At 36.2% G+C, this 72,089-nt stretch overlaps 2 protein-coding genes across 2 annotated transcripts; both read right to left on the bottom strand.

Annotated features, from left to right (window-relative positions):
• Positions 1–7,341: 7,341 nt before the first annotated feature.
• Positions 7,342–7,773, bottom strand: LOC142632532 (uncharacterized). Its single transcript, XM_075806917.1, has one exon. The coding sequence runs from the start codon at positions 7,771–7,773 to the stop codon at positions 7,342–7,344; it is 432 nt and encodes a 143-aa protein (XP_075663032.1).
• A 29,649-nt stretch (positions 7,774–37,422) lies between these two features.
• Positions 37,423–38,142, bottom strand: LOC142632533 (uncharacterized). Its single transcript, XM_075806918.1, has 2 exons — positions 38,017–38,142; positions 37,423–37,860 (listed from the first exon to the last, which is right to left on the bottom strand). Exons 1-2 carry the CDS (start codon positions 38,140–38,142, stop codon positions 37,423–37,425), a joined length of 564 nt encoding a protein of 187 aa, XP_075663033.1.
• Between the last annotated feature and the right edge of the window lie 33,947 nt (positions 38,143–72,089).

The following is a 72,089-nucleotide window of genomic DNA, read 5'->3' on the forward strand; positions in this document are numbered from 1 at the left end:
TTGCATGATATGGCCCACTTGTTTTAGTTTCTTTGAATGATAATAAGACAACTTGACATTATGCTTGTTGGCCATCTCATAAACATGTGTTAATTCCCTTGGATCCGTATATTATTTTTTGAAGTGTCTTTCATGTGTTGCAAATTATAGAATTAAAAAGTGTTTGTGATGGAAATAAGAATAAAACGTCAAGAACAGTGTTTATATTTGTATTGTAATGTGTTGTTTATTTGCATTTTGTGAACTGTGTTATTTTATTTTTGTTAAACTATGTTATTTTGAATTTGGGCTGAAGTGTTGCACTTCTTTTGGAGTGTAAAGAACTTATTTCTAGATGAATATTATATTTTTGTTGAACTATATTATTTTGAACGTGGGTTGAAGACTTGAAGTGTATGCATTGCTTTTTGGGATGTAAAAAAAATTATTTCTAGATGGATGTTATATTTAATATTATGCAGGTTGAAATGGGTTATGTTATATTCGTGTCAACCCAACACAACTCGTTTATTAAGTGTGTTAAATGGGTTGGGTCAGGTCAACCCGTCTTATTAACAGGTCGAGTTAGGGTTGAAGGATCCTGACATGATTATTAAATGGGTCGGGTTAGGGTTGAGTCATTTAGTAGAATACCCCTACCTCGACACGACACGAACCCGACACGCTAACCCGAATTGACACCCCTAGTTGGGCAGCCGCATTTAATGTTGATGGAACATATATTTTCAAGATGGAATTCATAATCTCTTAACGGAGATATAAAATATTCCCTTGAGATAAGTTTAATAGGTTTAGTTATTCAGAGTGTTAGGCTTAACCACTTTAGTAAGGAGATACTAAAGTATATATTTATGAAATTGGATTTCATAAATATATGATGAATAACTTAAAGGATTAAACCGGACACTTAAGGATTAAGATGTAGTAATCTTCAAAGTGACAGTCTACATTTATGACTTTGTATTACTATGAATATTTTATGAAAGGGTTGGATGTATAATAAAGTCTTGGGAAATAATTTATTAATAAGGCCTAGAGTGCAATTATATTTATATAGTGGTATTAAATATAATTAATGGTAGCTTTGGACTTTGCAAGAGTTGACAGAAAAGCTCAAGGCCCATTGGAGCTAGTGTCTTATTGGTCCCTTTTGGTCCGATTCCAAGCCAAACACTAAAGCCCAATTGGAAAGGCTTAATAAGCCAGCCCAATTAGATAATCAGTTAGTTATAAAGCGAGAAATATACAGAATTTTTTATAAGAGAAAAAGAAAAAGAGAGACATCATTATGAAATGATGTGTATGTGTGAGTGACGCCACTCGATAATTCTCCCTTGAAAACTGATTGAGAGACCACACTTCTTGGGCGTAAAGTGGAATTGGAGTGAAGATTAAAAGTATTTCCAAGTACTTCTAATCTTTTATTTTGGATTTCACCACACCAAGATACGCTATCTTGTTCTTAAATTCTGGAATTTACATAGTGTTTTGTCAATCATGAATGAAATAGATTCATGTTTGTTGCTTCCACTGTGTGTTTTGTATGAGATACAAAACCAGATTTTCCAACATGAATATCCTCCCTACACGGCATGTGGGGAACCTGATGATCTTTTGAACATGGATCTAGAATTAAAGCATATTCCTAGGCTTGGCACTTGTAGAGGGGACTTTGCTCCCACCGTAGATGTAGTCTTCAAATCTCATACTTTTGTTTTCAGGGGGTTGGAGAAGCTGGTGTCGAAGAGTGTTAGCTCATCCTCCCTTCATGAACATCTTGCAAAGAGTGAAAGCTTGTGGAGACCTTTCTTGTGTTCTCTAATCTAGAGATCAGCAAAGATAGTGAAAGTTTGCTCTCTCTTTTGTATCAATGGAACTCTACTACTCACACATTCTTCACAGGGTGTCAAGAAATCTCTCAATCTCTGGAAGATGTCTACGAGATATTGAGACTTAACCTGTTCAGAGATGGTGAAGTAGTTAAAATCTTTTTATCTCCTGATGAGTCTAAGGCTGTGAAGTTCCTTGAAGACGCAGTGAAGAAGACTTTAAAGAAACTAGTCTTAAAAGCAGCAAGGAAGGGGAAAGCCCCCAGTGAGGAAGTATTAGAAGATACTAGTGTTGGCGGAGACAAAGGTTCCATGGCCAACTTCTGGGGATGGATTAGATATTTTTGGAGAGAATATGCTGATGGTGTAGATGAGGAAGCTAATGGAGACTCCCTGAAGGAAGGTAATGACTTCGTTGTTGGAGAAGGTAATCCTAGAACTTACAAACTTGAAGTCTTTATTGCCTTTTTACTTTCCCGTCATCTATGTGAGAGATATCCCCATGAGAAGATTCTAAGTAGAAACTTTCTCTTAGCTATTAAACTAGCCAAAGGACAATCCTTTCCCCTTGCTCCCTATTTTTTAGGAACTTTGTATTCTTAACTAGATCATTTTACCCTTGACTTGCAATGTTCATGGGGTAGATTTCAAGTTGAAACTTTTGTAGGCCTTTTTGCAAATATGGTTGTGGGAACACTTTAGGAACTATGCCCTTGTCCCTAAGGTGCTAAGTTTTTATAAAACCAGCCTGCCATCACCCCAAGGCTTGCCATGCTTTAAGCGTTGGAACAAGGTGACAGTGTCTTCAAATAGTCTCCTTAGTAAGGTGTTGGATGACCCTACTGATTGGATAGCCAGATCCTATTCTGCCTTGGAGGGTGGACTTTCCCCATTGTTCACTTCCTTAGAGACCATTTCTGTTTCTTGCTACAGGGACACCCACTGGTCTGAGGAAAAACTCTTTTTTATTGCTTGTGTTTTTCCTTCTCATCTCCAGGCACAGTTTTAGGATGAGTACGAAACTCAAACCTATAATCCCCACAGGTTTGCTCGTCAATTTGGTTTTGACCAAGGTATACTAAGGCATCTCTCTACCTTAGCTTTACTCGTTGTAGTGGCCTCTTTAGCCTTTAAAAGAGAGAATCTCGTCAAAATATTGATATCAAGCCCTGAAATCCCTTTTACTTCCCCCCACCAGAACTGGACTGCCTTCACCTAGATTTAAGTCATGGTGGTCTGACATTATAGAACGTTTTAGGAATCTTGGGGAAAGTGGTGCCTAACGAGTGGATGTCCCACCTATTTTTCAGGAAGATTTAACTTTGAAGCCCCTACCAAAAGCCAAACTTTTAGGCACTAAGAGAAAGAAAAATGCAAAAACCCCCTTTAGCAAGAAGCCCATGGTACACTCCTTTCTCTATAGTGACTAACTCTTGTAACCTCTTCTTTTATCCAATGGCGCAAGTAACTTTTATTTCTTTCTCCATTTTTGACCTTTGATAGGTTACAACCTTTGTTTCTCAAGCTCAACCCAGAGCAAGAGTCACTTCTTTAACCCGAGAGGTTTCTGTACAAGAAATGACTTCTAATGAAGAAACAGAGTCTAACATTGAAAGGGAGGACTCAAATCGGGTGTATGCCGAAAATCCTCAAGAGAAAGAAGACTTAACAGAAGCTACTTCCAAGGAACAAGAGGGTGAAAGCGCCCAGACAGAGTCTGATCCATTGGTCTCATTGGTTTCTCCTAATCCGAGAGCAATCAGTTCTCTATTACTCTCCAAATATCTTGAAACCATGAAGGATACCAGCAAATGGGTCTATTATATCCCAACTGCAGTCAAAGGGCAAAGAGGATTGTCTAGCTCTTCCCCTTGACAATTTCCTTTCCACACTAAGTAAGGCTGAGAGCCTAAGTGTCAATGTCGGCTGGCTAAAGAGCCGTGTCACTACATTGAGGGACTTAAAGAAGGCAGGACCCTCTATTCATGCTTCCTTATCCTCACTTCGTGAATTGAGAGTTAAGGAGAACTCATGCATCAACAAAGCAAAGGAAACAGAATCAACCTTACAGGTACGTGTCACTTCAATCACACAGATCCAGGAATCTATCAATAGACTTCAGGTGGAATTAACATCCCAGCAAGAAGCGAGTTTTGCCCTTCAAGCTCAATTAGAAGTTGTCACCACATAATGTAACTCTTTGAAGAAAGAGATTGAGAAGTTGGAAGGCGAGTTAGAAGCTTTGAGCGATTCAGATTTCTCTCTTGAAAACTTTAGTTCTCTCATGAACATCATTTAATTTTTTCAAGTTGTAATATTTTATGATCTTGAGAGGTCATGAGGTTGTATTATAAACTTTACTATGCTTTATTTCACTAAACCATTTAAACTTTGTATGCATAATATGAACAATAGCATATGAAATGGCTGAATAAAGTCTTTGTTTATAGTAGTATGAGTTTTGCAAAACACAATATCGGTTTGACATGATGGCCACAAAAAATATTTTTATAAGATTAGGCATGATACTTCTTAAGGTGAGCTCCACTAACGGGGCTATACACCTTTATACCTGCTTGATCCTTTAGCCAGTAAGGTCATGTTGGATGTGTGATGGAAATATGTAGGAGCGCAGTGGAAAACAAACGGATCTACTTCATTCATAAAAGTTAACATGTACTATATAAGTTTCAGAATTTAAGAACAAGAGAGTGTACCTTGGAGCGGTGAATTTCAAAACCGAAGATTAGAAGCACTTGGGAACACTTTCAATCTTCACTCCAATTCCACTAACGCCCAAGATGTGTGGTCTCTCAATTAGTTCCAAAAAGAGAAGGTCAAGGAGTGTCTAACACTTCTTACACTGCTTCACAAATTGTGTTCATACAATTCTCTATAGAAAATTCTGTATGTTTCTCCCTTTGTATCTAACCGATTATCTAATTGGGCTGGCCTTTTGGGCCTTTCCAATTGGGGTTAAGTGTGTGGCTTGAAGTGGAACCAAAAGAGACCAATAAGACACTAGCTCCAATGAATCTTGGGTTTTTCTGTCAACTCTTGACAAGTCCAAAGTTACCATTAACTATATTTAATACCACTATATAAATATAGTTGCACTCTAGGTCTTATCTATAAATTATATCCCAAGATTTAATTGTACATGCAACTCCTTCATAAAATATTCGTAGTAACACAAAGTCATGAATGTAGACTACCACTTCGTAAATTACTACATTTTATCCTTGAGTACCCGGTTTAATCCTTTAAGTTATTCATCATATATTTATGAAATCCAATTTCATAAATATATACTCTAGTAACTATTTACTAAAGTAGTTAGGTCTAACATTCTGAATAACAAACCCATTAAACTTATCTCAAGGAAATATTTTATATCTCCATTAAGAGACTATGAATTCCATCTTGAGAATATATGTTACATCAACACTAAATGTGGTTGCCCAATATACTGAGGTTTTGACCGTTACTCTAGATCTCACTCTTGATATATCAAAGCAACCTACACCTCATAATTAAGTCCATTATTCTCTCAGGATTAAGAGTTCATGCAAATATAAGTCGAGAGTTTATTATTCATTTAACAGTCGCTGGAAGAATAATAAATCACGGTCCAGTTCAATATGTTTTAACTCTTAAAACATATCAACATACCAACTAGAAATCTCCATTTCCATGATCAAGCCAAATCATCTTAGTTGATATGTTATAGTCTTCGCAAATGAAATGCCCAATTTTCATCACCAACTACAAACTACATTTTGAGTTTACAAGAAACTTGTGATTTACAACTTCTGTGACTAAATCACATACAATGCATCTCATAGACTATATGATAATGTCTCAATATTCATGTTACCATTATTTTTAGATAATAATAAAATAACTTTATTAAACACAACATTAAGTCATACATAATGTCATAAATAATAACATACATGGCATCATACAATAGGATTTAAGGGCACTAATCCTAACAATGTGCTTCTTCTACTATGTATGGTCCTTCCAATTTTGGAGAAAACTTATGTTTAACAGCTCTAGCCACTCCTCGCACATGCAGGGCAATTTTCCAAACAAGTTCTCCCGCTTGAAACTTTCTTTCTCTAACTCAGCCTTCATGCCTAGCCTTCATATTAGCCTGATAAAGGTGGTTATGAGAGGCAGCATTATCATGCATCTCTTCCATAACTTCCAAAGTATCTTCTCTGGGTATCCTACAATCTCTGCTATTTTCACTATTGGCTTTACTAAATCTATTAGGATGACAGCCTCTGTGCCCTAGACTAGAGAAAAGGGTGAAGCTCCTATAGCTTGTGATTTGGCTGTTCTATAAGCCCACAGAGCTGTAGGCAGCTCCTCTTTCCACCCCTCTCCATTTTTCTTAGTCATTTTTCCCAATATCTTCAATAATTTTTTGTTAGAAGCCTCAACTTGATCATTTCCTTTAGGATAATAAGGTGTCGATGTCATGTGAGAAATGGAGTATCATTCTGTTAAACAACACACATCCTTGTTAAGGAATGGTGTGCCATTGTTAGAAATAATTTTGTTGGGTACCCCAAAACAACATATTATATTCTCCCTTAAGAAATTAGCCACTAAGCTACCTATTGCCTTCTTTACAACCACAACCTCTACCCACTTTGTAAGTAGCTCAGTAGCTACCAGTATCCATGTACATCCTTCAGGGGGGGGGGGGTTTATAGGTCCTATAAAATCCAACCTCCAACTATGGAATGGATATGGAGTAACAATTGGATGAAGATTTTGATGGCTGGTGTGTATTTCATCCCCTTACCTTTGACATTCTTGACATTTTTTGGCAAAGTTTTAGGCATCCCTTTCCATTGTGGGCCAGTAATATCCCTGATGTAAAGCCATTTGCCATAGCTTTCTCCCACCATGGTGTCATGCTGGCTCTTTTTCATGCAAATCTGAAAGAAAACCATTAACTTCTTTAGTGGGAATACATACCATCCACCTCCCTTGAAAGCTTTTTTTGAACAACTTCCCATCTACCACTTTAAACTTGGTCATGTATTTCTTCAACTTTTCTCCCTGTACTCGATCAGCAGGTAATACACCTTGCAAAAGGTATATTAAGTACGAATCTTGCCAATCTTCTTCCAACAGCTCGCCATTAAGCACCTCTGCTTGGTCAGGAGGAATGATAGAACAAGTTTTACAACTCTTTTGTTCTTCTTTAGCATCATTGGCCATTTCTGGCCAAAAGATCCCTAGCCTTTGTAATCTTCTATATAGGCTAACATCAATATTTGCACCACAAATATCATAGTACAACATATGCAATAATGTCAATCCCTCCTGTCTCAAAACACACCTTATCAACAAACCCTTTGCTCCATTGAAAAACAAACCCCCATTGATCTTGAGGAAGTTTTTCATGTTTGCTGGTAACTCTGACCCAACATACTTCCCTTGAGTCATTGCTTTCAACAAATGATCTCACCAATCTTGAAGGAAACACGGCTTATCCTAGACTAAACCAGGTTGTTTCTCTACTCAGCATCATTTTCTCTTTCTTCAACACAAACTTAATGGCTAGGGTAGCTAGCGAGTCAGCAAACTTGTTCTCATTTATGTTAACCACCTTGTATTGTATGGAAGTAAAGTGTTCCATAATCCTCTGTAATGCAACTTTGTAAGCAGTCAAATTAGGATTCTTTACTCCATAAATTCCTTCAACTTGCCTTATTACCAACTTAGAATCACCAAATATCTTTAACCTTTTTATGCCCAGCCTTTCAGCGGCCTTTAGCCCTACTAGCAAGGCCTCATACTCTTCTTCATTGTTAGAGCAAGGAAAACGTAACTTGTAGGCAAATGTATGTTCCTCCCCTGGTGACTTTAAAACCACTCCTATCCCTCCCCTTTGAGATGTTGATGAGCCATCGAAATACATTGACTACTCCTGCTCCTCTGTCACCAGAACTTCCTGTTGAGGAGATGAAAAATCACTTGTCCTAAGGAAGTTAGCCAGCAGGTCAGCTATTGCCTGGCTTTTGATGGTGGTTGGTCTTATGCACTCGATAGCAAGGCATGATGTCAGGATGGCCCACTACACCATCCTTCCTAACAATTAAGGGCGGGTTAAGAGATAATTCACAGAATTGCTCTTGGTCACCAACTGCACATGATGCCCCAAAAAGTAGCGATTGAATTTTGACACAGCAAAAGCTAAAGACAAACATACTTTCTTAGTAGTTGAGTATCTTAACTCTGGTCCCTTCATAAGCCTACTAATATAGTATATGGGCTTCTCTACCCCTTCCTGCTCTTGAACTAACAATGCTCCCAAGGATTGCTCCGTGTTGGCTATGTACAACAATAAGGGTTTTCCGGGTATAAGGGCCACCATTGTGTGAAGATCCGCCAATATCATCCGGATTTTCTTGAATGCCTTTTGACATTGATCACACCGTACAAAAGTTACTCCCTTTCTTTGTTTGCTCCATAAGAGGCTTCAAGATCTCAGCTAGACCTGGGATGAATCTTCTCAAGTAAGAAACTTTTCACACAAAGCTTCTCAACTACTTCAGAGTTGTAGGGGGACTGAGAGTAGTTATTGCTTCAACCTTTGTAGGATCCAAATCAATCCCTCTGTGATGAACAAGAAACCCCAAGAACTTCCTTGAAGATACCCCAAAGGCACACTTGGAAGGGTTCATCCTTAAGTTGTGCTCCCTACATCTTTCACAGACTTGCCTCAAATGCAACAAATGCTCAAAATGATTCTTTGCCTTCACCACAAGATCATCAATGTAATCCTCCATCTCTTTATGAAGCATATCACCAAAGATCAAAGTCATAGTTCTTTGGTAAGTAGCACCCGCATTCTTCAATCCAAAAGGTATCACCTTATAGAAAACGTTTTCGAAAGGTGTTCTAAAGGCAGTTTTCAGAGCATCTGCTGGATCCATAAAGATCTGATTATACCCACTAGTATCAACATTAGGAAGTGGGAATTCATCCTTTGGACAAGCTTTATGGAGATCCCGAAAATCCACACAGATTCTTATCTAGCCGCCTTTCTTCTTCACAGGAACTATTTTGGCCAACCAACTTGGGCATTCACTCTCTTCATTGAATCCTGCCTTCAAAAGCTTTTGCATTTCAAGCTTTATCTTTTCCTCCACATCCGAACGATATTTCCTCGATGGTTGCTTCACAGGTTTAGCATTAGGATCTACTTTTAATTTGTGCATTACCAAACTTGGGCTCAGACCTAGCACTTCTTGGTAACTCCAAGCAAAAACATCCTTGTATTCCTTCAACAAGGCTACCATCTTTCTTCTTTCTTCTTCAAACAAACTTTTACTAATTTGTGCCAATCTTTCACCTTTTTCTCCATTGTTTAGATCAACCTCAACAAGTTCCTTTTGTACATTCTTAACTACATCATTCATGCACTCAGGGGCTTCTTTCACATGCTCCTTAGCTACATGAACTTCCTCTGGCTGTTGTGTCGGATTAAGGGAATTAGGCTCACCATCCTCCTCATCCCCTTCCTTTAACCGTCAGAATTCATATATCACCTGGCCATTAGGCCCAGTGACTCTTCTTATCTTGGAAGGCCTTTCTGGTTCCACTACTTCACCATCATCATCTTCCTCTGCTTGCAAGGCAATAGGATTAAAAGGAAGAATTATGTTCTCACCCTTAAGCTCATACTTTTGATATAAAGCTGCCTCAGCAAAATGAAGCTTTGCTCTATCAAAAGGCATCTTGGTTGCCTCAATAACTACTTGCTTATTCGTCCAAATGGTCTTCACACATTGGTGGTATGTGGAAGCCACAACTTTATATGCCTTCAGCCATGGACGACCTAAGATGATATGGTAAGATGTAGTCCCCTCCACTACATGCATGAGAGTGGGTGCCCGAATTGGCCCAACCCTAAGATCCAAAGACACATGCCCAAGAGTGTTTTGTTGCAAAGGCTCCTATTCCTACTACCGGTAGTGGCTTTGGAATGATTCTCTCTCTCTCGAAATACCTAAGGCATCAAATGTAGGGAGAGGCAGAATATTGGTGGATGCGCCAGTGTCTATCAATGCCTTTTTGATTCGAGATGCTCCTAAAAAGGCAGTGACATATAAAGGCATGTTGTCATCAACAACTCGGTTGACTAGATCTTTATTGGAAAAGGTGACCGAATCCTTTGCTTCTTGATATGCCACTTGCATCAAACTTCCTTCAACAGCTACCACTTCATGATTCCTTTCCATCACCTTGGTCAAAGCTTGGGCCGCCTCCCTTCTTGTCGTTGTCCTAAGACCTATTCCTTCAAGAACGGAGTGTATCTTATCTTCCTGCTAAATTCTTGTCACCATTTCTTCATCTACCAAAGGTGGAGGTGCTAAGCTGCTGCTAGCCATGTTCTCCGTGTTTTCTTCCATAGGATCCTCACGACCCATGAAGAAAGTCATTGCCAACTCTGTTCTACACATCTTTGGTCAGTCCTCTTCCCAGCTTTGATAACCAATTGGTAGAGTAGTACACAACATACCTTATAACTTACATTGTACTGGATACATAATGTAGAAATTGCAACAAAGCACTTCAAAATGAATGCTGCTACAATTGGTGATTTTTCTTATCATTTGCTTGTTTAGCTTTTGGATCTGTATTATGATTATGAAATTCACGTTTCTTGTTTGTCATAGGGATGACTATTTGAAAGGTCACATAGAGTTCTAGAAGACTCGAGGTATAGCAGGTGTTAGTCACCACACAAGTTGTACAATTAGAGGATGAAGTGACTAGGTAAATCCCTGTTGGTTCTTCACTTTCAACTTTGGCACTCAGTAGTCCACTCATTTTTAATTATAAATTTTTGGTACCCTTATTTGGACCCTTTACAGGACAAAGGTATTTTACATAAAATTTGCTCCTTATATTTCGATGGTGCTGCACCTATGTTTAATTAACAGTTTTATAGATCCTAAATTGTCATGTTAACAATTTTGAAACAAAAATTAATTAAACTTTAAATTAGCTCCCAATCAACCCCAAATAATATAGATATCAAATTTGAGCATACGAATAAAACCCAAAAAAAAAAAAAAAAAAAAACTGCAGCTTCACAGATTAACCAACAACCAAATCTAGAATAGAAATTGCAATAAAGCACTCCAAAATTTTACTTGTGAATAAATCAGGATGCGGAAGGATATAAAAAAATAAATAAAAATAAACAATTTTCTCAAAAGGAGCAGTAACCAAAACAATCCCCTTTAAGCTAGTCGTGCAAGGGTTCACTACAACACCCCCACCCCCCCCCCCCCCCCCCCCCCCAAAAAAAAGAGTTGAGAACGCAAGAGAGAAAGAAGTTATGGTTTTTTGTTTTTTGTTTTTTTTTTTCTTTCTTTCTAATATTCAGTCAAGATTAAAACCATTGAAACTGATGGCCAAGATTTTCCTAGGTATCATTCCCACTAAAAAAAATAGGGGATACCATAGAACAACCCTAGCTTGGGTTATTAAACATATAAGATATTAGTTCGACCAAAACATTTGGTGGCACTAAAATGGTTTTACCTTGCAATTTTCATGATATTGGTTACGCCAAGTTTCTTATTACCCTTTTACTATGTATATAATTTTGAAAATTACTACTGGACTATATATTCAATATCAATTCACATTAACTGTCCGTGAAATTCTATTAAATACAATACAAAATAAAAGAATAAATTGGTCCAATAGAATCTACTAAATTGAATGGGGCTAGGTGCATGAGATCGTTTAGGTCAATTACAGTTTTTTACGTTCAAAATCTTTGCATATAAATATTTTAATAGAAATAGTATAAAAATATGCTCATTGGTTCAGAGAAAATTAACAGCAAAAATATAAATAATTTAATTTGTATGAAAAGCTAACAAAAGCAAAATCCAATTTTGATTGTAATTGAGTTTTCTTTAAACTTTGGTTATATATATATATATATATATATATATATATATATATATATACACACACACACACACTAGTCGCTAACCCATGCAATGCACGGGATAGTTAAACAAAAATTACAAATATTTATTAAAAAAATAAATAATAATAACAATAAAATCAATCAAACTTTAGTATGACATTGCCTTATATGTTTCTTCGTAAACAACAAACAGTGGAGCTCAGTGGTCTTTATCTCATTGAGAACTCTCTCAGTTGCTACCTCCAAGAAAACCTTCTCACAATCCTTAACACATGTTTAAAGCAACATCAAAGCCAAAATTACAGATGAATAACCAATGAAATACATGGAAAAAATTTTTAAGGTTCTCACCTTGAGGAATCAAACACTAAAACAAAACATGTTGAAATGTAGCAGGCCTAAAATTTAATTAATAATGTACAAAAAAAAAACCCCTTAAAGATTTAAAACAATATGATAATACACACACACCACACAATATGAAAATTAATGACTCTTTCCTATAATTTGAAAAGAGGAAAATATGGAAAGCGATATATTTATGTACTGAGCACTATTATGCTACTAAAATCTTATATTACACTCATTAAAATTTTCCCATTTCAGAGGCTCTCCAAGTGCCATCATAAATTAGAAAATTGGAGCTTGATCTACATATAATTAATTATGGAGAAGAGAACCTAAAATTTTTCAACAATAAACTAAAGCATCACCATTTTCATTTTGGAAACATGGTCCTATAGTTAAACTGCTTAAGCAAAGTGAAGTAAATAGCCACTCCACATCCACAAGAAGCATAAGAAGAATAGTCATTGTAGTTTTAAAACTAATATTCACAAACAAATATCCTCAAAACCTTTAGCTCTGATAATTGATTTTGTTTTGGAATCAATAACATGAATCTCCTCAAAATCAAGCACCAACTCTGGGTCATCCAACCTCTGGTTCCTATTTTGATTCGTCTACAAAACCTGGAACAAAAATGCACCCTGGTGATGTTATTGCCAATAGTAACGAATGAGAAAAAGAACTTCATCATTTCAGTCCATAATATAACTTAATTAGCATCTTGAGAGAAATTAGTCACAATATTGAAGTCATTGTTAAAATGACCATATTATCCTATCATGCCACGCTATCAATAGACATCCTGATATTTATTGGGCAGCTAAAGGGCCAGGCCATATTGATATTTTCAATGATCTCTTAAGTATTTGAAATTTGGGATTTATCAAAATATTGTATGTCTGTCCAAAAAAAGACAGATTTTAGCAGCCAGTGGAACTACCAAAATTTTTCCCATACAAATAGGAACTTCAGTTCAGACATTTGTTTAAATCTTCAACCCAATAGAACCCATCTCCTCTCCCCCCCCCCCCCCCCCAAAACCCAAAAAAAAGATATGTGCCTGATGTTTTTTCACCAATCTAAAAGGTACGTTTGCCCATGCTATGACAGAGACTAAGTTTTTCTACTTTTATATCAATGAATATCAAATTGTTCCCTCTTTTTAGTCTTTCTAGTAAACATCAATTGTAAATCATAAGCAATGTCAATAATTTTGCATCCTTGTGAAACATGTTCAGGTACTATAGTTTTAAAGACTTCTCCCCTTTTACAATCAAACATCCCTATTCGCCCATATACCAATCCCCTCCCCTCCCCCTTTTCCCTTTCTGACTTTCTGTTGCTTTAAGTATGTTGCGAGAAGATTTGCGGTTTCTTGTTTCTCAATCTTTTCTAATTGTCTTTGTTCATTAGCTAATACATACAAATAAATGAAAGGAACAATTGTAACAAATAAATTTTTAAGAGCTCCTTTACACAAAAAAAAAATCTTAATCTATAAAACACAAATTAGCATTCACAAAATACATACTGCATCTGCATTAATAGGCATTGATCAAAAAAATATCTAGTGATTAATTGTGTATTACTAATTGATCGAAGTTTTTAAATAATAAAAACTTATATAAATTAAAAGTCCTAAATTAAAAATTATAAAATAATAATATAGTTCTTGTAATCTAGATTCTGTGTGCACTAAATAACTCTTTCTATTTTATCTACAAAGTAACCATAATATACCTAGCCATAGAAAACAATACTCAGTTCTCACACAACACAACAACAATAGCAAACACAACAAATAACCAAAAAAAAAAAAAAAAAATCTATAATACAAAGCCAAGAATAGCCAATAATTCTTATAAAAATAATATTTATAACACAAAACTATTTCTAAATCTAAGCATGATTGGAATACAAAACATGATGGGGCTAGGAAAACAATTAGTATTAAAGATGAGACACATGATACAAAATTAAACTCTAATTGAAATCCAATTTTTACATGGACTTAATTCACTTGGCACAAAATTTTAAAAACTTAGATAAGATGGGACACATGACGCAAAATTAGATTCTAATTGAATTCCAATTTGAAATCTAATTGGATATTTTTTTTTAGCATTGACTTTTAATATATACTAGCTTGTAATCCGTGCTAATTACACACAGGATTATTAAACAATGATGATAAGAAAAAATGAAAAATCAATAAAAATTAAACTATTAAATTTGCAAAATTCCTAAATTGACACAAACTCATCATTATTCCAAAAAAAAAAAAATCAAACTAAACGAGGAATTTGTGCGCGCGCGCACACACACAGAGGAACTTTAGCAAGAATCTATAATCTATATCTATATATATAACTAGTCGCTAACCCATGCGATGCATGGATTTATCTCAATGAAATTCGTGTGAGATGTTTATAGATTTAAAAAATAATAATTGATATTACATTTTGAATAGAATAGTACTTCTCAATTTGTGGTCTTCTCTTGTAAGAAAATAATGAGAAAGTTGATATTACATTTTCAGCTTGTCTAACAAGCATATCATTAGCCTGCATAGCAGAGAGCACATAATTATATTCTTGAAAAGGTATATAATAAAAACTAATAGTCGAATTGATTTAATTTTGAAAATTTCATACTTTTCACATAACGTGTACTTCATTTGCAACATATATTAATTTTATTATAACTTAAATGAAGATCAAATGTAATGATGAAATTGACTTGATTTTGAAAGTTGAGGGACCAATTTAAAATATTCAAAAAAGGCCAAATCCCCGAATTTCACTAATGCCAAGTTATTATCATTATCACTTGTGTCCATATAAAAGAACATAGATTTAGCCAATGAATTGTTAGTCCTTTGGCATATTGTGAAGATGGTCACATGCATTGTTTACATGTAATGGCTTGATGTAAAATAAATAAATGTTTTTGTTGCAACAATTTATTACACCTCTACTTGGGAGGAAGCTTGTGCATTTTTTGCAATAAGTTGATATCTTGAACTCAGGGCTAGACCTAGGGGGCACCCAAGGGGGTCCGGGCCCCTTGGCCTAAAGGGAAAAAAAAATTGGGCCCTACGGCCCAAGAAAAAAAAAAAGACTAAGGATGGAGAGGGTGTTAATGAGCTGGTGTTGAGCAAGTTTAGTATGGAAAGGCTAAGGATGATCTTGGCTAGGATGATTATAGTTGATGAACTACCTTTTAGGTTTGTTGAGCATGGTGGGTTCATTGATTTTATGGCAGAGGTAGAGCCTAGGTTTGAAGTTTCCTCTCGTATTACTGTTGCAAGGATTGTCTTAGACTTTACATTAGGGAGAAGGAGAGTTTGAGAAGGGTTTTAATGGCTAGTCAAAGAGTGTGTTTGACAACTGATACTTGGACTTCAATCCAAAACCTTAATTACCTTTGTTTGACTGCACATTATATTGATGTTGATTGGGTTTATCATAAAAAGATTTTAAATTTCTGCCTAGTACTTGATCATAAGGGTGAGACCATTAGTAGGGTGGTTGAGTCTTGTTTGCTTCAATGGGGGATAGATCATATTTTGACAATTACTATTGATAATGCAAGCTCAAATGATGTGGCCATAGAATATCTTAGGAGGAAAACAAAAGATAGTGTGGATAGCCTCTTGGGTTGTGAGTACCTTCATATGCGTTGTTGTGCCCATATTTTGAATTTAATTGTGCAAGATGGGCTAAAGGACCTTAATGAGTCAATTGTTAAGGTTCGTAATGTAGTGAGGTATGTGAAATCCTCTCCTAATAGATTTGAAAAGTTTAAGGCATGTGTTGAAAAAGAAAAAATTCAAAGCAAAAGTTTGTTATGCCTTGATGTGTCTACTAGGTGGAATTCAACTTACTTGATGTTAGAAAGTGCACAAAAGTTTGTGGCTGCATTTGAAAGGATGGAGGAAGACGATGGGCATTTCTTACGTTATTTTGAGGATCCATCTAGTGGTCCCCCTCGGTTTTTAGATTGGAAAAATGTAAGACTTTTTACAAAGTTTCTTAGTATGTTCTATGAGGCAACTTTAAGATTTTCTAGTTCCTTGTTTGTGACCACTAATGTGTATTTCCATGAGCTTGTTAGTCTTCAAGACTAGTTAAATCAATTGTGTAATGGTAGGGGTGATCTTTTGTTAAAGGGTATGTCATAAAGAATGAAATTGAAATATGATAAGTATTGGGGAAGTGTTGATAGGATAAATTTGATGTTGTTTGTGGTTGTTGTGGTTGATCCTAGATATAAATTGAAATATGTGAAGTTTTGGTTTAAGCAATGGTATGACAAGGAGAAGGCTAATGAGGGTTTTTTTTTTTTTTCTTGAGAATAGAAGGCTAATGAGTTAGGATTGAGAGTTAGGGAAGCTTTGAATAGATTTTATAGCACTATAGTGGAGCAATGGGGACCCCGTGTGGTGCTAGTGCTAGTGGGACTAGTGAGTCTAGTAGTAGTGATGTTGCTGCCATGTCCTCCATGCTAAGTGGCTTTGGTAGTGCAGAAGAGAGGATGAAGAGGTACAATAACATATACAAACAACACTTAGCAGATGAGAATAGTGTAGAATGCAAATCAGAATTGGACTGATACTTGTTAGAAGCTAGTGTAGATCTAGAGACAGAAGGCTTTGATATTCTTGATTGGTGGAGGGTGAATTTTTCATGATATAGGATCCTTTCTCAAGTTGCCCATGATGTTTTGGCAATTCCTGTCTCTATTGTTGCATCAGAGTCTGCATTTAGCACAGGGGGTTGTGTTTTGGATTCTTTTCGTAGCTCATTGTCTCCCAATACTATTGAAACTTTGATTTTTACACAAAATTGGTTGAGGTCCAAGGGTTCAACTGAACCAATTGACCTATGGAGGCAATGGATGAAGTGGAAAACTATGAACTTGAATCGGGTAATGTGTTTTTTCTGCTTTTGTTATTTATAAATGCTCGTATTTTTTTTTTTTTTGGGAGTAATTATTTATATACAATTTGTTTTGGGTTTTTTTTTTTTTTCCTTTTAGAGCTTGCACCAAAACCCACTGTGGGTATAGATTCTGTTCTAGACTAATTTGGAAGGTGGGGTTGTTTTTTGGACTTAGCTACCTAAGGTAATTTATAAATTTTATGTAATTTGCTTATGCTTGTTGGCTGCTATTTGTAATGATGTTAATTGTCATGTACTGCTTTCTACTTTCTATTTATCATTATTTTTTGGGGATTGACATTGTAGGGATGGAGTTTTTTGTAAATGATGACTGGAGTTGGAGATGGATGGCTGATTGCAAAAATTTTGTGTGGATATATTGTTGACTTAATCATGGAGATGACCAAATTAGGAGTGTTTGGGTGCTTGGGCTGCTGCTGGTGGCTTGATGCTTCTGTTGCGGCTATGTCTTGCTACTGTGTCTTTATTTTTGTTTACTAGATGCACACATGACAACACAAGCACTGAACACACACTTGAAAATTATTAGACTATTAGTCTTAATAGACTAGACTGCCTCCATTTTTTGTGTAAAATATGAAGTTATGTAGTGTACCAACTATATATTCTGGTCTTGCATCCATTATGTATATTTGTATAGTGCTTCTCAAGCACTACTTGACTACTCTTCCTTGGGGCTATGATACTGCTTATGTTTGATGTGATTACTATGATGCTAGAAATATTAATGTTAATGTTTCTGGCTTGCTGCCATGCTAGAATTCTCTTGTTTGGTTTGAGACTTGAAACTTTATAATTGTGTTTGATTTGGAATGTTGTGACAAGTTTAGATTTATTAATATGTGTTAATGTGTTTAATAAACACATGTTTAATTTGACAAGTTGAGATTTAAGTCATATTATAGTTGAGACTTGATACTCTATAATTGAGTATTTGATTTGGAATGTTGAGTCTTGTGACAGGTTGGGATTTTGTGTTCTTGTGGTTGAAAATTGATAAAAAAAGGCTCAGTTGAAAAGAAGTTATAATGGGCTCAAAATGCTTTTTTTTAGGCCCAAAACTTAGAATAGTAACTTTTAAAAGACTAGCCCATTTAACTGAACGAACCGCACCATGCCACTAAGATTAACTGCACATGTAGGCAAACATGTAAAAAGAATGCATAGAAGCAAGGATAGCCAAACGGGTGACACAAAGCAAGCAAGGCAAGCATATCAACATTGCACAGAGCGGAGAAAGGTGTGTATCAAGCACACCAACACCATGAAGGTGTATCTCACAAATGGTTACACCCAAACAAGCCCTAAGAGGGACGAATTCAACCACACAAAGCAAGTGGCCCTAGAGACCGACAAGCACAAGCCCACGGAGGGCACAAAGCATGGCAAAACCTAGATCTAGAAAGGCAAACATGGAGATAAAGCATAGAAGCAAGCAAGCGAACGTAGGCATGCAAAGGAAATGATCCAAACCCTTTAATATACGCCTAGGTGTATGGACGTAGGCCTAGACCACAGGATTTAGATCTACACCCTAAGAGAGAGAGAGATATCAAGAGACAAAAGGGGCTAAAGTAGCACATGGCATAGCAACCAACATAGATTTGAGCACACAAACATGTAGATCTAAGAACTAACATGTAGATCTAAGTAAAAACATGGCACGGAACACATAGGCATGAAGATCTAAGTGTAAACATGGCAAGGAGCCTAAAAGCATGTGGATCTAAGCACAAACATTAAATTTAGACATATCCTAGCCCAAGAAGGCTAGGCCAACAACATCAAAGCGATAAAACATGGCATAAGCAAGGAAACATGCTATAAAAAACTATAAAGACATGCTAGGAAGCAAGAACATGTTAGGAAAAGCAATAAAGCATTTTACTAAACAAGATAAAGCTAAGAAAAAGCTATAAAAGAAAAAGGTGTGGATTGTAGCTAAAAAGCTACATCCACACCCTTAAACCTCAAATCCAAGGTATGGAACTAAGGAGAGAAAGATTGGGTGCAAGAACACTACCTTGATGATTGTAGAGAAAAGAGGAGAATCTAAGGTGTTTGGAGGTGTTTGGGAGAGAAATTAGAGAGAGAGAGAGAGAATTTGCCCAAAAACTTTTTTTTTCTTTGCAAAATGAGGGGTCTGGGGGCATTTATAGCTGAAAGGCGACTCTTCAACTGCCCGTGCACCTTGTATGGCCACCGGCCACCCAACTGATATCACCAGTTTCAGCCTTTTCACAGTTCAACTTCGGACACGTATTTAAAAGTCTTTCTGGAAATGGATTGAGCTGATCTTGATGTCCTTGGAAAGCTCTAGATGTCTAGTTTTTAGAATACTAAATAAATTGAAAATCCAACGGTCGGATCAAAATTTATGGCGTCAAGAAGTATGCTAATGCGCTTTCCATGGTTTTCTAAATATCTCAACTATTTTAACTCCGATTTCTACCCATGAGTAGTCGTTGGAAAGGGAATCTAATAATCTTCACAATGGCACTAGTCCCAACCCGTTCTGTTGGTTGGATCAAAATTAGGGATTTTGATGCCCCTAGGAGTCAACCTCGGGTCAAACTTGGTCAAAGTTGACGAAAATCACCAAGTAGCTTGGGTTTGATGTAGAAACATGTAAAATGTTGTTTTGGGATGATTTTGAGCGACTTTGACTTTCAGTCAACCCAGGGTTGACTAGGGGCATACTAGTATCCTGAATATCAGTTAGATTTTACTAATAAAATGGCAACTCTGCTAATTAAATTCTATAAGTTATAAACTTTAGGGTGCTAATTAGTAGAATAAAAATTTTATTCATTGCATTACTTTCTGTACTTTGTGCACCAACTTCGGTGTAATTTGGATATTTAACTCAAGTATGAATTGACTTATTGTTTGCAAGTATTGTATATTTTACTAAAAGTAATTTCATGCTGATGGCCGAACTAAGCTGCTCTCTTACTAATATCGTAATGATGAGGCAACAAGAGGCTTGCAAAAACAAGCTTAAAGGCTCATATATATAACAGATGACAGATGGTATGAATTTTAGTAGCCCGCATTGAAACCTTTATGTCATTTGCTGCATTTTTGGGGGAGAAAATGCTTGGACTTTTGAAGATCACGAATTATCTACTTTGGAGTTGAAGCTTCTTTCTCTATGAAGTTTGTGCACGTGATGGATGCTTGTAAATGCCCTTTACTTATTTACTGGATTTTCTATTATGATTTTTTTTGGATAGGTATCTCTGAATTTTTGGTAGCTCTATATATCTGCGCGTGCTGCTCTTGTATTTTCTGTGGGTTGCTTACCTTTCTTTAGTACTTTTTATTTCAATTATTGCTACATGCCAAAAAAGGTCCTTCATATGTGCCTTAATTTAGCTTTTGAAGATGCATGGACATATCATTTGGGAATTTTATTTCAGGTGCTGGACAGATTTACTGCTGGGGAAAATAGAGGAAATGTATTTTGACTGACAGTAGCACAATTAGATTCTTTCCTCTAGTATTTGGTAGTCATACCGACTTTCTTTAGCAGCTTAGGTAATTCTTCTTCTTCTGTTTATTTTTTTTTTTTTTTTAGTTCTAGATGGGTAAATGCACAACTCATGCACCCACATGGGATTGAACCTATAACCTCACCCTCCTCTCATCTCCTACTAGGGGAGCATATGTCATTCGGTCCAAGGACAGTTAATCTTGGTTCTAAAACCCGGACCAGACCATTTGTGTGTGTGTGTGTGTGTGTGTGTGTGTTGGGGGGGGGGGGGGGGGGGGGGCAAAGCTTGATCTGCTTCATTATGTTCAATTTGTGCCTTGCTTTGAGGCTATAGTTAAGATTGAAGGTTAATTCTGGGTAAAGAATGAGATGGTTTCAATGGGGAGGTTGTTGGAGGGGGATATGGTTGGTATTTTGGGTTGAAAGGTGAAATGTTGCCTATATTTTAGGCTGCATGCCTTTTTATGGTTAATAAATATTGTTATTTATCCAAAAAAATATTATTTAAGATTTTACGGATGGTCCTTGTTTATATTTAGGGGTTGTGCTAAAGCATTTTAAGATGGAGGTAGAGGTGATAGTTTGAAAAATGCTTTAGACATGTATAAAGAGGCAATATTACTCTTATCAAGAGAACTTTCTTGAAATTTCTATTTTATTTTAAAAGTGGCTAGTTATAGTCACTTTGTTGCAATGTCACTGAATTCGAAAATGGCTACTAATTGCCACTTTATTACAAAGTGGCAAAAAATTGCCACTTTCTTTCAAAAGTGGCTAGTTATAGCCATTGTGTTGCAACTTACTAAAATTCGAAAGTGGCTATTAATTGCCACATTATTGGGTTTTCCACTTTACCTATAATATATAAATAAAAATAAAACAAACAGCATTGTAAAGAAAAGATTAACGAAAGAAAGAGAGAGACTGTAATACTTTTGATCAAGCAAACGCAATAATGTTGTATATGTTGAAGGAAACACAAAAGGCAAAGAGAGAAATTACGTGACTGTCATGCGTTTAGGGTTTTATTTTGTGCTTACATAATCTTGCTACCTTGGCCCGTAAGTTATGGGATTTGACATTCCACTATGTGGTCGTTGGGCGTTGGCAGTTGGGATTTGCTCTGTTTTTGCCTTTATATTTTGTAATTATTCACTTACTCTCTCATAGATCATTTATTGATACTTTGATAGAGGATATATAATTCGTTGAACATCATTTCTCTTTTTGTTAATGTTGTTTGGACTATAGGACTTTAATTTGAATATATCATATAATAACTAAGAAAAATTATCAGCTGTCCCCTATTTAATGTTAGAAGTATTAAACTCTCAATTTTGTGATAATAACTTAAATTCTATAAATGCTATGCTCACTTGCGTTTTGTCTTCCAAAAACAGCGATTTAACACAAATGACAAATTTTAGGAGTTCATTGAGTTTTTTTTTTTTTTTTTTTTTTGGGATTATTCGATAGTTACATCATAGATGGACTAATTTTAAAGAAACCAACAATCACATTGCTAATTAAAAAAAATTAAAGAAATAACTTTTCCAAAAAATTGGCAATGTGATTACTAATTTCTAGAATATATATATATATATATATATATATATATATATATATATATATATATATAAATCAGCAATATTATTGTTTTTTTTAACTAATTCTTTCCCTATTTTTGAAAAAATATTATTATTTTATTGATAATTATTAAAAATAGCACAATGAGAATTAAAAAAAAAAAAAAAAAAAGTCTTTTCTAAAATCTTGTTTTAAAAACACGATTCTTAAATATTGAAATTGTGATTTGGGAATACAATTTCATCTAAATTTGTGCTGATGTGGCAGAAGTTGACAGAACAAGTATCCATCTAAAAAGCATATTTTCAAAACACGACTTCAGTTACTCAACTTAAGTGCTAAACAATTTACAAAATATCACAATTTGCCTCGTGTAGATTGCATAAGACAACTCTTCACAATTTTTATTCCAAAACACAACATTTTATAATAAACTAATTGCTAACTCGTGAGATGCTGAAGTAAAAGGAAAAGCTAAAGTAATCTATAAAAGGTTGATTTGCCCATCAAGAAATAATCTAAAAGAAGGACAAAAAAGAAAGGGAAATCTATTTGCTAAGAATTGCAACCATTGTATGTTTACCTGGCTTGGCTCAAAGCCAGAATCCAAATTTAATTTTGCAACAATAAAAACATACAACTTCATATTACCTCACTACATGAATCTAATTTTCGCTCTACTATATTTTTGGAGATCATGCTCCTAAACATTCAATGTGTCAAGAATTTCAATAAACACTATTGCCACATCTATCTTTGTTCTAGACATTTAATTTACAAATAAGCCAATGGCAACCAAAATTAGACAATCTTGACCCAAGGAATCTTCTTCTAAAATCTCATTTCTTTCCTTTAAGCCTGCACGTCAAAAGTGATTTCAAGCAAATACTACATTTACACAAAATCTAAGCAACCTAACTCACCTTAAATCTTATAATTAAGCTAATAAAATCTTATAATTTCATCTTACAACTATAGCGTCTTGCTCATTAAAAGGTCGTACTCAATGCACAAAACTTTTGCTCATCAAAATGAGTAGATTTTGCCTTTTGTAGTTGTGTGCTCTTACTATTCAAAAAAAAAAGTAAAAGAAAAAGAAAAATAAAAAGACCTTAGACTTTCTTGGATTTTGACATGTTATAACGTTGCACATCATCAAACAAAATCAGCATGAGATAATGTTATTTCTATGAAGTGAACAAATCTAAAACAAAATTACTGCGTAAAATTCTAAATAGAACTACAATTCGACCTAGCATCAATAATTGCATGAATTAAAAATAAAATATTCAAAAGCAGAACTGAAAGCTTTTTGTTATATAAACAAAATCACAAATTCTCTTTTTATATAGCTTGCATTTCCTACATTTTTTTTTTACAATAATTGAAAGAATCAAAAGAAAAAAAAAGTGTGAGAGACCACACTTCTCGGAGGGGTGCTCTCAAAAAGAGATTTAGATGCTTAAGGCACCTCTCTTTTGGGTAATTGTGTGGAGTCGCCACTTATTTTTTATACCAAAAAAAAAAAGAAAATACAATTAGATGTCCAAAAATACCTCAAATTCATCAATTGACTATACAATTACATCTTGGTAGAATAAATTTACAAGGCTTTGGTCCTAATACAATCTATGTAAAAATTACAAAGGTTTGATCCTAGTTACAATCTACCATAACAAAAGATAAAACACTAGTCTACTATCAAAAAACCTAAGTTCGAGGGATAGGTTACAGAATGGGAAGATGTTAGACACCCATTCTGCCTAGACAGACTTTGGTCTTCTAGACTCTAATGACTATTATATGCCATTTTGTATGAAATTGAATGATATTATAGTACATGTAACAAACACTTACTTGACTAAAATTAATTTAAATAAATTCGTCTTATAAATGTGGGGGGTAAAAATTCCCGAATAAACATTTGGGTTTTGGGCTTTATTGATGAGTACCAGTTTGTTTTTGATTAAGGCCTCCAGGCCCATAAGTTAGTCTGCACCGTAAAGGTCCGAGAAGTTGTCCGAGGAGGAATGCTTCCTCGGATAGGCCCAACAATGACCCTGGGACTAGCCAAGAAGGTTAAAGGCAGAACTATGAAAAAACTGATGGGTAAGAGGGTGATCCAAGCACCCTCTAGACGCAAGGATGTGATAGAAATATCTAGAGAAAAGGCTGCTACCTCCACATTAAAGACCCTGCATCTACCTCCCTGGCCGCATTAATGGAGAAATGACCTCTGAACAGTAGGATGCAACCCCCCTACTATTTGTTTGAAGACTTCAAGGTGGCGGTGGAGGAAAAAAGTATCTAAGCGAAAGATTTGTACGACACGTGGATGAACAGTGAAAAGGAAGAAGTACATAAGGAGACGAGAGAGGAAAGAGAAAGGGATCGAGACTTTCTGCTATGAATAAAATAGGAACTAAGGACTGTAAACTTTGGCCAAAAGAGAGGATATTTATACAAATCATCCTCGGCTTACGTCCGAGGAGATCTATTTGTCATATTTGTTCATCATTTGCACAAATTGTAACACTTTAGCTTGTTAATCGAACTTCCAATATCCCGAACCTAGGTTTCAAACCCATACTCTACAAATTTTATTGTATAAGGCTCATTGGGCCTGAGCCCAACATTCGCTTTTGGGTCCAGGTGCAATTGTGCACTTACAATAAATATGCCATCTTCTCAAAGAAAAATCAGATCTGTTTTGTAAGGGATAAAAAATGGGATTTGGTTAATAAAAATCAGAACTGTTTTGTAAAGAATAAAAAAATGGGATTTGGTTAATGAAAATCAGATCTGCTTTGTAAGGAATAAAAAAAAAAAGGGATTTGGTTGATAAAAATCACATCTACTTTGTAAGGAATAAAAGAAATGAGATTTTTAAAAGACGATTCATATTCATAATTCAAATCTATTATGCATGCATATCCATTCTTTGAAAATTCAAAATCTGCAGTTTTTTTTTTTTTTAAGAAGAAAACTATTTTAGAAAATTTTCAGATTTGTATTTAATGTTAATACAGATTTGTTTTTTGACTAGAAAAAAAAAATTCAGAAAAAATATTTAGATTTGTATTTAACGAAAATAAAGATCTATTTTTGACCGGAAAGATTTTATAAAATTTTTCAGATCTGTATTTTGTGAAAATACAGATCTATTTTTGTTTTTATAAAAAAATTGCTGATTAATTGCAGATTTTGAAATTAAAGAAGAATTAAATCACAAACATGTTAAAGAAAATTCCAACCAAACATATAAACATGGCATATATGAATTGTGAACAAGATCATAATTAAATCAAACACATATTAACAAAAACCATGCAAGGAACAACACAACATATCAATTAAGAGAAAAGAAAAATAAGCACAAGAACGAAATTAAATTCCTACTTGCATGAGCATACCCTTCAATGGAAGAATATTTTAGAAATTATAGAAATTTTCACTTCTTTGAGGTCTAAAATAGTTTACTTACAAAAATGAAATTCTTAAAGCCAAGGCTTCCAGAACGTTTTTAACGTAAGGGGAGCAGAGAAGTCAAAAAAAGAAGTTCCTTGATTTTTGATCTTTTTCCTCTATTTATAGAGGTTGAGATGCTTGAAAAATAAGCTCAATAAGATCAAATACGAACTGGAACGCATCCTTATCTTTAAAAATTTGAAAAAGGTAGGTTTTATCTTAATCAGGAGGTTCCTGGGCCAGGCCACGCATTTGAGCCAATCGGCACTTGGGAAGTGCCGATCAACACATGGCAAGTGCTGATCAAGACTCCAAGAGTTTCGACTGGCCCTCTTAGGAGCCGAGCCCCCTTTTCAATTTTGGTTTGATTTGGACTCTTTTTTTTAGGAAATTTGAGCTGAGAATTGCATCTAGATGCGTTTTTAATTCATATTTTAAAAATTAATCCCTTTTTCTTGATATTCAAGTAATAATTATCTGATCTTTTCAAAAAAAAAAAGTAATAATTATCTGATAGATAAATATTTTAAAAAGACTTAATTATCAACAATTTCTTTGTTATTTGATTATCCATTTTATTCCAATGCAAGCAGGCTTATTTTTTACAAAAACCAACAACCAATCATAGAATAATTTAATTAATTTTAATTGTTCAACCAATCAGAATTAATATAAATTAATTACACATGGTCGGTTGCACCCAAACAAAATGCATGTAGACCGTGAAAACTTGATCATGTGATATCTTTCAATCTAATGGTCCAATTTAGGAATTGGACATACCGTCGAGACCGTTAGAATCTCAAGATCTTTTTATGATATGCAATGAATGAATTAATGCATGTAATGCAACTCTAAAATTTGGGTATATGAATGGTCATTCTAACCATCTACCAAAATTAAATTATGGGAGCAAAATCGAGTGTCAACAAAATGCCCCTTATTGACAAAGCTTGCAAAGTGAATGTCAATGTAAAACAAAGACACTGATTTTAGCAGCCACGATTTAATAGAGGTTGACTTTTCCAAGATTACCTAGCCTTAGAACCTAAAACCTTGGGACATAGAACTAGTGTTTTGTTGTTTTGAAAAATGAGAACTGTGAATGCTTGACCTACTTAAGAATTGATAAACCTGAACTAAATATTGAAATCTGAGGTGACTGAGAGGCTTTTCTATCTCAGTCTGAATTTGGGGCTACCAAGAGGCTTCTCTCTCTTGATCTGAATTTGAGGTGACTGAGAGGCTTCTCTATCTCAGTTTGAATCTGGGGTGACCAAGAGCCTTCTCTATCTCAGTTTGAATATAGGCCGACCCAGAGGCTTCTCTATCTTGATCGGAATCTGAGGTGATCGAGAGGCTTCTCTATCTCGGTTTGAATTTGGGGCGATTGAGAGGCTTCTCTATCATAATCTGAATCTGAGGTGACTGAAAGGCTTCTCAATCTCGGTTTAAATCTGGGGCGACCAAGAGGGTTCTCTATCTTTATCTGAATTTGAGGTGATGGAGAGGTTTCTCTATCTCGGATTGAATCTGGGGCAATTGAGAGGCTTCTCTATCTCAATCTGAATCTGAGGTGACCAAGAGGCTTCTCTATCTCGGTTTGAATCTGAGGTTACCTAGAGGCTTCTCTATCTTGATCTGAATCTGAGGTGACTAAGAGGCTTCTCTATCTCCGTCTGAATCTAGGGCGACCAAGAGGCTTCTCTATCTTGATCTGAATCCAAGGTGACCAAAAGGCTTCTCTATCTCGGTATGAATCTGGGGCGACCAAGTGGCTTCTCTATCTTGATCTGAATCTGAGGTGATCGAGAGGCTTCTCTATCTCAGTTTGAATCTGGCGCGATTAAGAGGCTTCTCTATCTCGATCTGAATCTAAGGTGACTGAGAGGCTTCTCTATCTTAGTCTGAATCTGGGGCGACCAAGAGGCTTCTCTATCTTGATCTGAATCCAAGGTGACCAAGAGGCTTCTCTTTCTTGGTTTGAATCTGGGCTTTGCCTACAAAAGACCAAAATTTGGGATTAGATTTTATATAATTAGTGCTTTATTGTTCCATCATTTTGTGATGTGTGATTTCTCTTCTTTTCCTTCCCCTTTTTTTTCTTAGACTTGAATTTCTTCTTTAAAAGGGAAAACCATTGTTTTTTTTTTTTTAAGTCCTTTGAAAATTTTCCATCATCATTTTTTTGAAATTTGAAATATTATTTGAAAAGCGATAACCTTTGTTCTTGATCATCCTTGAAAAAAATTTATTTTTCTTCCTTTAAAAATTGAAATTTTCTTGAAATTAATACCATCTATCTTTGAAAATCTTTGAAAAGTTTTTTTTTTTTCCTTTTTTCATCCATTCATCATTTTTTTTTTTTAAAACACAAAACAAAGAACAATTTTTATTAATGGGTGTGTTGACTGAGCCAACTCAGTCAAACATGAGTTAACTCAGCAACTCATGTGAGTCTTAAAGAGGGGGGGGGGGTGAATTTTTGGCCCCCTTTTTTTTATGTTTGTCTTCAATTTTTTTTTTCACTTCTTCTTCACTCCCTTTTCTTCCTCCATTGTCACTATTCACAAGCTTCTTCCTTTTGCATTTTCTTCATATCCACACCATTCCTTGCTTAGAAAATCACTTCTCTAGGCTTCTAAACTTGATTTCATCCATTTCTCAAAATATCTTTTCAGATCTTTGAGTTCTTGACCATCTTTGCAAGAAACCCATTTTTTGAAACCCATCTTCAAACCTCCATTTTTGCATTTTCATGGCATCTCCTCATGGGCCATCTTTTCTTACTTTCAATGGGAAGAAATATCATCCATCCCTAGAATGAAATAAGGAAGAGGGGCTCCTTCAAGACCCTAAAACCCATGCTCCACACTCATCCAAAAAGGACTTCAAGGTGAGCTCATTTTTTGTTTCTGATGTGGGATGAAAACACTCAACCCGTCCCTGGACGGTCATCACCTCGGCAGCCGTCCAGAAGTTATCCTCAGGACGAGGGTAACGGACAAGGACGTCCAGAGGGTGATAGCGAAGCTACATCCCTCGTCCGTGGGATGCGCACAGCCTTCCCTGAGAGGACTCGTCCATGTAAAGATTCGTGGACTAGGATGTTACACTTGGAATTAACAGGCGCACTCGACGAAGGAATTCCAGGACGAGGGTATCATACTTAGGAGAATCTCCGAATATAATGTGACGATCCCTTATCCCACGCATAACGGTCATGTATCCGTTGTGAAATAGAAGTGTAACTCCTAAACGGTTATGGCAGTTACGTTAAGCCTCCTTGAATCCAGGAGAGGTTCTTATTTCGATAACCGTCTACGAAGGCGCTATATAAAGACTGATTCAGAAAAGGCAAAGGTATGTGTGATTTCGACTCCAAAAAAGTTGGAACTCCAAAAACATAGTGAGAAGAACTAACTTTACCATCGGAGGGTTTTTGGCCGGCAGCCCCGGTCGCCTTTGATTGGTTTCTTTTTCTTTTTCAGGCCGCAGAGAGAGTAACTGGTCCTATCAAGTCCGAAGCATCCAGCCTACTGATCTTCTTGGCATCATCAGTTTCATTGTTGTCAAATTTGTTGCTTTCATGTTTTGTTCAGAGCTTTATGGTGGGACATTGTCATTTTGTTGTTGCTTGTTTTTATGGGAATTTTGAACATTGTATGATTTGATTGGAGATCATTGTGCGGTCATATTGTTCTCCTTTGTTTTGGGTCATTTTTGAATTGTTGAATTGCTTGCTATTGTGAAATTTGGACAATGTTGAATCGTTGATGATTCATGAAGCATTGCATTGTATGTATCTTGTGGAATTGTCTGATGAATCTTGACTTGATTTTTGTGAATATTAAAATCTTGAGAATTTGACGTGTAGGCATGGTTGAGTAAAATCAAATTTTTTGAGTGTGGAAATTTTGTTGAAATGTGAGGTCTTATTTCATGAGCAAGGAATTTTTTTGGGTATGGGTATGGAAAATTTTTGTGGGTAAAAATTTTTGGTGTTGTTATGAATTTTTTTATGTTAGGCTTGAAAATTTTTTGTTGGACATAGAATTTTGTTTTGTTGGGCGGGGAATTTTTTTGTGTTGGCATGGGATTTTTTGTTGGACATGAAAAAATTTTTGTCTTGGCATGGGATTTTTTTTTTTTTTTTTGGGTATTGGCATGGAATTTTTTTTGTGCATATGCTCAAGCCATTGTTGAACGAACTTATGGAGATGAAGGATTTTTGGGTTGATAGGGGGTATTGTTGGGATGTCATTGGATTTGAATTTATGGAATGGCCTATGGGGTTTGGCTTAAATTTTTAGGGGCATTACTTTATTTGTAGGGATTTTGGAATAAGTATTTTCGGACATGGCGTTTTGTGAACATCTTAGTGATTGGCTAAACTTTGTTTTGTAGAGCCTCAAGAGTCAAGGTAGTCTCCAAATGTTGAAGGGCAGGTGGGAGGTGTTGTCCTAGACATAAAGAATGTTATTAATGAAGCTGGCTTCCAGACCTTTTTTCAAGCTCTGTTGGACCATGATACTAATGAGTATAAGGACCTCTAAATGCTTCTTGCCTTGTCAGAGCAATTTTGGGACACTACTTGCACTTTCCATTTTCCCGATATTGGTGAGGTGATGTTGACACTCTATGACTTCTTAGCCATTACTGGCTTAGGATTGGGTGGTGAAAGATTTAAATTTAATGATTCCATCACCTCAGTGGAAATTAGAGGTCTTTTGGGTGCGATGCCTCCAAAAATCAGGAGTAAGAATGTACCATTGATGTGGCTATATTCCGATATTGAAAATTGTATGACTATAGCAACCAGCACTCACGTGTTCATGCTTCTCTTCATTGGAACTCTCTTATGTCCAAACTTGGGGAGCACTATGAGTTTACGTTATTTGTGGAGTATGAGGGATATTGGCCAGATCAAAAATTATGATTGGGGTGGCATGGCTTATGCAACCCTTTTGCACTTCATGACTCAACTTTCTCAGCGCAGCCTTTCAAGCTAAGGAGGTGCACCATTTGTTTGGGAGGTGAGGTTTTGAATTCTTGGTTATGTGTGTTTTGTAAAGGTTATTTTTGTTGTCGAGCTATTGATGATGTGTGTTGATTTTTCTTAGGTCTGGATGCAAGAATATTTTGAGGTTGGTCCACAAGTTTTAGAAGATGTTGGTGATATATAACCAAGGTTTCTTCCTTGGTTGCCTATGTATCCTCTGTCAACGCCTCCCAAGCGTTCTTTGTAAGCTTGGTGTATGGTGATTGATAACTTGACTGCCGATGATGTGAGTTTTTTTAGGGGTTTTTGTGTTCTTTCCTTTTTTTTGTGGTTTGGCTTCCTTTCATTCTAGGTTCTTCGTGATTTTCAGATGTCTTTAAATCCTTGGCTTGGATGTGAGGAGCATGTTGAGTATGCTTGGGCTCAGGAGTTGAATGACCGTCAAGTACTGTTTGAGTGTGGCCATGGGAGATATTGGTATCTTGGTGACTGGGTACTAGCTCAAGTTCAACATATGTACCCTCTTGAGACAATTCTTGTTCATCCCTATCCTTCCATCTGGTTGGAAGACTGTTTAGCTAATGAAGAAATTGCTTGTGCTCGTGTCAGCCATGTTGTTTTGGGGACACCAAGAGACTATCTTGAATTTGTCCAGACTTAATTGTAGGGTTGTTTAGCTGGCATTCATGTAACAACGGTAGCTTTTGTTCTTTCCAAAGTCAATTCGCACCATGTCTTGCATCCTCATCTTTTACCTTCTTTGTTTTAACTTCTATGAAGATATCTGCATGTTGCACTTTTAGGCTTCATCCTCTGAAGAGAAGGAGATTCCTCCTCCTAGCCATGCTGACAGTTTTTCTAGTTCTTTCATGGAGACATATCCTCATTTTCCAACATGGCAATACGAAGTAATGAACCCTAATGGGTCATTCAGCTTTATGAATCTAGATCGGCTTGAGTATACCCCAAATGTCCCCTAGAATGACCCAGTATATTCCTTAATCCTTTAGTCTTTTGTCCTCATTTTTTCTCATTGAGTTATTTCTAAATTTATGGATTTGTGCTTTAGATCGATGTTGGTCTTGTGGAAGAAAGTATGCGGAGGTTTGGAGGTTTGTAGCTTGTGGCACGCACTCAATCTTCTGAATATGTGCTCAATGAAATGAACTAGGTAAAAGATGATGCTTCCTTAATGCTTTTGCTTGAACTCTATGGTAATGGATTTAACACTTGTCTCGGTCTTATGCAAGTCAGGAAGGAGACACTGAGGGTGGCTCCTCTAGGGGTGGGTCTAGGAGATCTTCTCGCAGGCAGATCCGAAGTCCGAATGATGCTTAACCTGTATTTTAATTTTCGTGCAAAGACAACAAAAAAGTATTCCTTAGACAATTTTTATTAACTTCCGCTCTTAGCTCCTTATCTCTGGATTGCTTTTAATCTTCTTGAAACTTAGATGAGACAAGTTTAAAATTCACCTGATGAGGCTTTGTAGAAACAATTTAAACTTATTTGACCAATTTTGATGTGATTTGTACTTACCTAAATGAGGCATAGCCGAATGCCCCTAGTTTAAAAACTTGTGCATGATGACCTTTTGTTTTTGAAAAGGATGAATGATTTATACTTATTCCAGAGAAAGGGGGATAAGGCATAGCCGAATGCCCCTAGTTTAGAAAATAGATGCATGACTTTGGAAAATCTTGATTTGATTAATTTTTTTTCTCCTTTTTTTTTTTTTTGAAACAAGTGATGTAGGTGATTTTTTTTTTGAAAAAAAAGGACAAGGCACATCTAAATGCCCCAATTTGACAAATCATGCAAATTTTTGAAAAACTTTATTGCACAATCATTTTTTTGGAGTGAAAAACAGAGCCAAAACGGACCCGCGAAGTGCCCGAAAACACAAAACAAGGTACTTAAGCCCTGGTTGGGCTGGGTGCCAACAGGCACACCCAATTTTTCCCTAATTCCTCGCATTTTTCCAATGCATTTTCTGTGTTTTTGAGTTTTTTGTCAAATATTTTCTCCGTTTGGGACTATGAAACACTTTCCCAGTCAACTGCAAATTCTTGAAACCTATTTAAACCTAGTTAGGGATTGAAGTAGCTTATGTTAGCATCAAACCTGCAAACAAATCTCTTGATCAAAGTTATCAAGAAACAACAATCACATGCAAGCATTATCCATGGCTAACAATCAAAATTTTCCCCACTCAACTATAGATGATATCAATAGATGGTTTCGTAGCTTTGATTTTGGCACCAAGACCAATTTCACAACTTACAAGCTAGAGGGAATCAAGGCTTTGAGTGTTAGGATGTGTGCCCTTAAATCCTATTGTATGATGCTATGTATGACATTATGTATGACATTATGTATGACTTAATGTTGTGATTAATAAAGTTATTTTATTATTATCTAAAAATAATGGTAACATGAATATTGGGACATTTTCATATAATCCATGAGATGCATAGTATGTGATCTATGTGATTTAATCACATAAGATATAGATTACAAGTTCTTTGTAAACTCAGAATTTTAGTTCATAGTCAGTGATGAAATTGGGCATTTCATCTGCAAAGAGTATAACATATCAACTAAGATGATTTATCTTGATCATGGAAATGGAGATTTCTAGTTGGTATGTTGATATGTTTTAAGAGTTAAGACATATTGAACTGGACCGCTGTGAGATTTATTATTCTCCTAATGACTGTCAAATGAATAATAAATCTCACAACTTCTATTTACATGAACTCTTAATCCTGAGAGAATAATGGATTTGATCATGAAGTTTAGGTTGCTTTGGTATATCAGAAGTGAGATCTAAAGTAACGATCAAAATCTTAGTATGTTGGGCAGCCACATTTAGTGTTGATGGAACATATATTCTCAAGATGGAATTCATAGTCTCTTAACGGAGATATAAAATATTCCCTTGAGATAAGTTTAATGGGTTTGGTTATTCAGAGAGTTAAGCCTAACCACTTTAGTAAGGAATTACTAAAGTATATATTTATGAAATTAGATTTCATAAATATATGATGAATAACATTAAGGATTAAACTGGGTACTCAAGGAATTAAGATGTAGTAATTTACAAAGTGACAGTCTACATTCATGACTTTGTGTTACTACGAATATTTTATGAAGGGGTTGCATGTACAATAAAGTCTTGGGATATAATTTATAAATAAGGACTAGAGTGCAACTATATTTATATAGTGGTATTAAATATAGTTAATGGTAACTTTGGACTTGCCAAGAGTTGACAGAAAAGCCCAAGGCCCTTTGGAGCTAGTGTCTTATTGGTCCCTTTTTGTCCCACTCAAAGTCACATACTTAAGCCCAATTGGAAAAGCCCAAAAGGCCAGCACAATTAGATAATCAATTAGATATTAAGGGAGAAACATACAGAAATTTTAAGTAAGAGAGACATTATTGAAAAATGGTGTGCATGTGTGAGTGTTAGTCACTTTATTACTCTCCCTTAGAAACTGATTGAGATACCACACTTCTTGGGCGTTAGTGAAATTAGAGTGAAGATTAAAAGTGTTCTCAAGTACTTCTGATCTTTTTTTTTTTAAATTCACCGTTTCAAGGTACGTTCTCTTGGTCTTCAAATTCTGAAATTTACATAATACATGTTATCAATTGCGAATGAAGTAGATCAAATAATTTTCCGCTACGCATGTTTTGTATGAGATACAAACCATGTTTTAACCAACATTGAGGAATGTCAAGATCAAGTGGGATTTTCTCCGTGCCGTCATAAAGTTCTGGGATACTGAGGACCATGTATTCCGGTTTAAAATTGCTAAACTTTGTCCCACAATTGAAGAATTTTCAGCTATTCTGGGTTATGATCCTAGAAAAAACCTTTAGCAATTTCTTGAGATCCCAAACATAGAGAGATCTTGTTTGATGCTCTAGGGCTTCCTACTTCAATTACCAATAGCATGATTGAAGGCCATATGGTGAATCTTCATGCAGTTGTTTTAAGACTTATTAACAAGCGTACTCATGGAGTGTCTAACAACATGCAGAAGAATTTGGGCTTGGCTCTTTGCTTCATGGGAGAATTTTTGCTGTACTCTGGAAGACATGGCTTTATGGACGCTTGAGACATAGGAGTTGTGAGTCAAGTTAAAGATGGTGAAAATCCTGCTTTTATAATCTCGGCGGAAACTCTTTTAGGACTAGATTCTATTTTTCTTGGTGGAGAGTATCAAGAATTTCTTGGGAGTCCCTTAACTTTGAAGATATGGTTGATGGAAATATTTCTGAATAAGAATTCTAGTGTCTCTATTCAATGGAATTGTTATTGGTAGAAGTGTCCACCCCTTTTGTTGCAGTCCCTAGGTTTAGATCACATCTTCATAGTTGGATTAAGGAAGGCAACTTTCTATAAAGCTAATAGACTCTTGAGATAATTCCAATATGAGCAGGGAATGCCTGGCGGAAGAGGAAGAAAACCTTTCACTCCTGTGGACACAAATCCTACTTCTATGAGGAACATGCTATTGGGTTGGACACGGATGACCGAGTGGATCAATCTTTTGTTAAGGTTCACTTTCATAGGATGACCATGAAATATTCTAACTGGCTAGTGAACAGAATTGCGGATAAAGAACCTAACATGGCTTCTATGAGAAAATAATTTCTTAAAGATAACCAAGAGAAACATGAGGCTAACAATTATGAGATCAAGAGGATGGAAAAAGATGACAAACTGCCTACCACAGATGGAACCAACAAACAACCAATGGAGAAAAGACTGAAGAAAAGATGATCTTATTATTTTTGGCTTTGAACATGTTTATTTTAAAAGTTGATGTGAAACTCTTAGGTTTAGGAATTATTTAGGACTTTCAAGTTTAGGGTTTGGGTTTTGAATTTTGTGTAATGGCGTGGTTTAATGGAATGGTTAGATTTTGGGATTTTTTTTTTTTTTTTTTTTTTGCTTAATGGGTAAATGGTGAGTTTGAGGAAGTTGTGACCAGACCAATATATGGTTGCCTACGTACCTCCTTGGCAAAAGGATCAAGTCATCACGTAGTTCTTTTTTATTTGTCTTAACTTTTGCCTGGGCTGTCCTTTCGGGTTTTTAACCTAGCAGGCTCTCTCACTCTCCTTTTTGGTCTCCTTTTGTGTAGATCGCTCTTTCAGGATTTCAACCTATCTTTTTTTTTTTAATGCCCTAATTTTTTCCTAGACTGCCCTTTCAGGTTTTCAACCTAGCGAGCTTTTTTTTTTTTTCTTTTTGCCGAACCTAGGAAAGAAAATAAAATAATTTACAACCACTTCAGACGTGGTGTTTTCAGACTACCACCTCAGATGTGGTATATCTTCAATTGATCCATATTGGTTGGCTCAGTGAAAGGGTTTGCATCTAAGTCCATCAACCTTACTGCTCCCTATACTATATTTGCTTGATAATATATGGACCAGCCCAATTTTGCTTGAATTTTCCGTTCATTTCTTGAACTGGGGCATGAATCTCTTTCAGCACTAAATCTTCCAACTTCAAATCTCTAGTTCTTACCTTCTTGTCAAAAGCTTTCCTAAATCTCCTTTGGTAACCTTGAATGTGATACAAGGCCTTGAGTCTCTTCTCATCCATTTGCATAATTGGTCATACCTATTCTTCAACTAGTCTACTTCTAGGATTTCACTCTCCAGTATTGTTCTCAATGAACGAACACCCATTTCAATGGGAAGGACTACTTCCATCCTATACATTAATGAATAGGAGTGGCTCCTACAGAGGACCGAATTGATGTCCTATACCACCAAAGTGCACAGGGTAACTGTAGATGTCAGTCCTTGTAGTTCTTTGTGCTCTTCTTCAAAATTTGTCATATGTTCTTGTTTGCAGCCTTAACTACTCCATTGGTCTAAGGACGGTAGGGTGAGGATTTATGGTGCTGAATATTGAACTATCGAAGTAGCTTCTTTGTTTCTCCCTTGAAATGCGACCCATTGTCTGAAATAATTTCATGCGGTACCCCATATCTACAAATGATATTAGTCTGAATAAACTGAGCAACTTTCTTCGAGTTCAAAACCTTGTATGAGGTAGCTTCCACCCATTTAGTGTAATAATCAATGGCAATAAGTATAAATTCATGGCCATTAGATGTTGTTGGGTGAATCTTCCCAATAATATCTATTCCCCATGTAGAGAACAGCCAGGGTTAAGTCATGGTATGTAATGGCATAGGTGGCATGTGCTTCAAATCTCCATGGACTTGGCATTGATGGCACTTCCTAACATGAGTTGCGCAGTCGGCTTCCATAGTAGTCCAGTATTAACCTTGTCTCATTATCTTTTATGACAACATGTATGCATTCATATGTGGCTCATTACTTGACTCATGAACCTCTGTGATTATTTGTTTTGCTTCCTTAGCAGTCACGGAAAGGAGATGAATTCTATCACATAATCTTCTATAAAGCCTCTCACCACAAATAATATAATTATTGGATAACCTTTTGATGATTAATTGGTCATTCTTGTCTGCAGACTTTTGGTATGTCCCATCCTTAAGGTACTGTAAAATGTCTGAGTACCATTCACCCTCCCCATTCATTCCCTCATCTTCTTCTATTGACATACAATAAGCTGGCTCTTCTTTTTGTTCCACTGCTATTGGTCGAGCTTCATCCTCCATAGGTTCATCCATCATGGATGCCATTTTTGCTAAAGCATATGCAATCTGATTCTGCATTCTTGGCACATACTAGTACTGAATATTACTGAATTTTGATGCCAACTTCTGAAGACATTCATGATGAGGCATTAGCCTTTCTTCCTTGATCTTCCATTTTTTCTGAATCCGAGAAATTATCAAGGCTGAATCACCATATACTTCCAACTCTTTTACTCCAAGACCTAGGGTCGCTTGTAACCCTATAATGCAAGCTTCATATTCAATAGCATTATTAGTGGCAGGGAAGTTGTGTCTACCAGAGAATGGGATGTGTGTCCCTTTTGGAGAAATTAAAAGAACTCCAATGCCACTTCCATTTTGATTAGTTGCTCCATCAAAATACATCTTCCATGATTCTAACTTTGTCACCATGATATCCTTATTTGGAAATTCTCCTTGGATTTCTTCAGCTTCTTCAGGTGAACAATGGGCTAAGTGATTAGCAATTGCTCTCCCCTTCACAGACTTCTAAGTCACATATTTAATATCAAAAAGCAGAACCTATTTAGTTGTCTTCTCATCTTGCATAAGTTTCTCCACAAAATATTTCAGAGGGTCCATTCTTGCAATTAACAAGACTTTGAAAGCAAGCAGGTAATGTCAAAGTTTTTGGGTTGCCCATACAAGTGCTACACATGTTTTCTCAAGTGGTGAATATTTCTCTTCATAAGCTAGCATCTTCTTGCTAATGTAATAAATCTCATTCTCTTTCCTAGACTCCTGTAGGTACTGAGCAAGCAAAGCCCCCATTGTTGTATCCATAGTTGTGAGATACAACGATAATGTCTTTTCAGGTACTGGTGGAACCAGTATTGGTGGCTTTATTAGATAATCCTTGCTTGCTCACTCCCAAGTGTAGGAGATCGTAGCAATATAATTCTCAGAGTACCGAGGTCGAACCACAAGGAGCAGGGAAAATTCAAAGACAATATAATTAAACAATAATTTGGGTGAAGAAGAAAAATACTTTTGCTTGGTGATTGTTAACAAGAATAATAATAAAAACTGATTTAAATCAATAATGTAAATACTAGGGCAACGGGGTGTTTCCCTATATCGATATGAAATTCTTTGTGATCTAAGAAAATATATATTTCATAATTGATTGTTCTTATACAATTAAAAACTTATGATTCGGGTGAACTGAGACAATTCAAAAACGCATGATAACTTCGATTAATAATGCGGTTAGAATAGTTTTCAGAAAAAAAAAACCCATTCACTTTAAAACGTGATTTCTATTTGAAACTATTAGAAATTCATCTAAACAATAAGAAAAACATGATTGAACTTATTGAAAGCATGGAAGAACTAATACATCAAAAGAAATCTAATTGAACAATCAAATATGTTATTGTCTAAAATCTTAGAGAGAACCACATTGCATATTCATACTGTATAGAAGAAACATAACCCCTAGCCCTAGCAAAGAGTTTAGGCTGCCATTAGAAAAAGAAAAATACAAGGTTTTCTCTACCAAAATTCGTTCTACACAGCCTCCCTTCAAAAGCCTAATGTAAAAGTGTCCAAAGAAAATAAAAGTTTTGATATTTTTAATTTCCGTCTAGGTTTACAGCAGTAACTTGTAAGTCAATTGGATTTTTGATAAGAGAGATATGCCCAAAATACTAATCAGTGCTCAAATCAGATTTTTCCTTTTCAGATTCTGTCTCTTTGATTTCTTTCCTTATTTGAAGCTTCCAATCATGGTAGACGATCCAAGCACTCCAGCTGCACCTCCTTAGACATTTAAGCATGGTCCTTTAGCTTCACTTTAATTCTAGTTTGGCCTCCATTCTCTCACAAATTCCTGTAAACTCATCTTTCTCACATGATTTCCTAAAAGTAGAAAATTACACACAATGAATGGCATCTTATTCAAGAAATTATGAAAAGATAAATAATAGGAACTAATGCAAATCATGGCTTAATTATACAAATTAAGCATAGTAATAAAGAGATAACGCCCACATAAATATATAACAAGTATACATTTTAAGGCATTATCAATCCTTAATCTTTTCAAAAGCTTCTTGGTATTGCTTATTCCATACTGTGGGAACTTCTTTCTTAAGTAGTAAAAAAAAAGGCTCCATGAACGATAGCAAGGCGTGTCTTGCTATGTTATCAACCAGGATATCAATATGAGGTAAGGGAAAATCATCCTTCAGGCTAGCCTTATTAAGATCTCAAAAGTCTACACACGTTCTTACCTTCCCATCCTTCTTCGGTACTAGAACCACATTAGCTAACCAATCTGGGTAGTTGACCACCCTTAGAAATCCCGCATTATACTGTTTCTCAACTTCTTCTTTGATCTTGAGAGTTCACTCTGGCTTCATTCTTCTCAACTTCTGCTTGACCGGCTTCATGGTTGGATTTGTTGGAATACAATGTTGCACTATATCTGTATCAATCCCAAGCATGTCTTTGTATGACCTTGCAAATATCTCCTTGAATTCTGTCAGTAGTGCGACTAATGCATCTTTCTTAGAGGAGGTTAAGGTGTTGCCCATTTGTACCATCTTAGATTCATCATCAGTTCCCAGGTTAATAGGTTGAGTTTCTTCTTTTATAGGTTCTACATCCCTTGTTTTAATTCCTTATTATTAAATGTTTCTTTACCAATTTCTGAAATAAAAACATTCAAAGCCAAAAAATAAGCAGAATCAAAAATCAAATTTTTAGGAATAGAGTTCTAACGGACTCATCAAAAACAGACTCTATAGGAATACGATCACAAGAAGACTCAACAGGAACAATAATATTAGTAGAAACAAACTCAATAGGGATAGAGACAATGTTTTTGGTAGGAGTGATAGGCTCAACGGTCTTGATCCTCTCCGGAGAGTCTTCTATGGGGTGGGCGACTCCCTCCCATGCCCAATTCTTCAACTCAGTTGTGGCTTCAACAATGGCGGCTAGCTCCCAGTAAGTTCCTTCTTCCCTCAACATCAATACCATGGGGTCTTCATCCATATAATTTGTGCTTTCACCATCAATCTCCATATCTATGGGCCTGTCAGGCACATAAGCATCCAAATGCTCTATGTTGTCCATCCACTCACCAAACAGATCTTGCTTCCCTTTCTTTGTCAAATCTTTGTCAAAGTAGGAGATGGTGAGTTCCCTACTCATAGACCCAATCATAGCATTCAAATCTTGAGAAGTAATGGTTGTAGGGACTTGGATTTGATTGAGAAGGTCTACGAGATACTGACGATGCTTGTATAAGGCCATAAGTAAACCCCATAAAGATATATTGGCTTGCGTCTTTTGCAGTTGCTTAAGGACCTCATCCTCTTCAGTGGGTGTTTGTTGGGTCGATTTGTTCAAAACTTCTATCGGGTTTTCTGTCTCTAGGTGTGGGGGTTTGAAGTGTCTTCCCCACTTGTGATGTGGGAAAATTTTTATGGGTCATTTAGTTCAATATCTTAGGGTTTGAAGTGTCTCCCCTCATATGTGGGTGCTGGGTTGTTTGATTGGGGTACGAAGTGTCTCCCCCTATATGTGGGTTTTGGGTTGTTTGATTAAGGTTCGAAATGTCTCCCCTCATATGTGGGTGTTGGGTTGTTTGATTGGGGTTCGAAGTGTCTCCTCCCATACGTGGGTGTTGGGTAATTTAATTGGGGTTTCAAGTGTCTCCCCCCGTTTGTGGACATTGGGTAGTTTGATCAGGGTTTGAAATGTCTCCCTCCGTATGTGGATGTTGGGTAATTTAGGGTTTCTATAGCGTCTTCACTCCATATATCATACTCTGCAGTGGACTTCATACCCATCAACTCTTCCCATGTCATCATAAAGCACTTGGGTAAGTCATAAATTAACTCAAAAAAGTCCTTTTCTCCTTCTTCTTCAGTCATTAAGCAATTAATTCTCGGTCCTCTCCCAAAAATTGTGGTTGGGAAAGGGATTATTGGTCATGCTAGGCCTTGTAGGCGGTGCAATCACCTTAGTGTCTATTAAATCTTGAATTGCATGATGAAGGTTAAAACATTTTTCAGTGTCGTGGCCCAGGCCCTAATAGTAGGCACACCTCTTACTCACATCAAATCTTGTAGGTAATGGGTTTGGGATTGGTCTTGGGTCTAAGGGTTTTAGAAGCCCCTACAGCTTATGAAATTCCCTCCTAGGCCTTGAAAGTGGCAGTTGTGATATTTGCACTAGGGCAATAGGGGTAATAAGTTGGTAAGGATCATTTTTATATACTTCTGTAGTTTTAGAACTAGACCCTAAATTCTTTTTAAACCTCAGTGCATCCTCATTTTTTATGGTGCCATTATTTATTGCATCCTCAATTTGGGTACCAGCAGCAATTAAAGCTTTAAAATTCAGAAAATACTGAGCAAACAAATACTTATAGTATATAGGTAACAATTTTTTTACAACCATGGTTAATTATTCTTCTTCACTTGGCCTATTCATCATCTGTGTAGCTTTGGACCTCCATTTGGTAATGAAGGTCGAGAAGGATTCTTTTAGCTCTTGTTTAGTGGTCTTGCTTGCTCACTCCCAAGTGCAGGAGATCGTAGCAATATAATTCTCGAAGTACCGAGGTCGAACCACAAGGAGTAAGATAGATTCAAAGACAATATAATTAAACAATAATTTGGGTGAAGAAGAAAAATACTTTTGCTTGGCGATTGTTAACAAAAATAATAATAAAAACTTATTTAAATCAATAATGTAAATACTAGGGTATCGGGGTGTTTCCCTATATCGATATGAACTTCTTTGTGATCTAAGAAATTATATATTTCATAATTGATTGTTCTTATACAATTAAATACTTATGATTCAGTTGAATTGAGACAATTAAAGAACGCATGATAACCTAGATTAATAATACGGTTAGAAAAGTTTTTAGAAAAACTCATTCACTTTAAACCTGATTTCTATTTGAAACTATTAGAAATTCATCTAAACAATAAGAAAAACATGATTGGACTTATTGAAAGCATGGAATAACTAATACATCAAAAGAAATCTAATTGAACAATAAAATATGTTGTTGATAAAATCCAAGAAAGAATCACATTGAATATTCATATCGTATAGAAGAAACATAACCCCTAGCCCTAGCAAAGAGTTTAGGCTGCCATTAGAGAAAAGAAAATACAAGTTTTTCTCTACCCCATTCATTCTACACAGCCTTACTTCAAAACCCTAACATCCAAGTGTCCCCAAAGAAAAATAAAACTTTTACAATTTTAATTTTCGTCCAGATTTACAGCAGTAACTTGTGAGTTAATTTCAGCCTTCAAATATTGTGAACTTTGAAAAACTCAAAACAGGAAAGTTGTATATATTTAAGTCACGGTTCCAGCTCATTTGGCCTTGTGTCAATTGAAGTTTTAAGGAGAGAGATGTGCCCAAAATACTGATCAGTGCTCAAATCTGATTTTTCATTTTCAGATTCTACCTCTTTGATTTCTTTCCTTATTTGAAGCTTCCAAACATGGTAGACAACCCAAGCACTCTAGATGCACCTCCTTAGACATTTAAGAATGGTCCTTTAGCTCCTCTTTAATTCTAGTTTGGACTCCATTCTCTCACAAACTCATGTAAACTCATCTTTTTCACATGATTTCTTGAAAAAAGTAGAAAATTACACGCAATGAATGACATCTTATTCAAGAAATTATGTAAAGATAAATAATAGGGACTAATGCAAATGATGTCTTAATTATACAAATTAAGCATAGTAATAAGGAGATAACGCCTATATAAATATATATAACAAGTATACATTTTAAGGCGTTATTAGGTCTCTAAATCTCTCCTTATCACATCCACTTCTATGTTGTACTTGTACTGATTGTGAAACTCACGGCAGATTTCCCCCCAACTCCTTGCTCTAACATCATCTAGGCTAAGGAATCACCTAAGAGCAGCTCCAGTAAATGTATTTTGAAACATTTGAGCAAGTAGTTCTTCAATTGCTCCTAGGGGCTGCATAGCCCTCATGTACATCTTCAAATGGGACTTGGGGTAGCTTGTATCGTCAAACTTGTCCAAGGTCAGCATCTTGAACTTGGGAGGCAATCTCACATTTGGGAAAAGCAAAAGTGACTGGTAATCCATGAGATCTTCCATCTTACGAGTCCTTTTGATCATCTCTTCCACCTTATTTATCCTTTCATTAATCTTCTTCTCACCCTCCAGGATAGGGGGATTTTGATCGGCCTTGTTCTCCTCTTGGCCACCCTTTAAGTTCTAAAACTTTTGTATGATAAGGTTCATGTCTTCCCTCAACTGGATTTGACTTGCTACCATAGTGTTTAGTAATTGTTAAGTGTTCATTGGCTCTTCAGTGTTTAGATGCTCACCTCTTTCTGCCACAGTGATGGAGTCTTCGGGCTTCTTGTGGCTTAGGTTGTCTTGTAAGTCGAACACAGGATTGAGATGTTGTAACTGCGGAGTACTTTCGACGTTGACAGGCCTCAATATTGTGATGTGCTTGGGATTGGAACCGGTAGCTTAAGTATCATCCTTGGATTCTCTTTGAAGTCTTCCTTCTGATCTTGACCAAATTCTCCCCTAAGAAAAGGCTTGGTTAGGCCAAACAAAGCTAGGTCCCCATCTACATCAATCTATCAACCAAACAAACACACACAAAATGCAATGCAATTTTAACATGGACCGGCCTAAGGATAGGTTCTAAGTCATTACATTGTAGGGTGGGTTTGTTGTTTCATCGTTTCCCATTGGTAGGACGTTACACCTCCCAACTTGTAATGTGATGAACATTACGTTGGTCCAAACGGCATGGTCTATCCTTTGTAGTTAACAAGAAATGATCCAGTGACTTTGGGCTATGAGTTGGTGAGTTCACCACTGGGTACCCGAATCTAATGAAGACCAATGATATATGGTTACTACCACTATATGTTGAAATGGGTACAAGCATATTTGTTGTTTTGATGGCACACACTATGATAGTTAGGGAAAGCTTTTAACAATCAACATGGCAAAACAAACAAAATATCATACAAACACGTCAAGACATAAGCAAACAAACAAACAAAAACATCATACAAAAAAAAACAAGGGTATATAGTTGGTCATTTAAAGTCTAACACGAAGTTTAGCCCTCGACATCCCCAGCAGAGTCGCCACTATGAGAGATCGCACTTCTTGGAGGGGTGCTCTCAAAAAGAGATTTGAGTGCTTAGGGCACCTCTCTTTTGGATAATTGTGTGGAAGCTGTATCTGTCAAGAATTATGAAATTCAAATTTTCAGATCTGATTTCACGCATATCCAAGTGTATTTGTATAGGATTTCTTTTCTCATAACCTTAGACATATATAAGGATTATTTTAAGGGCTTCCAAAGGTTTTGCAAAGTGATGCAACTCAATGCAAATTGATTATGCATGCAAATTGTGACCGAAGATAAAATTTGGCCTAGTTCATCATATTCCTTGTAGAAGCTGCTGCATCTTTACGCCAAGGGTTTTGTAACCAAGAAGCTTCTTAATCTACATCATTGGATGAATTGAAGAACTTTGCAGCCAACATCTTTCTTAAGTTGGTGTGTTAGTCATGTACTTGGATCTGTGCATTGATTGATTAGTCATGTACTGGGAGTCGTGCAATGAAAAGAGAAATTTTCACTACTATAGGTTGATATTAGGTACTGGGATATAATGTAGTGATAATCTCTCCTTTCAATGCATGGCTCCCAGTACGTGATTAACCAATCGATGCATGGATCTAAGTATATGACTAACACACCAACTTGAGGAAGATGTTGGCTACAAAGCTCTTCAGTTCATCCAACAATGAAGATCAAGAAGCTCATTGGTTACAAAACTCTTGGCGCAAAGACACAGTAGCTTCTACAAGGAATATGATGAACTAGGGCAAATTCTGTCTCCGGTCACAATTTGCATGCATAATCAATTTGCATTAAGTTGCATCACTTTGCATCACCTTTGACGGCCCATACAATAATACTTGTATATGTTTAGGATTGTGAGAAAAGAAATCCTACACAAATACACATGAATATACGTGAAATCAGATCTGAAAATCTGAATTTCGTAATTCTCAATAGATATAGCTTCTATTAAGCTGCTGTCGAGCATCAGCATTAAACCTCGATGGATATGAATCTGTAGAGCTTTAATGAACAACACTTATTGACTTGTTTCTTGGACAGATTTTCATGGTTTCAATACTAGACTTGAACTCTTGTTCCTTGAAGTACTAAACCCATCCTAGATCTACCCAATTACAAGTAGAGTGCGTTTTGTCAAAGGATTAGCCAATTTACATAACATATGTCTTTAACAATATCCACATATGTCCTAACAATCTCCCCCTTTGACAATCTGTGACAAAATCACAACAAACAAATAAAGTATGAGAGAAGTCTTAAATTACTAAACTCATAATCACTTGTTAAATATAATAAAATCTAATCCTAACACAAACTCTTGAAAAATTTTGCAAGAGGAAAGTTCATAGCATGATAGATTATGACAACCTGTCTTTCTGAAACACTTTAAACAAAACTCATCAAGGCATCTTAGTGTGAAACAAGGATTGCATACATAAAGAAACATGTGTATAAAGATAGAAAAGAAACAACACATGGAGAGATAGGTGAATAACAACATACATCATCATATGTATAAATGAGAAATAAGTACAATGTATGTCATAAATAAATGGTCACAAGACTGGTGTACAAGAGGATAATGTAACTAAAGTTAAAGAAAAGAAAAGTACATAAAATCCTCACTACATCACTCAAGAAAAATATAGACACTCCTTCTAGCAAAAAATATCCTATGCTAACTCTCCCCCTAAATACATGACTGCTCTCATCATCCTAAAACAACTCCCCCTTTTTGTCACGAATGACAAAGGTAAGTCACTGAGAGGTCATCATCTCCTTATCACTAGAAGAGCTAGCATCCTCATCCTCATCAACATCATCATCACCATTAGCAGCATCCTCATCCTCAAAAGCCTCTGGAGAAGGAGATGGAGAAGGAGAAGCGGCAAAACCGCCGAGGCGAGTCAGTCGTCATGCGATACGACCAACACAGGTGGTCACCTGACACAACTCATCAGTGAGAGTGTCAAGGAGAGCATCCATGCGCTGAAACTGCGCTGTGATGGCCTTAAGAGTCACACCACCCGCTGAAGAAAAAGGAGAAGAGGTGGAAGGAGTGGTGGAGGCTAGAGGATCTGTCGTCTCGGTCTGCGGCCGCTTCGGTCAAAGCTGGGCCTCGCTCCGCCGAACAGAAGCTGCTCTGATGGCACCCATGACAATATAGAGAGGAGAATCAGGGATAGGGATAGAAAGATGGTGAAGGATCCACGTGATAGTGTGAGAGACCGGGAAAATTGCCTCTCAAAAAAGAGATATTTTTGAGTGCTTTTTAAGGCACCTCTCTTTTTGGGTAGATAGTGTGGAGTCACCATTTATTTTTTTATACAAAAAATAAGAAAAACTAAATACAACATGACTGCATAGCATCCTTTCATTGATTGAATAAAAAATTACATAATTGAAAATTTGAAAATTACATGGTTTTGGGTCCTAGTTACAATTTACCAAAAACACATGGCTTTTTGTCCTAGTTACATTCTACCCAAAATAAAAATAAAGACAAGGTGTAGATCTACTTATCCAAAGACCTAAATTCGGAGGTTAGGTTACAGAATGGGAAGGTGTTAGGCACCCATTCTACCTAGACAGAGTCTGGTCTTCTAGACTCTTGTGACCTATGTACCACTTTTATGCATGTCATGAATGATATGTTGAACATGTGAAACAAAAATTAAATCACATTAATTTATTTATGAATTCATTCTCTTCTTTGTTAAAAAAATCCAAATTTGTTTTAGTGATTAAAAAAATTGAATTTGGTTTATATAAACAAATCAGATCTGTTTTTGTATGTGTAAAAAGAAAGTGATTTTTGGAGAGAAAATTCAGATCTGTGTTTATTTATTAAACAAAGTCTTTTGGTTTGTTAAAAAAAATTCAAATCTGTTTTTAAGAAGTAAAAATAAAATGGTTTTGAGTCTTGTAAAAGATCAGATCTGTTTTGTGATAATAAAAAAAATGGTTTTTAATAAATAAAAAAACAAATCTGTTTTTATATGTGTAAACAAAAATATGAAAAAGATTTTTTTATGAAGAGAATTTCACTCATAACAGAAATTTATGCTACATGAGTAAAATAAAACAAACAAGCATAAACACAATCATGCATAATCTTTTTCTTTGTTTCAAAATTTGCATATGTTAAAAAAATTAGATTTGTATCTAAGAAAGATACAAATCAGTTTTTTATTTGAGAAAATTTCAGATCTACATCTAAGAAAGATGCAAATCCATTTATTTTAAAGAAAACTCAAATCTACATCTACGAAAGATGTAGATCCGTTTTTTGATTAAGAAAAATTCAGATCTACATCTAAGAAAGATGCAGATCTATTTTTAATTAAGAAAAATTCAGATCTACGTCTAAGAAAGATGCAGATCCATTTTAATTTGAAGAAAAATTCAGATCTACGTCTAAGAAAGATGCAGATCCATTTTTGATTAAGAAAAAATCAGATCTACATCTAAGAAAGATGCAGATCTATTTTTTATTAAGAAAATTTCAGATCTATATCTAAGAAAGATGTAGATCCTTTTTTTGATTAAGAAAAATTCAGATCTACATCTAAGAAAGATGCAGATCTATTTTTGTATTAAGAACAAGAATTGGTTATGTGCAGATTATTGAAATTAAGAAAGAGATCATAACAACTATATAAAAAATCAAGATCATGTTTTAAACCAAACAACAATTAACAATTCCTGTTATGGATTACAAAAAAGAATGCATCATCATAAACAAGAAGCATAAAGAAAAGAATAGGGTGATTGAAAACAACCTCTTGCATGGAGCACTTCTTGTTCTTGAGAGAATGTTTTAGGGTTCAAAGAAATTTATTCAATTATCTTTGAAACCTAAAAACTCTAATTTTAGCAACAAATATCAGAGAGAGGATCAGCAAATTTTAGAGCCTAAAACGTATGCCTCTCAGAGCGAAAAAAAGGTCCCATAAATTATGAGATCTAGTCTCTATTTATAAAGGTGGGAAACTCTAAAAAATAGGCACATATGATTAAAATGCAAATCTGGACGCATCCTTTTGCGAAAAGGTCGAAAATGGTGTGCTTTATTGTCACCCGAAGGGAGTTGGGCCAAAGCCCAAAAGGGGGCCATTCGGCAGTTTTAAAGTGCCGTTTGGCACTCCAAAAGTGCCGAATGGTGCTCTTGGATGCCGAACATTCTTCCGTGTTCGGGTGCATTTTGGACTCTCTCTTTAGGGTTTTTTTTATCCGGTCCTTGTACCTAGACATGTTTTCATCCTTAGTCTATGATTTTTATCTCTTTTCTAGATAATTCAGGCTTTTTCAGGAATAATTATCTTGTAGATAAACACCCTAAAATAAATCTCGATAAAGTTCAGATTATCCATAATTTTATTATTATCCAATCATCCCTTTTATTCCTATGCATGCAATCCTATTTTAAACACTAATTATCAACCAATCACAAAATTATTTAATTAATTTTAATTTTTTAACCAATCAGGATTAATTTAAATTAATCGTCTGTGGTCAACTCTAACTAAACACAACGCATGATGACCGTGGAAACTTGATCATCGATATCTTTCGATCTGATAGTTCGATTTGGAAACCGGAAACACCGTTGCGACCGTTAGAATCTCATGATCATTTTTATGATATGCAATGAATGAGTTAATGCATGTAATGCAAAAACAAATTGATGCATGTAATGCAATCATGATTTTTGGGGGTACATGAATGGTCATGCAAGTCATTCTCCTTGATTAAAACATGGGTGCAAAATCGAGTGCCTACAGATAACCAAAGAAAAAATGAGCTTATCACTGGTCACCGTATCCCTATAGACATCTATGATGGAAGTGATAAAGTGAGAAGGGAAGTCTATAGAAAGGTCCTCTAAAAGGGATAGCAAAAATCAAGCACGAGGCTCTGTGATGGATTTATAGTGAGACAGTGGATGGAGAACAAATGTCATCACCATGTTAAGGAATCTCGGACCTTTTGCAAAGCCCGAGCATGGGGTGTTTTGGAGCTCACACCATATGGAGGATGTCTCACAAAAGAGAGACAGAACCTTGTTTTTGGACACAGTCCACAGATGCTGACAAGCGGGGTAGTCAGGATGCGCTACCCACGGGATGTGTATTATCTCGGATACAAGATCCGGAGTGACTATGATATGTGTACGTCTGATGTGCGTAGCAAACTGAGGTACAGAGGTATCGATACCGTGCATATTGGAGTAAAAATCCTGTATGATCACGATGGGACACGTCAAGGGTATTTCACAAAGAGATTCCCATCCCCGAGTGTGAATGCATCGAGTAGAGGAGTATCAGAGAAGTCCGATAGAATCACATGGCGCTCCGGATGAACGCCACGTTTAGAAAAGTTCTCCGAGAAGTCCTGATGAGCCTTCTCATCACAGAACCAAACATGAGTAGGGGGAAGATCAGAAGAAGAAGATGAGCATGAACGAAAAGGGTTCCGGATCAGAGTAGATTTGCGCATAGGTGCCATGCGCAGTCTATCTGAGAGAGAGAGAGAGAGAGAGTGAAACAGAACACATAATCACAACCCAAAACAAAAAGATAGAAAAGAAGGGGTATGAATGCCTGAATTATGCATGAACATGTGACGTGCTAAAAAAATTACATCATGAGTTCAACCCAATCCAAACCTATTATCACACAATTTCCAAAAATTCAAGCACACATCTAAATTCATGAAACATTGTGAAAATGCTAATGGAATGAAATGCATGATCATATAGCATTAAATAAACAACACCCAACCCAAAACTTTCATAAAAATATCAATATTTTCAAAAACCCCAAAAATTTTCAAAGAAAACCCAAAAACCTAGGTCTAATGCGTGAAATGCATGAGAAAAGAGGGATTTGAAGTTCATACCACAAGATTGAAGCTTGATTAGGCCAAAAACTTGAAAGGAGTGGAGATTTGAGTGAGAGGAAAGTGTTTGGAGGGAGAGAAAAGAATTTCTGTCAAGAGAGGTGAGAAAAAAAATGAATCTGATTTCGCGCTGAAGATATATATAGAAATCATAGCTCGATGGATCAAGAAGCTATCGAGATCTGTCAAGCACTAAATCTCGACAAATATGAATTTGTTGAGGTACCGTCAAGAACCTGTTGACGGCAAAATCACCTCGATAGATCGAGATTCTGTCGAGAATCTATCGGCCAGACAGAAAGTTTCTCAATGGATCGAGAAGCTTGTTGGGGTTTATGCCCTAAAACCCAATTTATTGGCATGTATTAAATAATTAAATTGTTTAATTATATGAGACTATCTATAAATGAACTAATAAGACATTATCTTAGTCCATGAGATGCATAGTATGTGATTTATGTGAAAAGTCACAGAAGATATAAATCACAAGTTCTTTATAAACTCAGAAGTTTAGTTCGTAGTCGGTGATGAAATTGGGCGTTTCATCTGTGAAGACTATAACATATCAACTAAGATGATTTGTCTTGATCATGGAAATGAAGATTTCTAGTTGGTATGTTGATATGTTTTAAGAGTTAAGACATATTGAACTGGACTACTGTAAGATTTATTATTCTCCTAATGACTGTCAAATGAATAATAAATCTCACGACTTCTATTTACATCAACTCTAAATCCTAAGAGAATAATGGACATGATCATGAGATGTAGGTTGCTTTGATATATCAGAAGTGAGATCTATTAGTTACGGTCAAAACCTCAGTATGTTGGGCAGTCACATTTAGTGTTAATGGAACATGTATTCTCAAGATGAAATTCATAGTCTCTTAACGGAGATACAAAATATTCCCTTGAGATAAGTTTAATGAGTTTGGTTATTTAGAGAGTTGGGCCCAACCACTTTAATAAGGAATTACTAAAGTATATATTTGTGGAATTGGATTTCATAAATATATAATGAATAATATAAAGGATTAAATCGGGTACTCAAGGATTAAGATGTAGTAATCTTACAAAGTGGCAGTCTACATCCATGACTTTGTATTACTATGAATATTTTATGAAGGGGTTGCATGTACAATAAAGTCTTGGGATATAATTTATAGATAAGGCCTAGAGTGCAACTATATTTATATAGTGGTATTAAATATATTTAATGGTAACTTTGGACTTGTCAAGAGTTGACAGAAAAGCCCAAGGCCCATTGGAGCTAGTGTCTTATTAGTCCCTTTTGGTCCCACTCCAAGCCACACACAAGAGCCCAATTGGAATGGCCCAAAAGGCTAGCCCAATTAGATAATCAGTTATATATATAAGGAGAGAAACATATAGAATTTTATTAAGTTTTTCAAAGGGGTTTTACATGAGACCTTTTCATAAGTGTTTTCACACAAGGAATGAAATGGTTTGTATGTGAGTGTTGGACACTCTCCTATTCTCTCTTTGATAAAAACTGATTGAGAGACCACACATCTTGGGCATTAAGTAGAATTGGAGTAAAGATTGAAAGTCTTCCCAAGTGCTTCTAATCTTCGGTTTTGAATTTCACCGCACCAAGGTATGCTCTCTTGTTCTCTAATTCTGAAACTTACATAGTACATGTTATCAATTGCGAATGAAATAGATCCGTTAATTTTTCCGCTGCGCATGTTTACATGAGATACAAACAAGTATTTTCCTACAATTTTCCAACAAAGCTATCGAGACAAATTCTAGAAAGCTCAATGGATTGAATATGCGCTAACTTCTGTTGAGAAAAGAAGTCCAAGGGGCTCGATAGATAGGAATCTGTTTAGGATCTGTCGAGAAGCTGTCAAGCTTGATAAAAAAAGAGTCTTTTCAAAGAGAGGAAAAACACATAGAGATGAATTCAACAAGTAAGCTACTCAAACATAGATCCAATCGACATGTTAAGCTCTCAAAAACATCTCTTAACAAGAAAATGCAAAGCATTCAAAGATCCAAAAAACACACACACACACACTAAACAAGTCTAATCAATTTTATATTTCAAAAATAAGTTAAGACAGTTTAGTGAGCATACATTAACACATGTATCCCTTGTGATGGCCAAATCACATTATACCTGCACATGTATCAAAAGTAGCAAAGAATATGCGTGTTGTGTGTGAAAACATCGCAATAGTGCATAAGTGTCTCATATTATGACGATTTGAGATATGAGAAAATCAATTTAACTCACACATAATCATAACTGCTTAATGGGGACTATCACCTTCAAGGTACATCCTATAACTCCCACATCTCCTAGAAACACGCTTGCAACCATATTTAATAGCATTTTGATTCTTTTTTCTTTTATTTTTCTTTGCATATTTTTCTTTTTGGGCATATCATGCATGGGCATATAAGATAGAGAAGAAATACCCAATTATGTTAAGCTTAAACATCACAATTTTGCTATGCCAAAGCACACAGATGTTATTCATGATTGGTGAGCTTTAGTGGTGAGATAGTTATTTATACATTTCTCTTAGAATTTTTTAGTCATTCCCGTCAAAAAGAGTGATATAAGTGTTAAGTACAAGAGATTACTTAATCGTACTCGAGATTACTTAATCGTAGTCATCACAAACACGAGCCGCAAAACTCACTTGCCTAGTTGTGCATTAAGATGCTCATCTAAACTACAAAAGATACAAAGTTTAGAAAACATTGTTTCAATGGCTATCAAGGTATACAAGTACCAATGTACACAAAACACACATGTTTTTGTATTTTTTCTGATTTTTCAATTTTTTTTTTTAATGAAAAGAAAAAATGAAAACAAACAAACAAAAACATGTTAAACAAAGCAAAGCATAAAACTAGATGCAAATGCATGAAGGAGGAGAAGGAGAAGAGATCACTCCATTGAGATTACACCAATGTTTTGGCACAAGAATTCAAATTGTTTGCTAACAAGAGGCTTAGTGAACAAATCAGCCTTCTGATCATCAATGTGAATGAACTCAAGAGTGAGTGTGCCATCTTCGATAAGCTCCCAAATGAAGTGGTGTTGAATCTCTATATGATTTCTTCGAGAATGTTGAACAAGATTCTTAGAGATGTTAATGGCACTGGTATTGTCACAATAGATGGTAAGATGTTCTTGATGAATACCATAATCAAGGAGGAGTTTTTACATCCACAGAAGTTGGGTGCAATAGCTACCGGCAGCAATGTATTCAGCCTTAGCAGTGGATAATGAGATGGAATTTTGCTTCTTACTCATCTAGGAGACAAGATTATTATCCACATAAAAAAACCCCCCGAAGTACTTTTTCTATCATCAGCATTACCAGCCCAGTCTGCATCAAAATACCCAGCTAAGACATCATTGGTGTCCTTGCTATACCACACACCAAAATCGGCAATGGATTTAACAAACTTTATGATTCTTTTCAAAGCAATCATATGAGACTCTTTGGGATTAGCCTAATATCTAGCACACACTCCTGCACTGTAACTAATGTCAAGTCTACTAGCAGTAAGGTAAAGAAGACTACCTATCATGGTTCTATAGAGAGAAGAATCAACACTTTTTCCTAACAAATCAACAGTGAGTTTAACATTTAGGCTCATGAGGGTTGTAACAGAACTTGCAGATTCCAATCCAAACTTTTTCACAAGATTTTTAGCATATTTAGATTGAGATATGAATATACCTGACTCTTGCTGACAGATCTGCAATCCAAGGAAGTGATTCAGCTCTGCAATCATGCTCATCTCGAACTCGATTTGCATAAGCTTGGAAAAATTATAAGCAAGTTCATCCTTTGTAGACCCGAAGATAATATCATCAACACAGACTTGAGCAACTATCAACACGCCATTTTCCCTTTTGATAAAGAGAGTTTGATCAACTTGTCCTCTTATGAAACCATGTGAGACCAAATATTGTGTAAACCGGTCATACCAAGCTCTGGGTGCTTGATTTAGTCCATGGAGTGCCTTCTTGAGGTACAACACATGATCCACAAAGTGTGGATCAATGAATCCTTTAGGCTGAGCCACATAAACATCTTCTTTAAGGAGCCCGTTCAAGAATGCAGTTTCACATCCATTTGGTAAAGCTTGAACTTTAAGTGACAAGCTAGGGTCAGGAGAACCCTAATGGATTCCATACAAGTTACAGGAGCAAACGTCTCATCGAAATCTACTTCTTCCACTTGAGAGTATCCTTAAGCCACAAGAAAAGCCTTGTTGTGGATCACATTTCCCTCATCATCAGTTTTATTGCAGAATAACCTCCGTGTGCCAATGATGTGCTCTCCTTTCGGTCTAGGTACTAAGGTCTAAGCGTCATTCCTTTGAAACTGAAGCAGTTCATCATGCATGGCCTCAACCCAACTTTCATCCTAGAGAGCATCCTCAACCTTGGTGGGTTCAACCTGCAACAAATAGCAAGAATAAGACACAAAGTTAGCAACACATTTATCAACTGTACGATTTCTTAGTGTAAGTTCATTCATATTTCCCACAATAACTTCAAGAGGGTGATTCAACTTGATCCTTGAGGAAGGTCCTTTCTCTTCATGAAATTCAAAACCAGGTGAGGTAGGAATGTCTGCAGAGACTTCTACAACACTTGGAGTGCTTGGAGAAATGGGCTCTTGATCAACTATTTTTTGAACAACCTTAGGCTCTGAAGGAAGAATTTCCTTAGGTATTTCCTCACTAATTTTCTCAGAGCCAGAATCTGAAGCTTCATCAATAACAACATTGACTGCTTCCATCACCTTCTTTGTTCTTTTGTTATACACACGATAAGCTTTGCTAGTGGAGGAGTTATTCCTTCATCGCTTCGGGAGTCAAATTTTTCCATATTCTCTCTGTCCTTAAGGATGAAGCAAGTACTTACAAAGATTTTGAAATACTTCACATTTGTCTTTCTTCCCTTCCACAATTCATAGGGAGTCTTCTTTGTACAGGGTTTGAAATACACCCTGTTAACCGTATGACATGTGGAGTTGACTGCTTCTCCTCATAAATTTCTAGCCACATCCTTGTATCTCTTGAATGACTTTGTTCTTTCTTTCTACTACACCATTTTGCTGAGAAGTAATAGGAGCAGAGAATTCTTGAGACATACTTGATCTAGTGCAAAAGGATTCCATGTTTGAGTTCTCGAATTCTTTACCATGATCACTTCGAATTCAATCAATCTTCAAGTTCTTCTCATTTTGTAATCTTGTACACAAGTCTTCAATGTGCTCAGGAGCATCTGACTTGGATATTAAAAGAATGACCCAAGTATACCTAGTGAAATCATCTACCCCAACCATAATGTATCTCTTTCCTCCAAGAGACTCAATTCTATTTGGACCCACGAGATCCAGATGTAGTAGCTCCAAAGGTCTAGATGTAGCTGATGTCTGAGTGCCTGGATGTTTTGCTTTTGTCTGTTTCCTAAGCTGACACAGTCCACACACAACATTGCTAACTCTGCTAGGCTTTGGTATCCCTAAGACTGATTCATGCTTAGATACAATTAACAGATGTTTGTAGCTAGCATGTCCCATCCTTTGGTGCCATAGATCTTTCATTTGACAAATGAATGTTATTGCACACAATATCAGCATCAAGTACCAATCCATAGCAATTATCCAAAGTATGGGCACCGCTTATGAGTTTCTTCCCAGACTCATTCAACACAAGGCATTTCCCCTTTGAGAACAGCACCATAAAGTCTTGATCACATATCTGACATATGCTCAACAAGTTCACTCCCCTTCTACATATAACACATTTGAAATGTCTGGCAATCCAGGTAGAGAGATTGTTCCCTTCCCTTTAATATGTGATTTGCTCCCATCACCAAAAGTGACATTCTCAGTTTTCTTAGACTCGAAAACCTTAAAGAAAGAGCGGTCTCTAGTCATGTATCTTGAGCATCCACTGTCAAGGTACCATAAACATGTGTCCATTACCTTAAATGCAGATTTCTTCATAAAGCACACCTCATGCATGCATGACAAATCAATAGGAATGGTTTTCTCTCTCAACTGCCATTTAAGAAGGAAGCCTTTAAGTTTCACCCTTCTCAGACAAACTCCACTGCACATTTTCATTCTAAGAAAGTCTAGTTTCTTTTTTGTTATACTAAGACCTTTTTCAATAATCCTCAAGATAGCTTTCAAACAACTTTTAGACTTGCATTTTCTGAAACACTCAATCACATAGAGATAAGAAAAGCAAGATGTATTTGAAATAAAAGATCTTTTCATGCCATTTGCAGCCATGACAACAGGGGTCAATGGATCACACAGCAAAGATTAACCCTAATCAGAGTGTGCCCGCTCTGATACCACTTGATAGGCCAAGAATGTATTGACCCCTTTAGTAAATTAATCAATTAATTAGCCAAGTTAATTAAATAGATTCAATTTCATGCAATAAGCGTGGTAGCACAAACAAATCACCAACTAAGTTAAATGCAACGGAAAATAAATTTGACATAGGTGATTTGTTTACGAATGGGAAAAACCACCAAGGCAAAACCCCACCGAGTGAATTTAAGGTCACCATTCCCAAGAATCCACTATTATCAAAACAAGCGGTCACAAGTAAAGGAATCCCAATACCTAATACAACCTATAGTTGAACCCTTACCCCCAATACCCAATTGGACTTGTAATGTAGTGACAATCTCTCATTTCAAAGCACGGCTCCTAGTACGTGACTAACCAATTAATGCACGGATCCAAGTATGTGACTAACACACCAACTTGAGGAAGATGTTGGCTGCAAAGTTCTTCAGTTCATCCAACGATGAAGATCGAGTAGCTCCTTGATTACAAAACCCTTGGCGCAAAGACGCAATAGCTTTTACAAGGAATATGATGAAGTAGGAAAAATTCTGTCTCCGGTCACAATTTGCTTGCACAATCAATTTGCATTGAGTTGCATCACTTTCCATCACCTTTAACGGCCCTTAAAATAATCCTTATATATGTCTAGGGTTGTGACAAAAGAAACCCTACACAAATACACATGGATATGCATGAAATCAAATCTGAAAATCTGAATTTCATAATTCTCGATAGATACAACTTCTGTTGAGCTGTTGTCAAGCATCAGCATTAAACCTCGATGGATATGAATCTGTCGAGCTATCTGTCGAATTTTAATGAACAGCACTTCTTCACTTGTTTCTTGGACAAATTTGTATGGCTTCAGTACTAGACTTGAACTCTTGTTCCTTGAAGAACTAAACGCATCCTAGATCTACCCAATTACAAGTAAAGTGCATTTTGTCAAAGGATTAGCCAATTTACATAACATATGTGTCTCACAATATCCACATATGTCCTAACAATAGGTTTTATCTTAATCAGGAACTAAACCCATCCTAGATCTACCCAATTACAAGTAAAGTGCGTTTTGTCAAAGGATTAGCCAATTTACATAACATATGTGTCTCACAATATCCACATATGTCCTAACAATAGGTTTTATCTTAATCAGGAGGTTCCTGGGCCAGGCCACGCATTCAAGCTAGTCGATACTTGGGAAGTGCTGACTGGCCCTCTTGGGTGCCGAGCCCCCTTTTCAATTTTTGTTCGATTTGGACTCTTTTTTGAGGATTTTTGAGTCGGGAATTGCACCTAGACTCATTTTTAATTCATATTCTAAAAATTAATCCATTTTTCTCAATATTCAGGTCTTTAAAGTAATAATTATCTAATAGATAAATATTCTAAAAAGACTTAATTATCAACAATTTCTTTGTTATCTGATTATCCACTTTATTCTCATTCAAGCAGGCTTATTTTTGACAAAAACCAACAACCAATCACAGAATTATTTAATTAATTTTAATTGTTCAACCAATCAGAATTAATTTAAATTAATCACACCTGATCAGTTCTACCCAAAAAAAAAAAAAAAAATGCATGCGAGCCATGAAAACTTGATCATGAGATATCTTTCAATCCGACGGTCCGATTTAGGAACCAGGCATACCATTGCGACCATTAGAATCTCAAGATCATTTTTGTGATATGCAATGAATGAATTAATGCAACTCTAAATTTTGGGTATATGAATGGTCATTCTAGCCATCTTCTAAGATTAAATTATGTGTGCAAAATCGTGTGTCTACAAAAAGCTTTGATTTATTTTGATTCAACTGCATGTTAGGAGGATATTGTTCTTAGTAATATCATGCTTTACAATTTTTTTCAACGCGATTCTCACACACACACCCAAACGTGTATATAACTTACCAATCAATAGCTTCTGAATGTGACTTCCTCCAAGAAAAGGAAGTGGTATATAGTGAGATTTGGGTTGGTTTGAAATATAAAAAAAAATGTTCCCAAAGTCAAAGCTAATCTACAAAAATCTGTAAAACCCAATAAAACAAATTTGAATACTATAAACATTTGGAAGACATTTCACATTGAAAAAACATTTCTGGTATGTAGGACTTTAACTTGCCTAACCTGGTGTGCTTTAGTTTAAAGTTCTCATTGGCAAACTTCACACCAATTATTGAAACTCCACCTCAACCAACACCAAAAGTAAAATCACCTGCTTGAATCATAAAGTTGGCAATAATTCTATGGAATGTGCTCCTTTTGTAGTGAAGAGGCTTCCCATTCTTCCCAATTCCTTTCTCCACTATTATGAGAGGGATCATCAAATTTATAATAGAAAAACATAAAAGGCTTTTAGCCACGGAAATAAACTCAAATCATAAAATGGCATATCGAAGAGAGAAATAATCCAAAATATAGAAGTATATTTCACCTAATTAAAGATATAAGGGAGCAAAAGTTACTTGGCTACCCATGCAAAGAGCTTAAGAGTTTCCCACAAAAATAAAAAAATAAAATGTAAAAGTCAATAACTTCTTTTAACAGGGAGAGATATATAAATTGAGGTGTATAATACAATGTCTTCTAGTTTACTTGGGAATTGTACCAATAATTTTAGGAATTGTATTACCAAAAGGTCTTTAATCTGAGTTCTTTTTTTTATATAGTCTTTAATTTGAGTTCATATGCCACAAAAGTCTCTCTAGAGTGCTTATGTTAGTGATTTTTTAGGGAGGGTAAATCACTAAATTGTAAACACCTAAGCCATCTGTTAGGATTAGTGCCTTTAAATCCTATTGTATGATACTATGTATGACATTATGTATGACTTAATGTTATAATTAATAAAGTTGTTTTATTATTATCTAAAATAATGGTAACATGAATATTTGGACATTAACATATAGTCCATGAAATGCATAGTATGTGATTTATGTGATATAGTCACAGAAGATATAAATCACAAGTTCTTTGTAAACTCAAAATTTTAGTTCGTAGTCGATGATGGAATTGGGCATTTCATCTACGAAGACTATAACATATCAACTAAGATGATTTGTCTTGATCATGGAAGTGGAGACTTCTAGTTGATATGTTTTAAGAGTTAAGAGATATTGAACTAGACCACTGTGAAATTTATTATTCTTCTAACTACTATCAAATGAATAATAAATCTCACAACTTCTATTTACATCAACTCTTAATCCTGAGAGAATAATGGACCTGATCATGAAATGTAGGTTGCTTTAATATATCAGGAGTGAGATCTAAAGTCACGGTCAAAACCTCAGTATGTTGGGCAGCCACATTTAGTGTTGATGGAACATATATTCTCAAGATGAAATTCATAATTTCTTAATGGAGATATAAAATATTCCCTTGAAATAAGTTTAATGGGTTCAATTATTCAGAGTATTAGGCCTAACCACTTTAGTAAGGAGTTACTAAAGTATTTATTTATGAAATTGGATTTCATAAATATATAATGAATAACTTAAAGGATTAAACCAGGTACTTAAGAATTAAGATGTAGTAATCTTCAAAGTGACAATCTACATTCATGACTTTGTATTACTATGAATATTTTATGAAGGGGTTATGTGTATAATAAAGTCTTGAGATATAATTTATTAATAAGGCCCAAAGTGCAATTATATTTATATAGTGGTACTAAATATAATTAATGGTAACTTTGGACTTGTCAAGAGTTAACAGAAAAGCCCAATGCTCATTGGAGCTAGAGTCTTATTTGTTCCCTTTTGGTCCCACTCCAAGCCACATACTAAAGCTCAATTGGAATGGCCCAAAAGGCTAGCCCAATTAGATAATCAGTTATAAGGAGAGAAACATACAGAATTTTTTAAGAGAATGAAATGGTTAGTATGTGAGTGTTGGACACTCTTATTCTCCCTTGAACACATACATATAAACTGATTGAGAGACTACACTTCTTGAGCACAAGTGGAATTAGAGTGAAGATTAAAGTGTTCCCAAGTACTTTTAATCTTTGGTTTTGAATTTCATCACACCAAGGTACACTCTCTTGTTCTTATATTTTGAAATTTACATAGTACATGTTAGCAATTGTGAATGAAGTAGATCAATTAATTTTCCGCTGCATATGTCTTGTATGAGATACAAACATGTATTTTTCCAACACCATCATCTACTCCTAGTTTCCAAACCATGTTTGATCGCAAATGCATAAACCTTTTGCTCACATTCTTCAAAATCCCTAAAGCCACTCTTCCTTCTTTTTTCTTTTTCTTTTTTTTTTTTTGGAGAACCTAAAGCCATTCATTAAACTGTAAAAAGTTCCAACATATTAAAAAATGAGACTGTTTCCTTATATAAATAATACAATTTAAATAATTTTCTAATTTGTTATGCATCTACAAAGTACCTTTTTTTTTGTTTAAAATTTATTTCTACTAAGATAACCACTATTTGGTCACTTTATGTACAGAGCACTGAGCGCATAAAATTTTGGAGACTATATTCCACTTCAAAAGTTCTTATGTGATCATTTAATATAAAAAAGTCTACTAGCATACCATTTTTCAATTTCTTTACAACCTAAAATAACTTGGATTTGTCAAAATGAATTCTAACCCAAACACCTTAATCAAAACCAATACTAACCCAAATAACTTAATCAACACCAAATCTAACCAAATACCAAAATTAAATTAAACCAACCAAAATACCCAAACCTAAATCATATATAATTACCACGAAAAAAAAAAAACATTTACTGGTAGTGGCAATTTCTTTTGGTTATGGGTTCTCATTTAAACTCTTATTTTCTAAGAAACTCTTCCTAATTTGTATATATTATAATTGTGTTTTCTAGAAAGCAATAAGTAGTTGGAAACTTCATAGCTTTTCATAAGAATAACCAACCAAATTGAAATTTTCAAAAAGTTTTGCATAGGTAGAAAGCATAATCAACAATAATAAAGACGCAATTTAGAATGGCACAAACCCTACCATTTTAGGAGCTCTATTAAATTCATTTATGATTTCTCATGTTTATTTCTTGACTGTTCAAAATAACAATCCATAGTATAATAATTACTGCCTAAGCAACCAATAAAAAAAATGTAGCAAATGCAAACAATAACAACTCAATTGAACCCCCAATATTTCAGAAAATAAAGATCCAAAGCTTCACATCAGCAAACTATGATGTGCAAAAAGAAAGAAATGAAAGGATGGTAGTCATATCCATAAAATATAATGTGATCACTTAATTTAGTGGCATTGAGCACCCATTCTCTTGCAATAAATTCACCAAAAACGTGATATGCATCTTCAACTAACATTGTTCTTTTCAAACAAAGGAAAATAACCTCCAAAGACTTTATATGCTTTCTCACCAAAGCATCTCTAATGACGCTAACACAGTGTGTAGAAAATTATGAAAGCACTAAATGATTGTAAACCAATCAAAGAAGAATGATCCATACATGCTAAGAACTACAGTAATACAAAGAAACAAAAATGTCCATATTTAGCTGGGATATTGCAAGTAGAAGAACAAAGACAAAAGCAAATGCAAAACTCAAATGCTATGATCAATACAGGCTAAGAACTACAATAATTCTTTGCATCGGAGTGGTTGAGCATGAGAAAATTGTGAGAGACCGGGAACTTTTGGGGTGCTCTCAAAAAGAGATTTGGGTGCTTTAAGGCACCACTCTTTTGGGTAGCGGTGTGGAGTCACTACTTATTTTTTTATACAAAAAAATAAGAAAAAATAAATACAATTACATATTCAAAATACATCAAATCTCATTGATTGAATAAAAAGTACAATTTGGTAGATTAACCTTACAAGGCTTTGGTCCTAGTTATAATCTTCCCAAAATTAAAGACAAAACATTAATCTACTAACCAAAATCCTAAGTTCGGGGGCTAGGTTATGGAATGGGAAGGTATTAGGCACCCATTCCGCCCAGATAAAGTCTGGTCTTCTAGACTCTAATGACCATTATATATACTTTTTGTATGATGTTGAATGACATATTATAATACACATGACAAACACTTGACAAAAATTAATTTAAATAAATTTGCCTTATGAATAATGTCCTCTTTTTAAGAAAAATTAGACCTATTTGAAAAAAATTTAAAAAAAAAAAATGAGACTTGATTTGTAAAAATCATATATGTTTTTGTAGAAGGTAAAAAGAAAGATTTTATCAAGAAAAATCAGATTTTTTTTGAAAAATTAAAAAAAAAAATGAGGTTTGATCTGTAAAACTTAGATCTATTTTTGTATAGTTAAAAAGTAGGATCTTTAAAAGAGGTTCATACTCATGAGACAAACTTATTATGTATGCATCACATATTAAAAAAAATTTAACCTAACTCTTAATTCCTTCTTTGAAATTTCAAAATTTGTAATTTTATAAATATGAAAAAAAAAATTAGAAAAAATTTCAGCTCTTTATTTATTGAAAATACAGATCTGTTTTGTGACAAAAAAAATATACAGATTGTAGTTAATGAAAATATAGATTAGATATGAATTCTGATCTTTTTCCTCTATTTATAAAGGTTTGGATGCTAAAAAAATAAGCTGAATGAGATCAGATACGAATTGGAATGCATCGTTATCTCTAAAAAGTCGAAAACGATAGGCTTTGTCTCAATCAAGAAGCTCCTAGGCCGGGCTGAGCATTTGGGCCAATTGGCACTTCAAGAGTGCCAACAGGCCCTCTTGGGTGACAGGCCTGTGTTTGAGTTTTGCTCTGATTTGGAGTCCTTTTTGAGAATTTTTTACCCGAAAATTGTACCTAGATGCGTTTTTAATTCGTATTCTAAAAATTAATCAATTTTTCTTGATATTCAGGTCTTTATAGTGATAATTATCTTGTAGATAAATATTCTAAAAAGACTTGATTATTCAGAACGTCTTTGTTATCTGATTATCCACTTTATTCTCATGCAAGCAAGCTTATTTTTGACACTAACCAACAACCAATCACAAAATTATTTAATTAATTTTAATTGTTTAACTAATCAAAATGAATTTAAATTAATCATGCGTGGTTGGTTCTAGCCAAACAAAATGCATGCGAACCGTGAAAACTTGATCATGTAATATATTTCAATCCGACGGTTCAATTTAGGAATCGGCCATGCCGTCGTGATCGTTAGAATCTTAAGATCATTTTATGATATGCAATGAATGAATTAAAGCATGTAATTAAACTCTAAATTTTGGGTATATGAATGGCCACTCTGGTCATCTTCCAAGATTAAATTATGGGTGCAAAATCGAGTGTCTACAAAAATCAATTCATAACTATAAATAATTATAGATATAAACATGTTCAAAACTCTGTTTTAAAAGAATTCAACTACAGGAAATTACAAAAGGCTACAAATATAACTTGGTCTAAAACATAAGTTATATAACTCAGTTATATTATGATTATGTAAGATGGGCAAGGTATTAGATATTATAAATTTGAGGTAGAGATTCAGAGTGAGAGTTGAGAGAGACTTAACATATAGCGAGCTTTAATGAATGCCTCTATCATTATGCAAAATCAAAAGGCATATTACAGTTTTTTAAATGAATTTTAAGTTGGACTAAAAAAAAAATGCAATACCAATGATGTAAACTTTTTTTTTCCTGTATAAGAAACAAAAATGTAGAATTTGTTATGGCTTGAGTGAAACTTACAAAATATAGATTGTGTTTGAACAAAGTAAATTAGCCAAACAAACTCTTAGAATCATAAGGAAGAAAGGACAAACACAAGCATCAAATCATCAACAACAGGTTATTAGCTTCCAAAATTAAAACTTTAACTCCTGGTCCAGTGCAAAATTATTACTGATAGGCTGTGTGACATTTGCAAACAGTAGCAAGAATATGTAGTTCATGCACTATATTGCTGCCCTGTCCTCAACAACTTGTGGAAGCAAACTGCAAAGTGGAACCAAGGTTTACTTAAGCAATATACATCCTTCCTTGATCTCTTTGATTTCATTCTCGTAGGTAACAGTGAAGCAGATTTATTTGCGTCGATCATTTGGAACCTATGGAACTGGCGGAACAACCTCAGACTGGGAAAACCAACACTTCCCCTTGACAAGGTGCTGGAGTACTCTCGGGAATACCTACTAGTCCCCCTCCAGCACCCTGATGCCACCACTACACCGACACCAGCAGGCAACGTTGTGGTTTGCACCTAATCAACATTGGGTCAAAATAAATTTTGACGGAGCAACCTTTACTGAAGACAACATCACTGGACTGGGAGTGGTAATCCGAAATGATGCAGGCCTCGTTATGGCTTCCTTATCACAACAAATTCCCATGCCATTTATAGTTATTAAGTGAAAGTCCTGGTAGCAAGGAGAGCTTTAGAACTAGCTACGGAATGTGGCTTTGATCTCATTGTCTTGGAGGGCGACTCCGAGGTTCTTTACAAAGCAATGAAGAAAGGTAGCAGATGCCTAGCACACTATGGCCATCTTACAACAAATATACATTTCCATATTTCTAATTTTCAGGTTTTAAATTATCTATTGTTCGCAGACACTGTAATAAGCTAGCTCATTCCCTAGCGAGAAGAGCACTAATCCCCCCCTCATATATCCGTCTGGATGGAAGAAATACTATCAGACCTCTTATCTGTATTCTAGGCTGATTTCAATAGCCTACCTTAATAATATGCATTGACCTTTTTCTATATAAAAAAAAGATATAGGCATAAGTTCTAGCTAATCTCAAAAAATCTAAATGCAAAATCTGCTGCTCTTGGCCTAATATGCGGAGCACTTATCTTAAAATAAGTAAGATTGCTAAAAATAATAAGTAGATAGTTTTTCAATTGAAATTCTTACATCGAGTTTGGAATTTGCTCTTTGCTTTAGTGGTAGATTCTTTGATTTTGACGGTGGAATTCAGATTTTGCTCTCCACTCTCCAATCAATCTCTCAAGAGAATGAGTCACATGAATAAAAATTAAAAAAAAAAAAAAAAACCATTACGAAAACCCAGAAACAAAAAGAAAGAACAGGATCAGAAAGAAACAATCACTATGTTCAGGGAACACAATACGCTTCACTCTCATATCGACCGTGATGTTGGTGTTAGTGTTGTTGTTGTTCTTATCATTGATGGAATCCATATCCAACGTTTCTCTGCGTCCATTATCTTCTTCTTCCTCCTTTTCTCCTCTGCTGCCACTCTAGGGTTGACCTTCACGACGCTTTCAATGAGCATCGAAACGTCGTCATTGTGTTCTACTCCATCACCCAAAAAGGGCAAGCTACTAGAGAGAGAAAGACACGGACTAACAGAGAGAGGATAGGGGTTTTTCAGACACGAAAAAGGGAGAGCACCGAGTATCAAAAACCCTAAGCCTAGCGAAGGCTGTTCATGGTTTTAAAAGAAAAGAGAGATAGGGATTGGAGTGTGAAAGGTTGAGAGATAGATGAGAAAATAGATTTTTTTTTTTGTTTTTTAAGAAGTATCGGGATTTGAAATGTGTATTTGGTGAGGGGAAAAAAAAAAGATATTTTTTTTATCAATAATGCTAATGTGTAAAAATGTGGGAGCTCTAAAAAAAAGTCAAAGGCTTCGGTTATATATATATATATATATATAATAACATTATTTTCCCAAAAAAAAAAAACCTTTTTGCTAATTTTTTTCAAATTGTTTTCTAAGGGAGTAAAATAAACAAAAATTTGTTAAATATAATTATTTTGCCATGAAACTTCATATATGAATATATTATAGGAAATTATCATCTTCTCACATTGTATCAACTATCAAATAATTGTGGGTTCCAGTTAGCACAACTGGTAAAGTCTTTGATGGTTGAATAAGAGATATGGGGTTCAATCCCTGCTTATATCAAAAATTGATTGGTGTCTTGGTCTGATGATAAAGAGCTATCATTAGGAGCGGACACCATAGGTTGAAAATCTCTTTTTAAAAAAACTATCAAACAATTAAAAGTATCAATCTAACGTTATTTATCTTTATTTTCTATCCCTCCCGCTATAGTGGAAAACTAAGCATAGATTTAAAATTTTTAAGCTTTCAAATTTCCAAACCAAACCAACAACAACCATCATTTCATCAAACACATAGCCAAAAAAAAATATCACTGAGAACAACCATCAAACACCTTCACTGCCATCTCAAACTCTTCACTTTCTCTCACTCCTTCTCCTCCATGCTCACTAAGAACAAATGTTAAACACCTTCATTGCAAAACCAACAAGGCCCATACTCATGTTAGGATATGTGCCTTTTAAATCCTATTATATGATGTTATGTATGACATTATGTATGACATTGTGTTGTGACTAATAAAGTTGTTTTAATATTATCTAGGCCTGGCAGAATCTCCCAAAACCAGTACGGAGAATCGGGTCATCATGAGCATGAGTGCAAAGTAACCCGGCTGCATCAAAGCCCAGGTCTCAGGTAACCCCTCTGAGTCTGTCATGTGAATATCGAAGACGGACAAGCTCCCTCTCCATCATGGAATCAGAAGTAGGCCCCTGTCTCTCAGTCCCCAGCAAAGCCTGCAAAGTGACCACCTCTACAGTAGTAACTCTCAAAGCCTCCTCCCTCTCAGCCAGCTCAATCTGAAGGCGATGAAAGGCCAACTGCGGCTCACTAGTCTCATTGCCCTCTTGCCCATACTCCATGCTCAAAGTGGAATGAGTGTAGGCCTTCGCCTATACTAGCTCCAATGCTAAGCCATTGGCCCTGCTACTAGTCTCGGCCCTACCGGCCTCCAGTGCGGCCCTTTCCTCAACCCGAGTATGATCCAAAACGGAAAGCCTCTGAGTAAGATCCGCAAGCTCATCCTCCAAACCCGCAACCCAAGATCTCAAATGAACACACTCTGCCTCTGTAACTGGAAGGGCCGACCCTCTCCGATCAAGCTCCGCCCTAAGAGTATTAAGCTCACTCTCATGTGCACTACTCATCTCCTTAATATCCTCCACAGGGTATCAGCCAGCTCGTTGCAATAGCCTCTATCCCTGACGGCCTCCCTTAAGCACTCCCTCAGATCCATAAAGGCCCTCTTAACCCCGGTCTCAAACTTCAGAGTATAGTCTCTCAAAACATCAGTCGGAAGTGGTAACTCGGCTGAGACTGGTGATGATAAGTCAAACACAAAGTTGAGATCTCTGGTGTCTCGCCATACTCTAAACTCAACAGAAAACCATTTCTGGTCATCTCTAGAACAAATAAGGAAGTCAATGATCGACTTGCGTGCCTCCCAGAAATCAGAGGCACGCCCTGTCACTGCCACATCAATATCCACGAGTCTGTACTCGCAAGTGACAACGAAGAGATGTCTAAGTTGAGGGATATGCTGGATACCCCCAAACTGCCACATGGCCATGCCCGGAAAGTACCCCATGCACCCCCAGATACCCACCAGGGGAATGCTAAGAAAACCAACGCAATGGGTCCGCCCCTGCCATCTAGTGATACCCCACTTGACTTTCCAGGTCTAGTCAGTGAGACTTAGGCTGCACAAGTACCTCAGCTAACCCTCAGTATCCCCAGAAAAAGGAAGATCAAGAACTACAGTGGCCCGAACTCTACTCCTAATGGCAAAGCCCTCAAGCCAATCCCTGGCAACAACACTCAGGTGGCTACAATACCAAAACTATAGCAGATGAACACAGCAACCTAGCCTACCCCTACCAGTCCCCCGACACAAAGACAAGGACCTAATCATCTCAGAAATTAGAGCAAGAATGAAAGAGGTACCATGAGGTAGGGCTCACTAGAGGGAGAATGGCAAAGCTGACAGCTCCTAATGATGAAGGAAATAACACCACACCAAAGAAGGCCACCAGGAAGGCCTGACACCGATAGGATGTCCACCACTCCTCTAAGTCCATAAAGTCATCTCAGTAGCCAACAGGACACTCCAATGGGTGGAACCAATCATACAAAAAATTGAAGGACATGTTCCTTCCTATCCCACTGCCATACCAAGTCAGCACCTCCATAACGGGCCTCTTCAAGCCCAACAAATCAGTAAGTCTCTTGCAGTAGCATGCCGCACTGGTGGAACAAAAATAGTGCTTAGAGGGGTAGAAAGAGAAAGAAAATGATCATACTCCTTTAAGGTGGGCACCAGATCGACATCTCCATTGGTGACACATCTCAAGAAGGGGTCCTAACAGGAGGTAATGACCTCCAACAAATGCCAGTCCAATGAGGTGTGAAGAAGAGCAGTAGCATCTCCAAGAAGTTGCTGAATGAATGCCCGGTCACCGCAAGAAAAGGAGCTTAACCACCTCCTAAGCACTATTTTTGTTCCACCAGCTCAACTAAAGTGTCGTAGGAGTGAGCACCAAGAGCATCCATTAACGGTCCTGCTAAATCCGATGATCTAATGAGAATCTACGTGAAAAATGATGAAAAACAGTGTTTTCTACACGTTTTGGGTGAAGAAAAAGGTAGAAGAAGACCCCAGAAAATCACAGACCAGAATAAGCTGAAACTAGGCTAAACCCAGCCTTTTATGCACAAAAACCGAGGCGACGCACCTTGTAGGGCCACCGGCGCACCTACAAGGGCCGTCTGCCCTCAGGACACGTGCCAAGGTTTTTCAACCCCCTAGGCACCAACCCGACTGTGTTTTGACCACTACCCCTCTGTTTGGGACGTTTTTGACTGCCTTGGAGCAAAGATTCCCTTGTTTTAGCACCCACCATAGTGCGCGGTCGACCCAACAGTGAACCAGATTGTCAGAAATTATCTCTCATGCAATCGAGACTACACAAATCTTACACTGGGGCAATTTATCTTTGTGTGTCTCAATCAGCACTTCCAGACATCTTGAACCTCATTTTTCTAAGCCAGATCACCCAGTTCAGGGGTTGGTTCAACCCCGAAAATCAGAGCTCACAACAGAAGGACACTAGAACCCATTCTCAACCATCCGATAGCTTTTTTAGCTTATTTGGAGGATAGAGGGAGTCATTTCTCATGATGTTGCCCCAAGAAGCTTGTCTTTGAATTATTAGTCCGTCTGGGCAATAACAGGAGTGATCAGTGCATACCGCCTCATGGCGTGTTTAAGGAGATCTTGTTCAGATGGTCTGCATATATTACCAGCACTCAGTATGGCCTATGAATTCAAGGCCATTTTCAGCCAGTCTGCAGGCTTCAAACCCTGAAAACCCTAAACTGGGGCAATTTATTTCGAGCAGTTCTATTGGCCTTATCCATTATGCAAGAACAGGTCCATCCCGTCGAGGATATTTCCTTCATGACAAGAATCGCATGAAACCCTAAACTAGGGCAGTTTATCTCATGCGATCTCTCCATTCTTTCTCCCCCTAGTGGGACAATCATGTCAAGACTCATGGATAAAATCGTAAAGCTACGGTACATTAGCAACCCTTTCAAAGGCAATTTTCTAGAGTTTTACATGTAAGTCCTACCTAAATGCATTGTTTTTCACACACGCCAACAGCCCTCTCAAAGGCGATTTTTCTATGTTTGTACATGTAAGTCCTAATCAAATGCATTGTTTCTCCTACACCAACAATAGCCCTCTCAAAGGCAATTTTCTAGAGTTATACATGTAAGTCCTACCCAGAGGCATTGTTTTTCACACACGTTAGCAACCCTCTCAAAGGCAATTTTTCTATGGAGATATAGTAGCCCTCTCAAAGGCAATTTTCTAGAGTTATGCATGTAAGTCCTACCCAAAGGCATTGCTTTTCACACACGTCAGCAGCCCTCTCAAAAGCGATTTTTCTATGGTGATACATTAGCCCTCTCAAAGGCAATTTCCTAGAGTTATGCATGTAAGCCCTACCACAAGGTATTGCTTCTCACATATGTCTACAGCCCTCTCAAAGGCGATTTATCTAGAGTTATGTATATAAGTCCTAACTAGAGGCATTTTCTTTCATATACATCAGCAGCCCTCTCAAAGGAGATTCCCTAGAACTATGCATGTAAGTCCTAATCAGAGGCATTGTCTTTCACATATATCAACAGCCCTCTCAAAGGCATTTTTCCTAAAGTCATACATCAACCCTCTCAAAGGAAGTTTCCAGAATCATACATGTAAGTCCTAACAAGAGGCATTGTTTTATACATACATCATGAAGCAAAGAGATAATATCATACATCAAGGCCAACTGTGGGGCAATATAATACACACATGTCCAGGCCTATCAAGAGGCGATGCATAATATACATACATAGCAGGCCCACCATGGGGCAATGTCTACAAAATACATAAAGAATACATACATACCCACGCAGCGGCTACATCGTGCTACAACAAAAAGCTGATCCTACTAGAAGTCATCATTTCTAAAGGAGTCATTGATAAACTGGTCGGCATCATCATCATCATCGTCGCCGGTAAAAGGACCGGCTCCACCTGAAGCACCTGGAGTGTATCCTGGATCCTAAGAAGGCCCTTGAGTCTAGGCATAGGGACCCCAACCGCCTGCCAAACCTGGAGGAACTGGCATATACCCGATCTCGTATGGAGGAATAATGGGCCCCCGGCCTGGAATGTAAGGCGAAGGCGGAATATGGCCACGAGCCACCCGCAACTCTCCTATCAAAACCAAGGTATAACCGTGAAGTATGGCCAGCTTACCCTGAAGCTGGGTCCTCTCTCTGTCTACAGCAGTAGCACGGGCCTCTCTATCCCTCTACGAAAGCACCCTCTGCTCAAGCAATCTCCTCTTGCATATGCGCCTCCCTAGCAGTAGCAGCAACAGTCTCAAGCACTGTCACCCTGGCCTACAAAGTCTCGACCCGCAATCTCCATTCAGCTCCAGAAGCTACTTGGGTACGAGCGATGCCTTCTAGCACTCTGCCCCCATTTACAAAGACATCTCCCATAATGGGTCCTATAGAGGACGCTGCAAACCAAGTGGCATAGTCTATGCTAGTATCCATATATGCATCGAAAGAGCCCGTCGCATAATCCGGATCGTCCACAGCGATGGACTCAAATGACAAACCGAGAGGAGGTGGATCCCTGGGTACTCCAAAAACCAGAATGACTTGATGAAAGGTCCTTTCAGCCAAGAAACTCCCAACTCAACAAGGCCCAGAACCAGCGTCGTACTCTCGACTAGCCCATGGCAACAATAAGCTCCAGTCTCCCCAGCAGTGAGCCATCATAAGGGACGAACCACTATCTCACCCCAGGTGACGTAACCTAAGGCCGCAATGATAGTAACTGGTTGCACTAAGATAACTCTGGTAATAGTACAGATAGACCAAGCATAAACTTCAG

Source organism: Castanea sativa, chromosome 4, assembly GCF_040712315.1.
Source record: "Castanea sativa cultivar Marrone di Chiusa Pesio chromosome 4, ASM4071231v1".
NCBI classification, from domain to species: Eukaryota; Viridiplantae; Streptophyta; class Magnoliopsida; order Fagales; family Fagaceae; genus Castanea; species Castanea sativa.

Coding starts and splice junctions, on each gene's coding strand:
- LOC142632532 (XM_075806917.1), bottom strand. CDS start 7,773: ATGTATTTCGATGGCTCATCAACATCTCAAAGGGGAGGGATAGGAGTG.
- LOC142632533 (XM_075806918.1), bottom strand. CDS start 38,142: ATGGGGGCTTTGCTTGCTCAGTACCTACAGGAGTCTAGGAAAGAGAAT. Junction 37,861..38,016: donor AGAAAACATGTGTAGCACTT/GTATGGGCAACC, acceptor TATGTGACTTAG/AAGTCTGTGAAGGGGAGAGC.